Source organism: Triticum dicoccoides, chromosome 7A (assembly GCF_002162155.2).
Source record: "Triticum dicoccoides isolate Atlit2015 ecotype Zavitan chromosome 7A, WEW_v2.0, whole genome shotgun sequence".
In the NCBI taxonomy this organism is placed as follows: domain Eukaryota; kingdom Viridiplantae; phylum Streptophyta; class Magnoliopsida; order Poales; family Poaceae; genus Triticum; species Triticum dicoccoides.
Genome location: NC_041392.1, coordinates 733,151,429 through 733,223,517, shown reverse-complemented (window position 1 = coordinate 733,223,517; position 72,089 = coordinate 733,151,429). Strand labels below are relative to the sequence as shown.

General features: G+C 44.0%; 3 protein-coding genes across 4 annotated transcripts; all 3 read right to left on the bottom strand.

The window, feature by feature from the left end:
* Positions 1-18,523: 18,523 nt before the first annotated feature.
* LOC119331522 (U-box domain-containing protein 15-like) lies at positions 18,524-21,072 on the bottom strand. Of its 2 annotated transcripts, none has more exons than XM_037604685.1 (4): positions 20,722-21,072; positions 20,512-20,628; positions 19,978-20,403; positions 18,524-19,873 (listed from the first exon to the last, which is right to left on the bottom strand). In XM_037604685.1, the coding sequence occupies exons 1-4, from the start codon at positions 21,070-21,072 to the stop codon at positions 18,827-18,829; spliced, it is 1,941 nt and encodes a 646-aa protein (XP_037460582.1). In that variant the 3' UTR covers positions 18,524-18,826. The 2 variants fall into 2 exon arrangements, with proteins under 2 accessions (XP_037460582.1, XP_037460583.1); XM_037604686.1 differs by having other exon boundaries at positions 19,978-20,410; positions 20,722-20,923.
* A 15,505-nt stretch (positions 21,073-36,577) lies between these two features.
* LOC119332324 (U-box domain-containing protein 15-like) lies at positions 36,578-38,464 on the bottom strand. The gene is made up of 4 exons (XM_037605503.1): positions 38,114-38,464; positions 37,904-38,020; positions 37,370-37,795; positions 36,578-37,265 (listed from the first exon to the last, which is right to left on the bottom strand). Exons 1-4 carry the CDS (start codon positions 38,462-38,464, stop codon positions 36,657-36,659), a joined length of 1,503 nt encoding a protein of 500 aa, XP_037461400.1. The 3' UTR covers positions 36,578-36,656.
* Positions 38,465-47,839: 9,375 nt separating this feature from the next.
* On the bottom strand, positions 47,840-68,480 carry LOC119334094. Its single transcript, XM_037606751.1, has 3 exons — positions 67,986-68,480; positions 67,649-67,724; positions 47,840-48,179 (listed from the first exon to the last, which is right to left on the bottom strand). Exons 1-3 carry the CDS (start codon positions 68,478-68,480, stop codon positions 48,106-48,108), a joined length of 645 nt encoding a protein of 214 aa, XP_037462648.1. The 3' UTR covers positions 47,840-48,105.
* Between the last annotated feature and the right edge of the window lie 3,609 nt (positions 68,481-72,089).

Sequence of the window (72,089 nt, the reverse complement as noted above, 5' to 3'; positions counted from 1 at the left end):
ATACATACTAATGGCGCATCAGGTAGACAATGCGCAATTACTAGTTCTAACTAGTAATGGCGCACCTGGCAGAGAGTGCGCCATTACTGTAATTTTTTTCTTATTCTTTTTTTTGCAAAACTACTAATGGCGCACCATTTCATAGTGCGCCATTACTAGTTTAAACTAGTAACGGCGCACTATTAGACGGTGCGCCATTAGTATATATATTTTTATTTTTTACTTTTTTGCAAAACAGTAATATTTTTTGAACTCATGCATGAATATTTTTAAATTTCATGGGCACGTTTTGAATTCATGAATATTTTTTCAAATTTGATGATATTTTTTCATATTCATAAATGTTTTACCAATTCACAAATGAATGCAACTAAAAATCCAAAAAAAAACAAATTTGATGATATTTTCAAATAGCAAATTTGATGATATTTTTTCATATTCATAAATATTTTCAAATAACAAATTTGATGATATTTTTTAAAAATTATTACTATTTTTATAAAAAATTATTACTGTTTCATATTCATATTCATTTTTTAAAAACTTATTCGATGCAAAAACTAATAATAATTACTAATGGCACACCGCTGGATGGTGCGCCATTGATATACAAAAAAAATAGTTACTTATGGCGCACCCCTAGGTGGTGCGCCATTGCTATCCAAAAAAAAGTTACTTATGGCGCACCTCTAGGTGGTGCGCCATTGCTATCCCTCCCCTGACTAAAATCCCCAATCCCCATCACGGTAGCCCCTCCACCATCCTCTGCCGCCCCAACAACCACTCCACTACTCCCGGCCACCACCGTCGTCGCCCCCCTCCAGAGCAGCACCGTCGAGCACCCGTTTGACAGGGAGCACCACCGTCGTCATGGAGCCACTCCACTGGCAGCCACCATCCTCGCGCGCTTTCTCCTCGAGCAGGCTCCTCGTGATTTAGGGTTTGCTGGCGCCGCCGGCCACCGACGCGGCCCCTCCTCAACCACCGCCAAGGGAGCTCCCACCCACGCCCGCCTCCTCTTCCATCTTCTCTGGCCGCCGCCCAGCTGCTCTCCACTGGTGCTGCCCCTCGTCGACCACCGCCAACGGCCAACGCAGGAGCCTCACCGCCCCAGGGTCTGCCTCGAGCAGCAGGAGCTCCACCTCTGCCCGCATCCGCCATCCCCATCCACCTCGAGCAGCAGGAGCACGCCTTGAGTCTCTGCTCTTCCCCTCCTCCCTATAACCAGAGGTAAAGAAGCAAACTTACTTGCATATGCTGCTTCTATGTTTCTAATTCTTATGGATAAATCCCAGCATGAAAACATATGTGTAGATTCGTATGTTGTGTGTGTCCTCAACATGCATTATTTCCTGGTTATGTTGATACATAGCAGCTTGTGTGTGAAACATGTACTACTATTACTTCCTGGTTATGTTGATGTGAAGTGTGTGGCAGTTTACCTTTTATACATGCTTGATTGAAATTTGTGATGTGAAATGGATGAAAAAGAAAAAGGCAAATTGGGATATGCACACCACATAGACATTTTATGCCAGTATATGCAAAGAAGAGGTTGAAAATCATAACAGGCCAGGGGGATGTTTGAACCGTAGAGGTTATGATAAAAATCTTGGAGAGAAGTTCTTGGCTAGGTTCTTTGGTTACTAGCAACTAGCATTGTTAGATGAGTTCTTATGCTATCTTGTGATAATTGTAGTAGATTATAGCTTGCTTCAGTTTGTCCTCATAAGTTGGTTAATTAGATTTTAGATTTATAAGAAACAGGGTCACTAGGTGCACCCTATAGCTAGCAGCTCTTTATTGAGGAGATTATGTAGCCACCAACATCTGTGATTGAAGTTAGTCCATAGTTCACCTGGTCCTTAGTTGCCCATGAAAATTAAATTTTTTGCTTGCTGTAACAAGGTGATTGGTGAATGTGGATGATTTTTTATCCTATGAACTCATTGTACTGCTACAAGAATTTGGTATCATCATGGTGTAATTGACTGCTTGAGAAAACTGGGTAATTTGGTAGTAGAAACAACTATTTTTTACAGTCAAACAGTTCTTGATGCTTTGGTGCTCTTAGCTAGCTTAGTGGTGGGTCCCTTGGTGTCAGGCTGTGCTATCTATACATTCATGCCCTTTTTGTCACTGATGACTGTTAGATTGGGTTCCTACTGCTGTCATGGGGTGGATGATCCTGCTACTTTGTATATGGATATACTGCAATTTCATTTATGTTGTTATAAGTTTGTTGTTGTCAGCATGAGTTAACTTGCTGTCATTTATCGAAATTCAGAATGTGTTGGACTATATGTTCATTGGTACTACTTGTGATGTTGCTGCTGTACTACTTGGGAATTTTGTCAACTTGTGATGCTGCTGTTGTACCCCGAGAGGCCCTTGAGTTTGCCGGAATGTCGATTAACTTCCGTTCCGGCAAATTCGGGTACTTCATATGTCCTATTTTCAGCAAAGGTCATGCTGAAATTTTCCGTGAATTTTAGCATGACTTTGCTAAAAATCGGACATAGAGCCAAGTGATTAGTGCCAAGTGATTAGTGCAAAGTGATTAGTGCCAAGTGATTAGGCCCAACCTAGGGTGCCTCGGCATCGATAAACCCTAAATGATGAAAACTTAACTTGGCTGCCCCGGATGCCTCGGTGTCGATGAGAACCTAAATGATGTACGCTTAGGCTTTTAGGGTGCCTCGGCGTCGACAAACCCTAAATGATGAAAGCTTAGGCTTTTAGGGTGCCTCGGTGTCGACAAACCCTAAATGATGAGACCATGATCTTGTTCCTTGACAATAACCAACTTTTGGACCAAACTTTTTTCCTATTTAGAGCGAAACATGGCCCACAATGATGAGGCCGGTGGTTCGGGCGACAAGAAATTCTGGGAGCTGTCCCAGGAGATGGAGGAACAACCTCACCGCTATGAGGACGCCGCGGAAGACACCGATCTTGATTACACAACCCCTAGTGGCGTCGGGGATGACACCACTGATGGTGCCGCCGAGGATGCCACCACTGATGATGGCGGCGCACACACAGATGGCAGCCAACCGAAGAAGCAAAGGAAGGACCGGCGCCCGAATGCGCTCCGCACCCTCAAGGAGGAATTCACTCAAGTGGACTCCGACAGGAATCCAACGGAGCCCAAACATATAGTCAAAGGGTACCTGCTTCAGCTCGGGTGCATTCTCCGGAGCACCGTCTCGATCAACACCGAGAACCTTAGGCATAAGGACCGAGGGAATTTGCGCAACCTCCTCTTCGCGAAGCTGCACGAACAATACAAGTTCCCGGCCGAATTTGAAAACACATGCCTCTCAGGGAATAAAGTGAACAGTGCTGCCCTCAAGAAGATGAGCACGGCCCTTTCTACTTGGAAAAGCGCGGTGAAGAGAATGATTGATAAAGGTGATAGTTATGAGAAGATCAAGGCGAAATATCCTTTGATGAGCGAAGATGAGTACAAGGAGTTCAAGATCAAGTGCGAGAGCAGTGCAACCTCCGAATCAAGTCAGTGGGGGAAAGAAATGCGGGAGTTGAACTTAGGGGAACACAAACTCGGTCCCGGCGGTTACAGAGTGGCGGAGCCTATATGGGACAAGGAGGATGTGGAGCGTGCCGAGCAAGGCCTACCTCCCCGCTTCGAGAAATACAGCGGTGACAAGCAGACCAGGAACTATGTCAGGGCCCGGTACAAGGAGGACCCGATATCAAAGGAGCTTACCATGGATCCGAAGACCAGGGCGCTTGAGCTTCTTCTGGTAAGGAATACACCCCCGCATAATTAGCTCCATATGGTTGCACTCTAATTAATCCCCAATATTTCTAAATGGTTTACCTTCCTTTGGCAGGACACTGAAAGCAGTAGCGCGGGGTCGTCTAAGAGCTCCCCTTTCGACACCCCTCTAAATAGGGCGTTGAACGTAATGAAAAACAAGGATAAGCTCACTAAGCCGACATCAACTGGTCGTGTGGCCGGCAAAGGCTTGTCTACAAAATGGGGGTCATACTATACCACTGGTGTGCGGAAGGAGAAAAAGACCAGCTCGGAAAGCCAGACGCGTGAGGTTGAAGAACTCAAGGCACAAGTGGCGCGGATTCCGGAGCTTGTCCAAGAGCAAGTGCAACAACAACTTGGAACGACGCTCAACGCCATGGTGCCTACGTTGATTCATGGGCTGATGACGTGGATTGCGCGTGGCCAACAGGGGCCTCCCCCGATTCCCAGCTTCACGGCCAGCAACTCGCACAGCGCGCAGGCGGCGCCATTGGTGTCTCCGGCGGCGCCATTGGTGTCTCTGACGGCGGCGCCATTGGTGTCTCCAGCGGAGGTGGTATTCGTGTCTCCGGCGCCGGCACGGGCATTGGAGATTAATGCACCCGGGTGTACGCCGGCCGGCACCTCGCCAGCAGGCGCCCCCTCCGTCAGTTGCACGCCCACCGTTGGCGGTGCCTCGACATTAGCCGAGCTCGACGGCATCACGGTAACCAAGCCTCTCGGCCGATGACTTCATCTCCTTGCCTTTGACTGGGCATCCCTGACGCCGTGTACATGTTTTCGCAAGGCGCCGAGTTGGTCGATGTCGCTAAGGGCAGAATCGTTCAACCGGGCAACCCCATGTTCCACGGTAATCCGATGCCACCCACAATGTATAGGGTTGAAGTGGTTCGGGTGCTGCCAGGCTGCGACGCGCTGTTACCTCCGATTTGACCCGCTGGGGCCGACGAAGAAGATGAGATGACCCGCAGCACCTGCGTAAACTGGCCCCTGCTTTGGACGAAGAGCCAGATTCGTTTGGGGTCGAGGGACACCACCCCACAGACAAGACCGCCAGTCGTGCCGGTGCCAAGCCATGGCAAGAACGCCGCAACGCTACCGGACCTGCCGGACATCCCTATGGCACAGGATCCGGACAGCCCTATGGCACAGGATCCGGACGGCGACGACAACGACGACGGTACATTTACCAAAGTTGATAAGTACTTTGCCGAACATGGGTACGCTGACGAGTTCTGCGGGCCTCTTTCTCAAGAACCCAACCAAGACGACCGCGATCTAGCTGGTACGGCGGAGAAATCCAATTGCAACAGGCGCGTCTGGCGTTCAGTTCTCAGGACACGCCTCCAGCTCCCGCCTTCACCGAGCCTCAGATAGCTGAGGTGCGAAATATTATCAGCCCCAACACGCTCAAGAAGGCGGTCTCTGAGCAGAACTCGGTCCCATTACAGGAGATCAAGAAGAAGGGACGGAAACGAAAGACTAACAAGGGCGTCGGTGCGAGCTAGCCGGCACCGAGTTCGATCCGTTCTTAGGACGGGCCACCTTCACCTAAGGATATCTCGAGGAGGGTGCATGTGGCGGGTAGGGCGATGTTACCGCGAAATATGCTGAATGCTGCAACCGGTGCTATGTGGAGTCTGCACGACGGTGTTCTTTCTTTGGAGAAGCGGGGTCTCAGAGAGAAGGATGTGGCATACCCGGTTTTCGTGGCCAAGGTGCCAGAGGGCAAGGGCTTTGTGGATGGCGACATCGGGGGTACAATCGTCCTGCGGTTTGATGACATCTTTTCTATGTTTAACCTTCATCCGCTGCATTACACCTTCGTTCGGCTGTTTTCACTGAGTATGGAGATGCGGATCATTAGAGACAAGACCCCGGACATCGTGATAGTCGACCCCTTCTACATGCGTGCCAAGCACTTGAGCAGCGCTGGGGACCGCCAAGTTGCGAGTTCACACCTCGAAGGCGTCATTCTGGCAAACCCAGATAAGGATAACTTCCTTGTGGCTTAGTTTCCCAAGTAAGTCATCCCTTAACCGCCCCGTAACATATGATTTCTTAGATTTCGATCATTCTTTTTTTTCTAACATTTCGTGTTCTGTGCGATGACACACATTGCACACTCATCCTCTTAAGCCCGAAATATTCCATGGCCACGTATTTAGACCCGAACCGTAACTCCAACATAGACTACACAAATGTCAAGCAAGTTCTTGATGATGTTCTCCCCGCCTACGCCAAATCTGGAGGCACCTTCACCAGGGCAGTTCGTAAGTACGGCAAGCACATGTTCTCACACAATACGAAGTTCTGCTGCGTCAAGCAGCCGCCTGGCGGTCAGAAGGATGCCTACTACGCCCTCCATCACATGCGGGCGATCGTAAGGGACCATCATCAACTTCTGCTACCAGATAATCTCAAAGATTGGGCCGCGAGCTTGTCGGCAGTCCAGGACGCGGACCTCAGACAAGAATTCTTTTGCATCCAGTCGGAGTTTGCGGACATCATCCATCAAGATGTCCTTCATACCTCGGGGCAGTTCTTCCTCAGATATCAACTGTCCAACAGTGAGATAGATGAAATGCTACAAATGCAGGGTGACAACGACCGCGATTTCATGACCATCACGACAGACGGCGGCTTCATCCACGTTCCTGTCCGATGAGTCGAGTCAAAAGTAGTGATGTGTAGTTCTGAAACATTGATTGGCTCATGTTGTAATTATACTTTAATGAATTCATATGTCTCTTTGGTTTGGACAGTCGTTCAACTTAGATGTAATCGATGCTATTTATTAGTAGGACCATGAATCGTGCTATTAATGTCTTGCTTTTCTCTTCCGATCCTTTTGTTGCATACTTACATATTGCTTATGTATTTTCTGTTGTTTGGCTTGTGCATAGAGATGCCGTCGTATGTCGTGTACAAGGGTAAGGTTCCCAGAGTCTACGACGACTGGGAGGAGTGTCAGAGACAGGTTCACCATTTCAGCGGTAATAGTTACAAAGGGTACACCACTAGGGCGGAGGCCGAATCTAGATACGCCTGCCATCTAGCGGGAGAGAGGAGGGAGCGTTGGAGGAACCGGATGAAGACCAGTTTGATCGCGATGATGCTCATCGTGATCACCACAGCTCTCTTCTATGTGATGGTAGTTTAGATGATCGATATCGACTTGTAATGTGAAGACAAACTCGATACTCGCGTTCTTGAGACTTGTAATGTTTTATTCGGAGACTAATATGATGAATTGTATTCGGAGACTAATCTTCTATTGTATTTGATGAATCTGATGTTGCTGTCTATATTCTGTCTAATAATATATTTTATATTCTGTCTAATAATATATTTTATAACCTGCGCAAAAATCAGAAAAGGAAAAAAAACCAAATATTCATACTAATGGCGCATCACCACCAGGTGCACCATTAGTATGCCAAAGGATACTAATGGCGCATCAACAGGGAATGCACCATTAGTATGACAAGGCCATGCTTACGTATGGCCCACTCGGGAGGCACACAAATGGCGCATGCTGTTACATACTAATGGCGCACTAGTTGGTGCGCCATTAGTATACCAGATACTAATGGCGCACCCGTGGTGCGCCATTAGTAAGATATACTAGTGGCGTGCTACTAATGGCGCACTGGTAATGCGCCATTAGTAGGCAAAACCAGTGCGCCATTAGTAGGCCTTTTCCTAGTAGTGGGTAAAGGATTAAGATTATATGTTTCTTCAACATGTGGTAAATTAGGACCATGTATTTCTTCAAGAGGAGGTAAATTCTTTATATCTTCAGCTTTAATACCCTTTTCTTTCATAGATTTATTTGCCTCTTGCATATCTTCGGGACTGAGAAATAGAATACCCCTCTTTTTCTTAGTTGGTTTAGGAATCGGCTCCGGAGGTGTCCAATTATTTTCATTTGTCAACATATTATTCAATAGAATTTCAGCTTCATCCGGTGTTCTTTCCCTGAAAACAGAACCAACACAACTATCCAGGTAATCTCTGGAGGCATCGGTTAGTCCATTATAAAAGATATCAAGTATTTCATTTTTCTTAAGAGGATGGTCAGGAAAAGCATTAAGTAATTGGAGAAGCCTCCCCCAAGCTTGTGGGAGACTCTCTTCTTCAATTTGCACAAAATTATATATATATCCCTTAAAGCAGCTTGTTTCTTATGAGCAGGGAAATATTTAGCAGAGAAGTAATAAATCATATCCTAGGGAGTACGCACACAACCAGGATCAATAGAATTAAACCATATCTTAGCATCACCTTTTAATGAGAACGGAAATATTTTAAGGATATAAAAGTAGCGAGTTCTCTCATCTTTAGTGAACAGGGTAGCTATATCATTCAGTTTAGTAAGATGTGCCACAACAGTTTCAGATTCATAACCATGAAAAGGATCAGATTCAACCAAAGTAATTATATCAGGATCAACAGAGAATTCATAATCCTTATCAGTAACAAAGATAGGTGAAGTAGCAAAAGCAGGGTCAGGTTTCATTCTATCATTCCATTTAGCTAATATTTTTTGAAGTTCAGTTGTATTTATGCAAGCTAAAATAGCTAAAGAAGCATCTTGATCAAAAACATAACCCTTAGGGATGGCAAGTGGTTCTTCATCATCACTTTCATCAGTATCATCAGATTCAATATTTTCAATTTCTCTAGCCCTTCATCGAGAAAATCACTAAGTCGCATAGTAGTATCAGGCATAGAGGTATTTTCATCATAAGTATCATGCATAGCAGAAGTGGCATCATCAATAACATGCGACATATCAGAACGAATAGCAGAAGCAGGTGTAGGTGTCGCAAGGTTACTCAAAACAGAAGGTGAATCAAGTGCAGAGCTAGATGGCAGTTCCTTACCTCCCCTCGTAGTTAAGGGATAGATCTTGGTTTTTGGATCTCTCAAGTTCTTCATAATGATAAGCAGATATATATCCCAAAGTGACTTAAAGAATAGAGCTATGCTCCCCGGCAACAGCGCCAGAAAATAGTCTTGCTAACCCACAAGTATAGGGGATTGCAATAGTTTTCGAGGGTAGAGTATTCAACCCAAATTTATTGATTCGACACAAGGGGAGCCAAAGAATATTCTCAAGTATTAGCGGCTGAGTTGTCAATTCAACCACACCTGGAAACTTAATATCTACAGCAAAGTGTTTAGTAGCAAAGTAATATGATAGTAGTGATAACGGTAGAAAAAGGTAACAGTAGTAAAAGCAATGTTTTTGATATTTTATAGTGATGATAGCAATAGCAACGGGAAAGTAAATAAGTGAAGAGCAATATATGGAAAGCTCGTAGGCAATGGATCGGTGATGGAGAATTATGCCGAATGCGGTTCATCATGTAACAGTCATAACCTAGGGTGACACAGAACTAGCTCCCGTTCGTTGATATAATGTAGGCATGTATTCTGAGTATAGTCATACGTGCTTATGGAAAATAACTTGCATGAAATCTTTTGTCCTACCCTCCCGTGGCAGCGGGGTCCTTATGGAAACTAAGGGATATTAAGGCCTCCTTTTAATAGAGAACCGGAACAAAGCATTAGCACATAGTGAATACATGAACTCCTCAAACTACGGTCATCACCGGTAAGTATCCCGATTATTGTCACCTCGGGGTTAACGGATCATAACACATAATAGGTGACTATATACTTGCAAGATAGGATCAAGAACACTCATATATTGATGAAAACATAATAGGTTCAGATCTAAAATCATGGCACTCGGGCCCTAGTGACAGGCATTAAGCATAGCAAAGTCATAGCAACATCAATCTCAGAACATAGTGGACACTAGGGATCAAACCCTAACAAAACTGACTTGATTACATGATAGATCCTATCCAACCCATCACCGTCCAGCAAGCCTACGATGGAATTACTCATACACGGCGATGATCATCATGAAATTGGTGATGGAGGATGGTTGATGATGACGATGGCAATGGATTCCCCTCTCCGGAGCCCCGAACGAACTCCAGATCAGCCCTCCCGAGAGGTTTTAGGGCTTGGCGGCGGCTCCGTATCGTATAACGCGATGATTTCTTCTCCCTGATTTTTTTCTCCCCGAAACTCAATATATGGAGGTGGAGTTGGAGTTGGAGAGGCAACAGGGGGCCCACGAGGTAGGGGGGCAGGCGTGCCCCCCACCCTCGTGGCAAGGTGGTGGCCCCCCTGGCCTTCATCTTTCGCAGGTATTTTTTTTATTTTCTGAAAAGTGTCTCCGTGAAGTTTCAGGTCATTCCGAGAACGTTTGCTCCTGCACATAAATAACACCATGGTAATTCTGCTGAAAACAGCGTCAGTCTGGGTTAGTTCCATTTAAATCATGCAAGTTAGAGTCCAAAACAAGGGCAAAAGTGTTTCGAAAAGTAGATACGTTGGAGACGTATCACAGAGTTAATAGTATTTACCTCATATCGCTCTTTCATTAGGTTCACTAAATCGGCTTCATAGTCGCGGCTTGTGTACAGGTGGTTTAAAAACCTAGAGTGGATATCTTGGGCGATGAGGTGGGCATAGCTTTACAAATCTGTTTTCCACTTGCCTTTATCCATAGCAGCAAATTCTTCCTTGGCACTATGTTTGGATAAAGCAGTGGGGTTGCCAGGAGTTGTGTAGCCTAAACCAGTAACGGTGACATCATCCGATTGGTCATTAGCCGCTTTGACTGGGCTTGGCGGTTTATCTGCAGCTTTGGCCGGACTTGGCAGGTCAGTAACATGGCCGGTCGGATCATCTTCCATCTGTTCAACAAAAGTTTCATGATGTTCCGATGGCGGATCATCAAGAATAGCATCAGTATTCGGCTCAAACTGTTCTGGGGTCTGTTCCGGTTCAGTGGCCGGGTTATCATCAGCCGGTGTATTCAATTTGGCCTTTTTATTGGGCCTAGCTTTGGCTCTGAAATGAATGGAAATAAAGGTTAGTATATTCAACAGGTGCAAGGGATAAAAAGTTAAGTGTAGTATGATTACCCAGGAACAGTCTTAAGAGGTGGAAACTGCGTCCCTGTTGATTTGCCAGAGGATGAATGGGAAGTTCCCTGGTAGTTTGAGTCAGACGGATTAAGAGGTTGCCGAAAATAACCAGCCTTGGGATAACATATGTCAGGAATGGATGAAACCTCTGGTCGGCGTGTGCATGCAGATTTCACTGGATCTTGTTAATCATTAAAGTTGATGAAGGAACAGTTGAAGTACTAGACTCACTACTTAAGAAAGCAAGTGACTACACCATCATGAAGGGGATAGTCAACATGTAATTTCAATCATTATTAACTATATCTCGGCCTATTTAATTAGTTCGTCATTTCCTGATAACAACTATTTAATAACCCATTTATTCATTTTCTTTGTCGGCGGGCAGGGCTTGGGCAAAGTTCATCAAGGCCACTCCAGGCCCATGGAAACAAAATCTGAAATGGTATCGACCCAAGGTAAGTAATTAAGTAGTACTAGCTAGCTGCCATCTCTTTAATTATCATGCTTGATTAATTATTATCTGATCAAATTCCATTCTCATAAAGGCCCTGAAGCAGGCGTCGGGGAATGATCTATGTGCATACTACGTTTGCGAGAACATTTGCATGATGGCGTCCGAAAGGAGCAAATCTCAAAGACAGGAGTGGGTACGATATCGATTGTCAGAATACTATTCACAATTTTTACACCATTATAGATATCTAGTCACACAACTAATACACATGCATATTGATCTCCTTCTTAACAGTTTAAAGAGGTGCGGGACAAGCTCCTAGCACAGGACCGCATAGAAGCAATTCAAGAGGAAATAACGGGATTTTTGCTCGACCAGGTCATAGATCCCAAAGGAGAATACTATTACCCGCTACCGCCCCCATGAACCACTTCCAATTGTTATCGTGCTCCGAAGGCACCAATTAGCTAGGCTAATGCCACTGGCTCCGAAGGCACCAATTAGGAGAAATTGTATATATATATATATATATAGGGTGGGTCTATTCTAACAACACCCTTAAGAGTCTTATTCTAATAACACCTGCTTATTCTGATAACACCCACCGACCCGAACACCCCGCACCGCCGGAACCCCGCCGAACTGCAAAAAGGAAAAAAACCACCCCAGCCGGCCGCCCACACGCACCCCACCCCCACCGAACCCATATTCTTCCCCGATCAATCCCCACCCACCTATCCTCGATGCCCACGCCCCATCGCCACCACCCCCAATCCCTAGTCCCCACCCCCACGAGCATGGCGCTCCGGCGTGGCGCAGGATCCGGATCCGGATCGGCCCCCTAGCGCCCCACTCCTCCTTCGTCTGCCCCCGCACCCCAACCTTCCTTCAACTCCGCCGGCAACCACGGTAGCCGCCGATGCGTCGCCGACCTGCCATGACCCACCACAGAGTGCGCCCTGTCCCATATCCGCCGCCTCCCCGCTCAACTGGCTTCCTCCCTCTGGTCAACCGCCATGGCTGCCTCCATGGAAACCAGCTCCGCCACCTTCAACCACCGCTACCAGCTGCCTTCGGATCCGGTGCATCGGCGCCCTGGCCCGCCAACCACTGCGCCATGTACACGGATCCGCCGGATCCCAGGCTCCGCTCCTTCCCCCAACCTTCTCCTTCAACGGCGGTCAACCCGCGGCAACTAAACGGGCCCCTTCCCCAACAGTGGCGGCGCGAAGCTTCTGCAGTTTGTGGCATGCGCGGCTGCAGTGCAGCAGGTGCGTGCTTGCAGTCCACCAGCGGGACAGCCCGATGGATGCACTCCGACCTCTGCCATCGACCTTCACGAGCGAGATGCGCGCGTCGGCGGGTAAACATAGCCCGCCCAACCTCTCACCCCACCCACGTCAGCGAGCAGGGAGGGGAGGGCCAGCAGCACACACACACCTCTTCCCATCCCCATCCAAGCTCCGCCAACGACTTCCGGCGCCGCTGCATCGTCAGGATCCGGCGTTAAAGCTCCTGCGCGCGACCAGACTGTGTTGGCCTAGAGCAGTCGCTGCCTGCACCTGTAGTACATCCAACGGCACCGTGCAGTGCGGCCAACGACGATTTGCCGGACCACCAACGATGGCTTGCACACCCGTGTTGCCTTCGGGCTCCTCTTGCTCTTGCTACCTCTCGTCTTCAAGCTCCTCCGGCCCTGCCGGAAGTGCGTTGACATGTTCTTCCGGTGATACCATATGTGTTCAGTTGGCAGGCCCGTGCAGCTCGGTTGCCACGGCCGGCCTCCAAAGCCTCCCCCCAAACCCGACACTGGACGGCGCCGCCCCGCCATCCCTTCGCCGCGATGCACTTGAGATACACCACCCCAAGGGCCGTCTCTCCTTCCACCGGCGATGGTCGCGACAGTGCACTCGTCCCTCTCTTTCACTGGAGTTTGCTTTGCGTTGATCTTCCGGTTGAATTTGCATGGTTTTTTAGTTAATTTTTTAAAAGGAAATCAATTCCTTTACATGAGGTGTGCAGCTTACTTGTGCATATTTCCATATAATTTTGCACTTACTCCTGCAGTGCACTCGATGCGGTCCGCTCTGACCGTGCCCGGAGTTTAGATGGGAGCTTGATGAGGTTCACATTCAAATGTACTACTCGACAGTGGTTCAGCAACTCATCCCGTGCAGCTCGGTTTGCACAGGCGTGCGGTTTGGTATATCACCCCGTGCAGCTTGGCTGTGGTGGCGTACAGTTTGTGCACGTTTTTTACTGCAAGTTGTGCATCATGCGGTTTGATCTGTAAAGGCGTTGACCATACATTACTCAGATAATGTATCTCTCATGCAGTTCGGCAAACGTGTGAGTGCAGCTTGGCATGTAATTTCGGTGGGGGTTGCATTTTTTTGAATTTGTTGTGCCATGCGATGTGTGGTTGCTGGATGTACTTCTTTTCGAAGTACTATTGGTTGTGTCTAGAGGTTCATTTCATCTTTCTCAAGCGGTTCATTTTGATGAAAGAAAAAAAAGATAGGAAAAGAAACTAATGTAGTGCACTAGCCTCTACTCTGGAGTCCCGACGCGTTAACACAAAGAAGAAAAAATGGACAAAACAGAAGAATGCAGTGCACTTGGTTCGTCACTACAATCCCAAAACATGTTAATGAAAAACACTATCAGCAATAACTCATGCGATTCAAAGAATAAAAAAAGATAGAAAAATGAAAACAAAAGTAATGTGGTTCAATTCTTATGGTATATTGAGGTTCACTTATGCCCGATGTGAAGCGCACTTCACTTCTTCGTCTGAGAAAAATTTACCCCCGACAAAACAAATCATGAAGTTCGCTTGACTGTTCGATGCAGTGCGTTCTTCTGTCTGATGACGTACACACGGAGATTTGGGTGTGTCGCGAAAAACAGAGTGTCTACGTTTCGGTATTTTGTTCACGAAAAACAATGTGGTTCACTTTGATATATGTCGCGGCTCACTTGCCCTTGTCTTTGCGGTCCACTCTAGTTCATAAAAAAAGTTGAAAAAAAGACAACAAAACCAAAACTCGTTTGGGAAAATTTACGTCCCACAAAAAAAATCATGCAGTGCACTTGTCGATATGATGAAGTGCGGTTTTTAGTCTGAAAGCAGTGCGGTTTTCTTTCTGATGCAGTACACACGACGATTTTGGGTCGCAAAAAAATAGTGTCCGCATTTCGTTGAAAATCAAAATTGCTGTTAAATCGTAAGGAATCAGAGATAGTGTTCTACACGAAAAAGTTGCGTCCCGTCAATATCTATCCAACGGAGTATAATTTGAACCATTTCGTCAAGCGGTTTGAAAAAATTTCATGAAAAACGGCCGCTGCCTCTCGTCATCAGCCGCACGATTTTCGAAATTAACTAAAAATCGTAAGGATTCTCAAAAACATTTCAACATATGAAAGTTGCGCCTTGTCCGTAGCTTTCCAACGGTGTATCATACGCTTCATTTGGACAAACGATTCAAAAACTGGAGAGAAAACAGTACCGAAAATTTCAAAAAATTTAAAAAACAGAATTCCGCGATTTAGTAAATTTGAAACTGCTCTTAAATCGTAACGAATTAGAGAAAATAATAGATACGTAAAATATGCGCCTCGACGATATCTATCCAACAGTGTATCGTTTGCTTCATTCCGACGAGCGGTTTAGAAAAAAACGCGAAAACGCTCGCTGCCACTCGTCATGGGCCGCATCATTTTCAAAACTGATCTTAAACTATGGGGAATCTTAAAAAGTGTTCAGCATGGCGAAGTTGCGTATAATCCATAGCTTTCCAACGGTATATCATACGCCTCGTTCCGATAAACGGTTAAAAAACTAGAGCAAAAACAATACCAAAAAAACATTGCGTACAGTTTTTTATGACACGAAGTTCACTAGTGTGTATTGCAGTGCTTTTGTTATAGAAAGTGCAGTGCGCCTGCGTTGAGCGTGCAGTGCGGAAGTGTTATCAGAATAGTTATTTTGATAATATTATCAGAATAGACCGGCTGTATATGTGTGTGTCTATATATATATATATATATATATATATATATATATATATATATATATATATATATATATATATATATATATATTATGATCGGTTCTACTAGAAATTCTATTTATATATATGCATAACGTGTACAATTTGTAGTATTGTAAAATACCAGCAAACGAAAAATAATTAAATAGAAAACACAAAATTAAATGAAAAAGAAATCATAAACCCAACCCCCCCCAACATTTTAATACCGGTTGGTGACACCAACCGGTACTAAAGGTCTCCCTGCCCCCGAAGCTGGCTCGTGCCACGTGGTTGCCCTTTAGCACCGGTTCGTGCTGAACCGGTACTAAAGGGGGGGGGGGCTTTAGTGCCTACATTTTAGCGCCGGTTACCAAACCGGCACTAAAGGGCCTGACGAATCAGTGCTATTGCCCGGTTCTGCACTAGTGTTTGGACACTTAGAAAATGAAAATTGACTTTTTTATTAAAAAAAGTAGAAAACTCTATTTGGCAACATTGTTTCTAATGTCAATATGCACCTATCTGTCCAATTTGGGGACATTATAGTAAACTATGCAATGAATATGACCATCACCTTGGTCCTTCGGCTTGAAAGCCATGAATGTTCATACACTATAGCCCGTTTTGCGAAGGATTTTTTTCAAATTTATAATATTGAAAGTTTGGTATTTTTCCTTGCAACTAGTACACATAAAAGGACTCCATGCGAAAGGATTGCATTTTTAAACTTGTATTCTTTTTCTTTCATTTTTTCCAACACGGGTCACGATGGTCAAGATGGCTATTCATCACAAAGGGTTGAATCTCACAAAACTCTAAGTGGTTCTCCCATATAATACTACTTGTGTATCTAGAAATATATTTTTGCTAATTTTTATGACCGAGCTATCACACACTTGCAGTTCAAATTTGAATTACTTTTAGGAAATTGACATAAAGTCATTTAAATGTGCGAAAGCAGCTAGAAAGCTAGAAAATCCATGAAACTTGGAAATTGTGCATAAAATATGGTCTACTTAATGTGATAATTATGGTGGTGCCATTTTGCACCTTGATTTTTGTAGTTGATTCACAAAAAACAACCAGTTTTGACACTTAGAAAATGAAAATTGATTTTTTTGTACAAAAAAGTAGGAAACTCTATATAGAAACATTGTTTGTAATGTTAAGATGCACCTATGTGTCTAATTTGGGAACATTATAATAAATTATGTAATGAATATGGCCATCACCATGGTCATTTGAGACTATATTGATATTTAGCATGCCAAAAAGTGTAAATAATATGGATTAAATGAAAAAGTTTTCAACATGAAAATTGCCCGTCTCGTCAAAATGAACAAATTTGATTTTTGGACCATCTTCATCCAATGTCGTATGCAACCTGTACAGCCAAAATCATGCAGTTTAGCGAAGACCCCCTTTTGTCGAGTGTGACACTCGGTAAAGCCTTGTTTGCCGTGTTTTGTTGTTTTACCGAGTGTTTTATCCACAACACTCGGCAAAGTGCATGTTTGCCGTGTTTCACGTTTTTGCCGAGTTAGGTACTCGGCAAAGATACTATTGCCGAGTGTCCGATATAATGCACTCGGCAAAGAGCCTAACACTCGGCAAAGAGAAAAATTCCAGTAGTGCCATGGCAGTAATCTAATGTAATGTATTTTTGATCGGACGGTATACTAGATAAAGGTGGAGCATGCAAACAGGCAAGGTAAATGGAGAGTTGCATGAACAAACAATTAAAGTAGGTGCCCATGAAGGGTAGTGTAAATACCATATATAGTAATGTATTAGCATACATCCCCTTGGAAAGCCCTCCGGATACACTACCTAGCTCAGTCGTATTAGGAATATCCAGCTGATTAATTTGCTTTGTAAAGCAACAATTCACCTAGTTTTGACGAACAACACATCTCATATGTACTGGTCGAAATTACCCTGTAATTTTTTACTTTATTAATATAAGGCAAGATTGTAGGAGGGTTATTATCCCAAGGGGAGTTGCGTACCTATATAAACCCTTGTCTTCGAGATGAACCATTCAATTCTCGCCTCCTATTCCCTTGTTCATATACACTTATCTATATGATCGCAAGTTAGGTGGTTACAATTCTTGACATGTCCATCCATGAGCACGAGGAGCATGTTTCAAGTCATTATCCTTGATGATGAACACCAATAGGTTGTCTGTTATTTCTCACTATGACATACTCCAACCATGGCATGAGCTGGAGAGTGAACAAGTGTAGTTTTCATTGATGAAATACTTGACATTATGAAAGAGTGGAGAAGGCCTTCAGGTAGGTGGCGATCTGCATGTTAAGGGATAACCATCCGAGTAGTTGTACCCAGATTAGTTTTTAGAGTACACATGTAAAGTGCTTCAAAGTAGCACTTAGTGCTCATAGTAGAAGAAAATTCACAAGTGGTTCAAAGTAGCACGGCTTCATTGAATTTCATTGTTGAGAGTTCATGAGTTTCATGTATACTGGTGAGGAAATTGACATTATAGAACTTGTCATGTATATTTCAATAATGAGATCTAGGTCTTCATGAAGAGGCAAGCTGATGTACCCGCATTAGTCCGTAGGAGAGCTTTCATTGCCATATTGATCTGTGTGCATCCTAGTTGCATGGCAATCCCCACTCCTTGCACAATATCGATCATGAGGTCTTCCTGTTGTCCTAATGGTCAGCTGAGTTGTTGCAAGATTTTTTTTGTTTTTCACTTCTTTCAACCCGCAACATTATCTCCTCTATATGCGAGAAACTCATGCTTACGCTCAGATTTTGAATTTGTAAAGATCGTGAAATAGAGCAAACAAACAAACAACGTTGCAGATGTGCTTATGCTCAAGAAGATGTGTGCTAGTACAGTTGTTGGGCGTTTGGGATGTAGAGCCCAGAAACATCAAGGAAGCTTCCTTCTAAAATTTGTGGGATTTAATTTCCAAGTAACACAAAGTAAAAGAGGGCCATCACAGGTAAGCATCCGGGAAAAAAAACTCGTTTGGTCAAGCCCTAGACTAAATAGTGGTGCAGTCTAGTGGGCCATGCCTAGTAAACCAACCTGAAATGCCAGTTCGACCCTAAAGCAACAAATGCCTGTTTGGCACAAGGAAAAATAGGTTTGGCTGAGTCGACTGTCCGGACAAAAATTCAGTAGTTTCAGAATTACTTTCCGGCCCTGAGAAATATCAACACACCTTTCAAATATTTACCATATATAATATCACTTACAACAAAATTTCAGTGCCAACAAATGAATGAAGTAGAATATATCTCCTTCATTTCTCTCGTTCTTCTGGTTGCTCAATCAATGAACAATATGAACTGTCACAAATATTTCACTTATGTATGTACACCATCTTTTCATTCTTCTTAGAAACTTACCTGACAGCCATCTATGTAGATTCTCATTCCATCAGTCCACATTGCTCTTATGCATCTCTTTCCAAGACCAAGGAAATTCAAGCAAAACCATTGCTTTAGTATGGAGTGAGCTTCAATTTCACAGTCCGTAATTCTTCTTCTACGATTCACACTTCTGGGCAAGCTGAATCAGAGAGTTTGCCTTCCTCTGTGCTCTACTCGTGCCGTTCTTGGCAATCTCCGTGAGATGCTCGTGGAGGCCGAACCCGAGGGCGTGCACCATAAGGGCATTATTGTGTGATCCAAGCTCAAGGATAACAGAAAGTGCACACTCCTTGTTCTTGGGGGTCCCCTCCTTGATGATCCGCACAAGCGTCTCAACGAAGCTCTCTGTTCCGATCGTTCCACGGCATGCCGAGTTGGACCCAAGCAGGAGGAAGATGGAGAGGGCCTCATCAACCATGCCAAGTTTCGTGTTGTCGAGAGTTTTGAGCAGCACGGGAACGATGCCAGCCTCAATAGCCCTTAACTTGTTCTGGTGATTCAGCAATAGGTTGAAGATGGCCGTGCTAGCATCTTTCTTCCCTCTGATCGTCCCATTCTTCAGGAGGTCAACCAATGGAGCCATACCTCCCAAGGCCCCTATGGCCACCTTGTTCTCGTCAACCATGGACAGGCTAAACAGCGCCGCGGCGGAGTTCTCCTGGCCCTCGACATTGCCGTTCTTGAGGACTTCGATGATCAATGGGATGGCATTCCCTTTGGCAATCAAGACCTTGTTGACCTCGTCGATTGAGAGGTTGAGCAACGACGTGACCGCATTGTCCTGGATCTTTTTGTCTGGGTACTGCAGGAGGCCGACAAGGGCCGCGATGCCTCCACTGTCAGTGATGAGTGTGCGGTCCTCCGGGCTCTCCTTGGAAAGCGTGCGGATCTTCTTGGCGGCCTTGCGCTGCACGTCGAGGTTTGGGGATGAGAGGTCCTTCACCAATGACGGGATGAGTACTTCCTTATTCACTTCCTCCTCAACAGGAGGTTCGTCAGCTCTTGTCTGCATCTCTACCTTGTTCTTCTCACACCACTGCAGGATCAAGTTCTTGAGAGCAAAATTCGGCGCCAGCGACAGATGCGCCAACGGCTGCTGCGTCTTGGGACACGTTCGCTGCCCCGCGTCCAACCACTTCTGGATGCTTCTCCTCTCGTAAGTCTGCAAATAATAGTTAGAGAATTCAGATTAAGATCACTAAGATGAAGACGAATTTCCCACGCAATTGTGTGCGACTAAAATTTCCGGTAATGAGAAGCACAGACCCGGCCGCTGGCGATGATGACGGGGTCGGTCATGATCTCGAGGGAGATGGGGCAGAGGAAGTCGTTGGGGATCATGAGAGAGGGGCACTTCTCAAGGTACTTGGGGATATGGACCTCGCCGAGGATGTTTTTCTCGTCTATGCCAGCAACCTCCTTGAGCTTGTGGAGAAGGTCGATGATCTGCTTTGTGCTCTCAGGTTGCTGCCCGTTGCGCTCGTTGATTAGCTTCTTGATGGCCATGGTCTCGGCGCGGAGGTCGGCCAGGCTTTGTAGCTCGAGCTTCTTGGCCAGCCGCTCGAGGATGACCCTGTCCGCGCTCCGGTCCTCCTTGTCCTGGAGGACCACCATGAAGTCCATGGCGAGCTCCATGTCCTGGGTGTCCGTCCTCTTCTTGCTCCGCTTCAGCTGCGTGTTGATGAGCTCCACCTGCACGCTTTTGCCATTTTAGTTAGATCAGAGGCAGCATTAACAGATGCACAATTTGATTTCTTGGAGGCATTTGATCGAGCAGGCGGGGTGCGTAAAAAAACGTACTTGCTCCTTGACCTCGTCGGAGATGCCGATGTCCGAGTAGGGCATGCCGTCCAACGCGACGTTGATCTTCTCATACACGGCCCGGAACCTCCCCTGCACCGCCTCGCTCTCCAGCGACTGCGACCATCAAAACCAGCCACGAATCAGAAATCCCGTTAATTAATTCGTTGACGGCAAGAGACGCGATCGGCAGGCGAGGCGATTACGCACGAGGAAGATCTTGCTGCCGTCGTGGCAGCAGCGGAGGAGGCGGCGGGCGGCCTGGAAGGCGCGGCTGAGGAGCGCGAGGCGGCGGTGGGCGTCGTCGGTGAGCGGGCGGGGCGGGGACGCATCTTGGAGCTCCTCGATGAGCGGGAGCACGAGCTGGAGCCAGCGGAGGAGGTTGAAGCACTCCTTGCGGTGCGACCGCCGGAACTCCTGGAACGCCTGCGCGGCGCCCACGGTGGCGACCAGTTCGTCCAGCAGGTCCCCGTCCGAGAGCTGCCGCCCCGACGGCTCCGGCTCGGGCTCCGGCGGCTCCGGCTCCACGGCCGGCCGCGTCCCGAGCAGCGACGACAGCATCGGTAGGCAGATACGGAGAGCGGGAGGCTAGCTTGGCGAGGTAGGAAATGGCGATGGATCGGATCACGGGGGCGGAGGGAATAGGAGGAGGGAGAGAAGGGATGGTTTTGGCGGGCCAAGCTGAATTCCAGGAACGAGTAGGCTTCAAAAATAGCAAACGGGAGAGGCGAGGAGGCGTCACCCATATTGGGGCAAAGGTCTTTCTTTCTTTCTTAGGGAAAACTTTCTTGTCTATTCGTCATTATCCATCATGACAGTACAATGAACATAAAAAATAATAAAAATTATATTCAGATTCGTGAACCACCTAGCGACAATTATAACAACCGAAGCGAGCTGAAGAGGCGCCGTTGTCATCGCTTCTCCTTCACCAATGTTAGGCAAAACTTGCTATAATAGACAATCGGGAAGTCGTTGTGCCAAACCCTTATAGGATCAACGCACCAAACACAGCAACCGCCGCTGTTGAAAAGATGCATAGACGTGAATATCCAACCTCTCGACACACGAACAAAGACCGGATTCATGTGGATCCACCTAAGACAAATGCCGACCGACTCCCGCGAGATCCGCTGGAGACAAACTTTCACACGCCCTCCAGCTACGCCAGAAGCACCACCAAAACGCGGGAAGAATTTGATTCCATATTCGAGAGCCGCCCCGCCACCGCCTTGTCTTTAAGCGGGACACAAACTCTAAAAAAATTTAGAAAAACATAAGAAAAACAAATCCCTCCCATCGACAAGGGCCGGTATCTACCACACCCCCATATCCCTAAGGTTACAGAAGACGACGCAGACAGGGCCCGGCGCTAAAGTGGTTGGATGCCGTTCGTATGAGCGCTATTTCCCTAGAGGCGCAATGGGATACCATGTACACCTTTTGACTAGGTTGGCAAGGGGTTCGACTTTTCATCAACCCCGCCTTCATTGGGGCAAATGTCTCTGCTGTGGTTTTGGTAAATAATATCTTAGAAATGAAGTATCCAAATGATAAGTGTCACACGTCAAGTGCTTGGCACTCTGGGCCTGATGTTTTTTGATTGCAATTTCTGTCACGCAAGGATGTTAAATTCTAGTGACACACGGCAAGTTTCAATCCAAAATAAATTAAAGCACAAAAGCTGCCATGCTTGTGAATTAAAGTTGCCATCCTCATGTAACTAAACTTGCCATCGAAGATGTTCGAAGTTTTCATGTGCTCCTATCTGACGTGTGGCACTTATCAGGGTTTATAAAATAACTATGTCACGTCTAAGTCTTTCATCACATGATTAATTTGTAGTAAAATTTGTGGCAACTATGGCTATTTTCTTTTCAGGGGTATCACCACTTTATTTAATTAATCAGGATGGAACTTGAGATACAAGCAATATCTGGGGATTGTAAAATCCACAGGTGGCGCCCCACTACCAGGGATAAACTAGCTTTGACTAAACAATGAGGGGACCTCCTATACCGCGCGTGACGTGCTAGGAACGAGCCAGCACGCAAGTCCTCCCCTTCCGCCCGCGCCTATTCGGCCGGAACTTGAGGAGGCCGGGAAGCCCCTATTGATTTCCCATTATTTTTTTTTATGCTTTTACCTTTTGTTTTTTGTGTTTTTCATTAACATAATTCAGGAATTCAAAAAAGTTCTAAATTCCAAAAAACCAAACATTGGAAAATGCTCCAGAAATCATCAAATTTTCATGTATTAATTTTTTTTATGATTTCGAAAAAAAGTTAGTGAATATGAAAAAAACTCCAAATGCAAAAAATATTGAACATTTTTTAGATGTTCAGAAATTTTTTATTGTGAATTTCAAAAAATTCTTCACTGATTCAAAATATTGTCATCGACTAAAAAAAAGTTCGCCAATTGAAAAAAAGAATGCAAATCATAGAAATATTTATCGTTTCAAAAAATGTCTGTCTCTTCACAAAAATATTCACATTTTTTTAAAAATTTCCTCAAAAGATATATTTTTTGTGATTTTGAAAAGTGTTCGTCCATTTGAGAAATGTTCACGGTTTCACAAAAAAATTTGTGAATTCAAAAAATATTGACGATTTAGAAATTATATATTATTTCACAAAATGTGTTTGTGAATTCAAAAAAAATGTTCCTAATTTCAATAAATGTTCACGAATTTGAAAATATGTTTGCAACATGAAAAAGAAAAAGGAAAATAGAAAAAAGAAAAAAGAAAAAAAACTAGAAGAATAACAATGAAAATAGAAAAAAGGTCTAGAACCTTCCCAAAAACCGGATGGGGAAGAACCCGGAATGGACTAACCCGAAGAGGACGAAGCACCCAACGGGGTACGCACTAGGTCGCTACATAGCGACCTATGTGCGGAATAGGATTCCGCAACTATGAGCTAGTCGACATACGCGTTGCCCCCTTGTGTTTACATGTGTGAGTGGGCTGGCCCATGTAGGACTATTTCTATTGGTTTTATGAAGCTTCTAGAAACTTCAAATAGTTTTTTTTTGCCTTTTTTAGGGGTTTTCTTGTTTTCTGTTCACTCTATTTATGTTTTTATCCTCATCTTTATTTATTTATTTAAAATTCATTTAAAAAATAAAATTCAGGTTTTTATTATTGGTGGTGCTAGTTGCATGTCTAATATCAAACACGAAACTACAAGTGGTGTCGTTTTGCTAATGCATGTCTCCAACGCGATTGTATCTTGGGGAACAAAGCTGTGTTGTCATTAGGGCAATTAAATGTCTCCTAGTTGATATGCAACTGCAACGCCACTTCAATTATAAATCAATGTCTTCAACGCAACTATAACTTCACGGTAGGATGAAACTGTTTGTTGGGAGAATAGTTGCATATGTTCTACTAGATACACAATTGAACACTATCACATGAATGCTCGGCAGTGACGGGTGAGGCTCTGTGAGGCGCCCGCCACTGGTAACATGGCATCAGTGGTGGGCGCTCCACCTCCCACAGATAGGACTATAACAGTGACGGGCGTTACAAACAGCCCGCCACCGACATCGATCTCGTAGCAGCGGTGGGCATTACTATCAATGGCAGGCAAAAATATAGGCCCATTACTGGCAATCGTCTTGCGGTGGTGGGTATAAATTTATTCTGCACACCACTGGTTAAAAATAGTTTTCTTTCTAAAATTAGACCACGAAAAATATGCCACAATACATTGTGCAATATACAAGCGTCACAATACAAAGAAAATAGGCCACAATATGCAGCACAGTATGCAATCGTCATAATACAAAGAAAAAACACTAAAATCACATCAGCCACTACACAGACGCCTAGACTTTCAGTGGCGGCGGCGTTGATCTGGTGGACATGGACGACTGCCTCGGGAACTGCGTGACCGCCGGCGATAGAGGAGCCCAACCTCTTCGGCAATTAACTCGTTCCGCGCTCACCTTGGGTTGACGGCTATAGTCTAAATTTGCCGTAGCGGCTCTCCTTGTTGTTCCGGCCCTATCCATGTCCGATGGCTTTCTGAGCCTGTTGAAGTGGAGGGTCGGTCTCCGGTGAGGTAGAGTAGGACATGGGACACGACCCAGCTAATGTAACTCGAGTCAGCGCCATTTCCCATGGCCTACTTTTCCTCGTCGGAGCCCGTGCCCTGCATGTCGTCGGGGGATGTGAGGTCGATGATTGATCCATCGTGGTGGAGCCGACCACGTCGAACACGACATGATTGCGACACCAAGGGCTGTCGGGAACGATACGAGGCGCCGAAGAGTGGGAGTCGACCTTACTGGCGTCTGGCATGAGGGCTTCTGCGATCTCCCGCACCCGCCGCCTCGCACGATGGGCACGCCACCATATTTGCATTAGACGTTAAGCGATTGTGCACATCTGTCTCGGTGCGCCAACAAAGTGGTTGCGCATCTGCCACGGCATTCAGACGCCAGACTGACCGTACCACCTCGGGGTGGCAGTGGCGACTGCCCTGGGGCTGGATCCATGCGCCATTTTGGTAGACACAATGGATTCCCGCCGAATGGATTTCGAGCGCTGCCGGGCAGACTCGTCTGGTTGTGGTGAAGCGCAAGGCAACCGACCATCTCCTCCTTGAAGCCTTGTGGGACGATCTACGGGTCAACGGATCGAGAGGTGCTGGAATGGGAGCCATTGGCCGCCATGCCTGAGATGGTGGGGGGTCGCCGAACAGGGCTTGTTGGTGGAGGGGAGTAGCTTGGAGAGGAGTAGAGTGGAGTCGAATGCGGCTAGGGTTTCGCTCAGAGTGCAGATAGGATTCAATTTATGAGGGGTCAGGCGGGCCATAGTCGGCCAGATCCTACCTGGGGCGTGTGTCCAGGCGCCTATGGGCCTCCACATATTTGTTCGAGATATGGGCCGGATATGGGGAGTGTCGGTCAGCCAAGACATTTGGGCCGTATTTGGCAAGTCCAGTTGGGTGGCAATTTTGCGTCCTGGTAGTGACCGGGCAGCTCGCCCTGGCGTTTCAGGCGGATATGAGGCGTCCACTTGTAGATGCTCAGAAGCTCACAAACCTGGACATGTGACTACAACGTCTTGCATCTTGCATTTGCATGACTGCTATCTGAATCACATCCAAATATCCAATGCTCTTAGAAAGCATTTGTTTATTTTCTTCCATGCATCCCAAATTTGCATTGCAACATCGCAAAATCCAACTCACAAGTTTCAAGCAGATGCAAACCGCAAAACTACAGGAGGAACGACATGCAACACTTAGTCGAAGGAAACAATATTTTCATGTGCGAGGCTGTGAATAATGGAGCCACCACGAGAAGTTTAATGGGAACAACAATGAAAATAAAATATTAGCATCATATTTCTTACTGCTATTGCCAGCATGCATCCATTTATAAACGCATCTCGATATCTATTATTCTCTCTCCATGGCAATGTTTCATCCATATTATTAATAGTACTTTCGCAAAGTCCCCTTTATTCTCTATCCATGCCTGATCGACCCCTCACCTTGACATCAATCATAAGTTCACACCCATCCAGGTTCAAGCTCCCAAGGTTTGCGGCATGGTGGCACTGACGCACGGGGTGTTTGCCCTGCATGCATAGTTCAATTTCAAATGAAGGTTTTTTCCTTGTAAGCATAGTTCAATGTTAAATGAGATAAAACACTCTAGGTTTCACAACACTATACACTGAAAATTAATAAACCTGTTATTGATTTGAACAAACTTTTTGGAAAAAATGACTACTTTCTCCATCTGTATCCCCAGCTTCTACAGAGTGGCACCTAGTCCTAGTAAACACTAATACTTCCAAAGTATGAAAATTCATGTTGCATGAACCTTGGGAGACTACATAAGATAATTCTACAATGAACATGCAGAAACAAGCTGCAAAAGATAGTAATAATTGATAACATTTGTTATCTGGGAGTCAAGTATAACATAACTCTAAGATGAACATGTGCAATGCATGATGCGTATTTCATGTAGTTTGGGCTTCTGTAACTTGAATTTGGTCAGTGCATAGCTTACTAATTTGTATAACTTGATAGAAACATCAGCCTTTGACTGGATTTAGCCAACATCAGTATACTTTAGTGCTGAGATAAATACAGCTACACACCAACATAATCTATGGAATACCAAATTTAAATGGATAATGAATCACAAATGGAGATTCGGAACACTGTATGTCACCCCTATAAGAAAACAATACTTTGCGTGATCTGAAAGTGAAAACATCTCGGCTTCCCACAAAGAATATCAACAATTATTGTCCCATGATTTTCCATTTTTGCCATAAATTAAACCGCTTGAACACCAAGCAAAGGCAAATAATTCTTTTACATGCAAAGACCACAAACTCTTACATAATTTTCTCTTAAAAAATACTATTTGGTCATAGAAGGCAAAATAGCCCATTAATTAATTTAACGGTGTATATTATATTATGTTCTAATATACCCCGCTATCACTCATTGCACCATATGGACATTCACGGTGGAACATCCATGGTCTGGTCCCTAGCTCTAGTCGGTGTCTAAAACTTGTCCTCTGTGTAACGCCCAATATCGAACCATGGAGGATCAACATGGGAGGAAAAAGACAACTTGACTTGTGTATGCCAACAAGTAGCATTTGAGCCCTCCTTTTCATCGGCCATATATCCTTGACATACAAGATTGCTACTAAATTAATTAAATATTTCCATTGGAATTTAGTCTTTAGAAGAAAAAAAATGTTTCCATCACGGTGCATTATATGCCCCTAAAAGATGCAAGTAAACTGAGTGTTGAAATATACTAGCCAACATTGTTTACCCACTTGAGTAAATTCATTATGTACTCGCCATTCAATATGGTATCAAGAAAGGAGGACTTGAGTTAAACCGGGTCAATGTACTAATAGCCTGCATTGATCCCATGACTAAGCTTACCTAGGCTTTAGACAATTCTAGACATGATAGGTGTCTGGAAATATGTTGCCCAAGCTTCTTTCTCAACTTAAACTTCTCGGAACTGGTAAACATCAGGAATTTAGTAGGGGGCATAACCATTGGAAGATTGTACACGTACCTCTTAAGCCACGAGTTTTGGCTTAGGTTGATGTACATAATAAGATTTCCCATAATTTCACATTATTGACATGGGTGTCTCCAAGACTCCTATTCCGAATTGATTTCTTTATTTTGAATTATATATGTGGAAATAAATAATACACAAATCCAACATGTTTGCTTGAATCCATCAAAAAATCAGGTTGCCAAAGCCAGAGTGATTTTGCTTCCCGTTAGGGAGGCTGACCTGTGAGTTACTATCTTCACTATAAATGGAACACAAAAGCTTGGTGAAATGCATTTAATTTACCAAGTCACCATACGGTGGCATATGTTGTCATGTAATACATATGACTTGGTGATATCCTAGTGGTGCAATTGCAATGACACATCTACACCGACTACACATGAAGTCGAACATTGTTTTCAGGGAGCTGGTCAGAAGGAAAATAGGTTCCTAGCTAAAGTTGTCTCGCCCCACTTCAAAACTACAAGGCGTGCGCTCCAGCTTTGACCCAATGGCCTCCGTTTACTGCAATCGGAAGAGCTGAGAACAACGTTTCACGACAATAACTCCCTCCGAAACACGTGTTATAACTTTCATCGTACTGTGCTCTCCAAGAAGCGACTATTCTTACTATGTGAAAACAAAAGGTAGTAAGTTGTAATCCCATTCTAAGGATTCTCGTGGTTTTGGGGAATCCAGTTATAGGAGAACCAGGAAGGGGTCTTGATGGAGGCGATTAGCTTCCTAGGGTCAATTAGTACGGAATATCATGTCTCCATGGCAAAAAAGTGACCTCTCTCCTCCGCATTAGTATGTGTGATTATCAAGTCACCATATTGGGCACATTTGATTATATTAAGGACTCGAAGATAGCCATGAGGTGGATTGTAGTGGCACATCTTTACGGATGTGGGTTCAACTCAAGGGAGGAATTTAATTTCACAATGGCGATAATTTGGGCTTATCACCATCAAAAGTCATGACATGGTGAACATTCGATTATGAAATACCGATGACTTAGTGTGGTAAAATTACAATGGCACACATTCACTGTCTTGGGTTAGACTTTTGACGTAGGCGGTTAATTTTTCATTTATTAAGCATGACACATCCCCTTGACACAAAAGAGTGACTCATTCCTCCGAGCGAGCACAGGCCATTATGCAATACTCATTGGGTTTAGAATAGGCAATACACCATATGTGACCATGGATGATGTGTTGGATAGATCCAGCTTGACCTCTTATTTGACAAATGTGTGTAATATTCAAGGTTAGTTATTACCTCACCGCCAACTATATTTATATAAATACAGGAGTATCTAAGTTAACTTTATAGTCTCTTGGCGAACAAGTGGACAAAACAATAGTAGTTAACATAAGTAATGAACTCATGACCACCAACGTCTAGACACAAATCGTGAGAAGAAGGTTACACATTAGAGCATAGTACCTATATCAAATAATAAATAATGAATTAAACGAACCATGCCCGGAAACAAATTTGTTAACAAATAACTTCAATGATCAACCATCGACAACTATTTGCTCCTTGTCCTCCGGCCTTTGCGACACAGACCACGTGGACCACAGGGCTTGTCCATAAAGTAGTAGTCCAACTAAAGCCCAATCCCGATGTAGTATGCTGATTTCATTCACATGTAGGATAGCTGATGTATGTTGAATCCTTGATTCAAATCTCAACAAATTATCAGGTTGTGTCTACTTTTTTATTCCTATCCAGAATGTGGCTATAATAGACAAGTCACCTCCATTATTGCCTCTTGAAGAAGTCTACCTAGATAATGACACAACTATCTCTCAATCACAGTTCCAACTCGGATGAGAAGTATATGCAATTAATAGTGTCGATCAAGCTACTATGGGGTTGGTGAAGGAAACTACAACAAGAAAGGGAGGAGATGGTATGTTATGCACACTCATACTTGGTAGCATTTTCATAAAGGATTCGTTCCATTTTCAACTTTTATGAGAGATCTTGTCCATGTGTTATGATTGACCTTTCACTAGTCTCAGTCTCTTGGTACCAATAGGAAGTAAGTAGAGCAACATGTTGGGTGTTCTCGTGTTTCCCTATGAGCCTCTTGCGTTTCCATATTCTCACTATACAACTAGATGCAAGTACAACACAATGTTGGATGTTTTCATGTTTGCCTATTATCCTCTCCATTTACACCTTGCCTCACTAGACCATTATAGATCCTAATGGAAAAATACCCCCATATGGTTATGATTACCCTCCCACTAGAATATGCATCGAAGAGAAGTAAATAGTGTTTTTTGGGGTGTTTTGTGTTTGGTAAGACGACAAGTTATAACATACATATACAATAATTTAGGCACAATCTAGTTTGCACGTGAAGTCAAACTTGATATGTAAGGACGAGGGTCTGCTGATATCTTGTATGGTTGCATAGCCATAGTTAACATCCACCCAACAAGTAACTTCCATATTTGTGCCTCCTATTAGCCATGTTGTTCTCCCTTTTTTCGGTCATGCAGGTCCAACTAGATAGCTAGTTTCAAATTCAAACATGCATGCCAACCTCCTCTCATACTACCCATGGTGTCAACACACATGATGAACAACTTAGAAAATATATTATCTCATGAGCTAACACACTTCTTAACCTACTGTCTTTTCACATGACCCGAGACCTAGCTCCATTGCTAATGTTTCACAAAGCTTTACCGAATGAATATATTATTGTTGAAACAATCTAGATATCAAAACCATCATAGGAAATGAATAGAAAAGCCATTTCAAGTGGACAAGGTGATCATGAAGCAATATACCAACCCCCTCCCGCAAGTTTATAAATAGTGTCAATCAATCGCAAAAAGTAGGAAGCGAGAAATTCAAAAGTTCCACACAAGGCTTCCCATTATCCTCGGGATAGGGATATTTTTGATAATTTCTGACAGGGCTCCGCTTTTGGGAAAGAATTAATTTTGCTCACAGATTCAGATTTGAGCAGCCTCCAACCATTGTGAATATTAAAGCTCAGGTTGTGCCACAGGCGGCTACTCCTACTCCTCGGGCGGCTGCTCCTGCTTGAGCTTCTCATGCTCGGTCAGCAGCTCATTCAAATCGATGTTGTGGTTGTTCATCATGGAGACCTGAACCCCTCCAGGTGCCATTTTCCCTGGTGCCAAGCTCCCCGCTCTTTCACTCTCAACCCGGCCTAAAGAGAACACTTGTTAGAGTCAATTGACATGTCTCCGTGAATAGGAAAACACTAACAAAATCTCAAAGAAACAAATGTGCGCTATGCTAGAGTTATCCTCTAGTTATTGATCAAAAGTGGTGGGTCACACAACCCGTCCGCAGTGCTACTTAGTAGTAATTGATGGTGGGATTGTCGTGAATCTGACTATAACTAAAAATCTATTTTTTGATGAAAAAAGGTAGTAGTGACGGGCCCAATATGTGGTCAATCAATGATACATTGTTAGCAGTGACCGAGGATGGTATTGAGGCTAAACATGGTACTTGTAGTCATATACAGCCCACCACTTACAAGCCCAAGTCACAACACGATAGTGACTAAATCATTACCCTGTCATTTAGATCGTAGCTTAAAAAATTAGTAGCCCCACCCAGTAAGCTCATTATTCCTTCCTCCTATCACTTATCCCTTCTCTAGCTACAAGCACACTTGTCTTCATGATTTGTGCTCCACAACAACACGCACTTCCCTTGTTAATCGCTCATGATGTCATACCCTTCCCCCTCTTCCCCGAAGATAAACCCTCTGAGGAAGAAACCATGCGCTGCCCCTCCTCCTCCTCGAAATGTTGTCATCTCTACAGAATCTGGCATGGGTGCTGCCTCCAAGAATTCATTGAGTTCGTCCGAGAGGAGGAACTCCCCGGGCCAACTCCCTCTTCCACCTAGGTGATGATGGTGTTCACTTCTGCCTCGGTCCTTACACCATACGGGTTAGTGCTCATTGGACGATGGGAAGCATGATCGAGGCCTTCTCCGTTCGGCTTCTCGGGTCCTATTCTTCAAGATACCCCCCATCGTTGTTTCCTTTATTCGGATCCCCTACTCTATGGCTTCTTCAAACATCACACGGTGCAACATATTGAGGAGAAGAAGGTTCGAGTAGTGGAGACTACACATTATTGGCAGGTGTCAGATTTGGACCTGCCATGGCCTGATTTTATTTTCTGATTTGACCACCATTGGTGGACACGCGCATCAAAGTGGTTTGTTACTTCTCCACTAAGTATAGACCACTGATGGGAGTTAACCCGTCAATACTAGGTGTTTCTGGACCTTTGCCAGTTAGGCATTATGGAGTAGTGTCGGCAGCTATGGAATACAATGGAGAGATAGATAGATAGATAGATAGATAGAGAGAGAGAGAGCATGAGAAGAGGGGCTATATGCAGGGAGAATAACCATCTAGTATGTCCCTGTTTGAGGTGGAACAACACACCGTGACATGCCTTGAAGGCCCATGAACTTCTAATTTTTACATACTGAAAACTAATATGATTCTTTCAAACCTACTTTACAAAATACATTGCATATGTATAAAGATTTACACGTATTACATTTGTAAAAAGATTCATGTTATTAATCAAAGAGCAAAGAAACATTTAAATATATAAGTGTTTTCCATAAAGAAGATCATGTCGTGTCTCTGTTTTTGTGAATTTGTTTCTTGGCAAATGATTCGCTTATGGAGGCTGATTCCTTTGTGTGCTCGGTCTCCTTGGAGCTGTTCATATGTGCTAAAATTTGTATCATCCGCAAAGTATGCACCTATATGTATAATACTCTTAGTGACATCTTTACATGCGAATAGACTTCTTTCGACGTTGCTTGTACACTAGCTAGTGTATTTTCCTTGAAAAGAAAAGGAAAAGCTAACATCCTGGCTTCCTATAGATAGAGGAGACTATATGAGCTGGATACGGCCGCCATTGCAGAAAACGAAGTAAAGCACAAAGCCTCCACCGCAGAAAAAGTACCAATGGAAGGACCGATAGAAATAACTGGTGGCACGCCCAACATGAAAGCAAATGCCAAGGGCGACTATAGGTGACTGATAGGTGAAAGTGTGTTATATCGACTAGAGGGGGGTGAATAGGCGATTTTTATGAAATTCTTCACTGAGGAATTTGCTGGTGAGGAAATTCCTTAGCGAAGAACTACTAGCAGCGGAATAAGTACTCAAAAGTAAACACAACAGAATACAAGCATAGTCATCATGATTAAATGAAGACATGCACAGAGTACAGGAAACGTAATCACAAGATAACACAGGACGAAGACAAACAGACTGAAGAAATTGAACGGAGGAAATTGAGAAAGTCTTCAGTCAAAGTCTTCAAACACAGATATGAACAAACACACATCACATTTATGAGGAAATGAAAGAGTTGAGGAAATAGAACCAGTAAGCTCGGTGAAGACAATGATTTGGTAGACCAGTTCCAACTGCTGTCTCAGTTGTACGTCTGGTTGGAGCGGCTGAGTATTTAAACTCGAGGACACACAGTCCCGGACACCCAGTCAAGGACACTTAGTCCAAGACACCCAGTCCTCACCGTATTCTCCTTGAACTAAGGTCACACAGACCTCGTCCAATCACTCGTGCTAAGTCTTCAGGCGACTTCCAAACCTTCACAAACTTGGTCACTCGGCGATCCACAATTCCTCTTGGATCCTCTAGACCATGACGCCTAACCGTCTGGAAGAAGCACAGTCTTCAAAGGTAACAAGCATCGGATCCACTCAGGATCAATCTCTTCAGTGATGCTCAATCACTTGGGGTTTGTAGGTGTTTGGGTTTTGGATTTTTGGTTTTTCCTCACTTGATGATTTTCGCTCAAAGTCCTCGAAGGATGGGTTGCTCTCAAATGACAAGTGTCAGTTTCTCTCGGAGCAGCCAACCAGCTAGTGGTTGTAGGGGGCGGCTATTTATAGCCTAGGGAGCAGCCCGACATGATAAGACATAAATGCCCTTCAATAATATGACCGTTAGGTGGATAGATATTTTGGGACAGCTGGCGCATAGCACAGCAACAGTCGGAATTTTGAGTAGCAAAATCCTCAGGGCTATCATGTTCCTCACTGTGTAGGCAATCCGCACTGGCGAATTCCTAACTCCTCAGTCAGGACAAATTCCTCAGAGACCAGAAGAACTTCATCTCTGTCACTGAAGAAATTGACTGAACTGTATGTGATTTCCAACGGCTTCACTTGAGGGGATTGGTAGGTGTAGGATTTTGAGTTGAGCATCACATGGAAAATTTTCCTTAGTATTTCCTCGACCCCCTTTAACATTACGGTGTTTCCTATGCCTCAAGAAAGAGAAAATGAAACTACGAAAACAAAAGTCTTCACGCTTCATGTTCCTCGAATGAATACCAAGTCTTCATGGTCACACCAATTTCTTCACTTTCAAAGTCTTTAGAAAGTCTTCAGAGATCCAAAGTCTTCAGTCGAAGAACTTCATTTTTAGGGGTCGACTTTCTTTGTAAATATCAAACTCCTCATAGACTTATAAACCTGTGTACACTCACAAACGCATTAGTCCCTTAACCTATAAGTCTTCAATACACCAAAATCACTAAGGCGCACTAGATGCACTTACAATCTCCCCCTTTTTGGTGATTGATGACAATATAGGTTAAGTTTTCAACAGGGATAAACATATGAAGTGTAACTACCGATATTGAGGAATTTGATTGCAAGATATAGAAGAACTCCCTCTGAAGATGTGCATAGTGAGGAATTTGCTTTTGAAGCAATGCACACTTGAAGAGTTGAATCATGGAGATCTCCCCCTATATCTTGTAATTCATACATGCATTTGACATATAACAGTGAAGAATTTAAAATGCATGATGAAATATGGTGACTGATGTAATTCAGCATGCGTGCAATAATACTTAACGAGGAATAAGCATGCAGAAAAACGTCTCAAGAGTATCAGAGCACAGTGCATCAAAAGTATCAGAGCACCATCGGGTTTAGGATTACAACTCGATCCAATAAAGTTTCAGAAGAACGAGAGTTGTAACTTAGCAAAAAAAGACGCCCATATAGTAGACCCGCTTGAAGACTAACTCATATTTCTCCCCCTTTGTCATCGAATGACCAAAAGGATCGAAAATGAGGACTAACGCCCTTGAAGATAATCGTGTTGATGAAGGAGCGCCAGCATTGTTGGGGTCGTTGGTTGATGTAGGGCCTGCCGCAGTGTCGTCCAAATCTTCATGTTCATCAGTGTCGCGTGATGAAGAAAATGAGCTGGCCACCAGAGAAGGAACTTGGACCTTCTTGAATTTCTTCGGTGGAGGTGCAGACCAGTCAAAATCTTCTTTGAGACCCATGTTCTTCAGATCTTCTTCACCATACAGATGTGACAGGATTGCCCAGGTGCGACCGAAGACTTGATGGAGGTAGTAGTGGTTTTTCTTCACTACATTGTGTGTGGCAGTCATGTTGTGAAGAAGTGAACCAAACTGACGCTTAACCCATTTGTGATTTCAATCCACCTTCTGGTGAAGACTAAGCAGAAGTTCACGGTCAGTCATCACGCGTGGAGCAGTGGCTTGAGGAGTGGACTTGGGTGCATTGGCAGAGTCATCATTGGTGGAATAAGATGCAGGTTTGCGAAACTGACCATCCAATGGACGAATGCCTTCATCAATTACAGCTGGTGCCTTGCCCTTTCCATCAACTTAGGAATATGTCTGCTTGAGGACTTCAATTGGGGGCAAGTAGCTGAGATGATTCTGGAAATCAGCTTTGTAGTTGAGTGAAGACCTTGTCCTGAGGAATCTCATGATCCAATGTGCAGTGAGGGGCCAGCTGAGGAACTTGGTGCAGCTGAGGAACTAGCTGAGACACCTAAGGCAATGGAGATGCCGGCAGTCCTTTGGCACGAAGCGAGGTGCACAGGTGCTGAGGATTTGGTCGGAACAGCTGAAGGCTTTGGCGGAGGAGCTGAGGACTTTGAAGGAATAGGAGCAGCATGAGGAATTGGCCGTGAGGGCTTTGATGATTCTAGCCATGAGGGCATTGCTGAGGAAGCACTTGGCTTGCGCGCAGGCTTCTTTGACATAGTCTTCTTCGGCTTGACAGCAAGGACCTCAGCAGAGGCAGCAGCAGTAGCAGAGTCTTCATTGAATTTCCTCACTACTTCTTTGGCTTGCTTAGCCAACTTGCCTTGGCGCTTGGCCCATTCATCGGGATATTCCTCACCTCGCTTGAGGCTGGTGGGATCAGCAATTTAGCCAGGTGCCAGTGGAGCTCTTGGGCATGGAAGATTGAGTGCGAATTTCTTCATGTACTTAGGAGTGACATATATGTACTCCCTCCATTCTCTTGCCCATCTCCTCTCTATCTTCTGAATGCGCACTTTGCGCTCATTCTTGGTTTCCTCAGTAGGTGTGCAGTACCCAACATATATGTCATCAGGGATTTCAAACGCTGTATTTACCTCAGGCCTCTTTCCTCCCTTCTGTGGCCTTTTACCATCAGCCATTTTCTTCAGTTGAGGAATTTGAACAATTGAATTCTCTAAATAAGTATGCAACTTTTTTTCGAGGAACGCTGCAAATGAGTTAAGTTGACGAGAACCTAGTGATTCAGCAGCTCACATGTGTACCTGTGAACAGAGTATAGTTGTGAGGAATTTGGAGAGGTCATATGCGTTCTCAGAAGGTTTTTCAAAATGAACAAGTTTGAGGAATTTGACCAGATGAGTCTTGAAGATTTTCACTAAGCATTCTTTGTCTTAGGTTCCAGGGGTTGTATAGATCGAAGATCCACACAATTGAGGAATCTTGAAGAAAATTGATGCTTAGAGAAACGAATCAAGAACAGATGACTTTGTGAGGTGTTCAGTGTGTGAAGATATGAAGAAAAACACTTTTGAAGATTTTGTAGATAATCATTCAAATCAACGAGGGCAGTAAAAGTAAATTTTATTTACCCTGGACGAAGAACACGATGAACTGGAGTGAGGAGATGTGAAATTCGTCTATGCAGATCTTCCACGCCCTAACTTGGCGGAGGAAGTAAATTTTATTTACCCTGGTCAACCAATGGAGCCATACCTCCCAAGGCCCCTATGGCCACCTTGTTCTCGTCAACCATGGACAGGCTAAACAGCGCCGCGGCGGAGTTCTCCTGGCCCTCGACATTGCCGTTCTTGAGGACTTCGATGATCAATGGGATGGCATTCCCTTTGGCAATCAAGACCTTGTTGACCTCGTCGATTGAGAGGTTGAGCAACGACGTGACCGCATTGTCCTGGATCTTTTTGTCTGGGTACTGCAGGAGGCCGACAAGGGCCGCGATGCCTCCACTGTCAGTGATGAGTGTGCGGTCCTCCGGGCTCTCCTTGGAAAGCGTGCGGATCTTCTTGGCGGCCTTGCGCTGCACGTCGAGGTTTGGGGATGAGAGGTCCTTCACCAATGACGGGATGAGTACTTCCTTATTCACTTCCTCCTCAACAGGAGGTTCGTCAGCTCTTGTCTGCATCTCTACCTTGTTCTTCTCACACCACTGCAGGATCAAGTTCTTGAGAGCAAAATTCGGCGCCAGCGACAGATGCGCCAACGGCTGCTGCGTCTTGGGACACGTTCGCTGCCCCGCGTCCAACCACTTCTGGATGCTTCTCCTCTCGTAAGTCTGCAAATAATAGTTAGAGAATTCAGATTAAGATCACTAAGATGAAGATGAATTTCCCACGCAATTGTGTGCGACTAAAATTTCCGGTAATGAGAAGCACAGACCCGGCCGCTGGCGATGATGACGGGGTCGGTCATGATCTCGAGGGAGATGGGGCAGAGGAAGTCGTTGGGGATCATGAGAGAGGGGCACTTCTCAAGGTACTTGGGGATATGGACCTCGCCGAGGATGTTTTTCTCGTCTATGCCAGCAACCTCCTTGAGCTTGTGGAGAAGGTCGATGATCTGCTTTGTGCTCTCAGGTTGCTGCCCGTTGCGCTCGTTGATTAGCTTCTTGATGGCCATGGTCTCGGCGCGGAGGTCGGCCAGGCTTTGTAGCTCGAGCTTCTTGGCCAGCCGCTCGAGGATGACCCTGTCCGCGCTCCGGTCCTCCTTGTCCTGGAGGACCACCATGAAGTCCATGGCGAGCTCCATGTCCTGGGTGTCCGTCCTCTTCTTGCTCCGCTTCAGCTGCGTGTTGATGAGCTCCACCTGCACGCTTTTGCCATTTTAGTTAGATCAGAGGCAGCATTAACAGATGCACAATTTGATTTCTTGGAGGCATTTGATCGAGCAGGCGGGGTGCGTAAAAAAACGTACTTGCTCCTTGACCTCGTCGGAGATGCCGATGTCCGAGTAGGGCATGCCGTCCAACGCGACGTTGATCTTCTCATACACGGCCCGGAACCTCCCCTGCACCGCCTCGCTCTCCAGCGACTGCGACCATCAAAACCAGCCACGAATCAGAAATCCCGTTAATTAATTCGTTGACGGCAAGAGACGCGATCGGCAGGCGAGGCGATTACGCACGAGGAAGATCTTGCTGCCGTCGTGGCAGCAGCGGAGGAGGCGGCGGGCGGCCTGGAAGGCGCGGCTGAGGAGCGCGAGGCGGCGGTGGGCGTCGTCGGTGAGCGGGCGGGGCGGGGACGCATCTTGGAGCTCCTCGATGAGCGGGAGCACGAGCTGGAGCCAGCGGAGGAGGTTGAAGCACTCCTTGCGGTGCGACCGCCGGAACTCCTGGAACGCCTGCGCGGCGCCCACGGTGGCGACCAGTTCGTCCAGCAGGTCCCCGTCCGAGAGCTGCCGCCCCGACGGCTCCGGCTCGGGCTCCGGCGGCTCCGGCTCCACGGCCGGCCGCGTCCCGAGCAGCGACGACAGCATCGGTAGGCAGATACGGAGAGCGGGAGGCTAGCTTGGCGAGGTAGGAAATGGCGATGGATCGGATCACGGGGGCGGAGGGAATAGGAGGAGGGAGAGAAGGGATGGTTTTGGCGGGCCAAGCTGAATTCCAGGAACGAGTAGGCTTCAAAAATAGCAAACGGGAGAGGCGAGGAGGCGTCACCCATATTGGGGCAAAGGTCTTTCTTTCTTTCTTAGGGAAAACTTTCTTGTCTATTCGTCATTATCCATCATGACAGTACAATGAACATAAAAAATAATAAAAATTATATTCAGATTCGTGAACCACCTAGCGACAATTATAACAACCGAAGCGAGCTGAAGAGGCGCCGTTGTCATCGCTTCTCCTTCACCAATGTTAGGCAAAACTTGCTATAATAGACAATCGGGAAGTCGTTGTGCCAAACCCTTATAGGATCAACGCACCAAACACAGCAACCGCCGCTGTTGAAAAGATGCATAGACGTGAATATCCAACCTCTCGACACACGAACAAAGACCGGATTCATGTGGATCCACCTAAGACAAATGCCGACCGACTCCCGCGAGATCCGCTGGAGACAAACTTTCACACGCCCTCCAGCTACGCCAGAAGCACCACCAAAACGCGGGAAGAATTTGATTCCATATTCGAGAGCCGCCCCGCCACCGCCTTGTCTTTAAGCGGGACACAAACTCTAAAAAAATTTAGAAAAACATAAGAAAAACAAATCCCTCCCATCGACAAGGGCCGGTATCTACCACACCCCCATATCCCTAAGGTTACAGAAGACGACGCAGACAGGGCCCGGCGCTAAAGTGGTTGGATGCCGTTCGTATGAGCGCTATTTCCCTAGAGGCGCAATGGGATACCATGTACACCTTTTGACTAGGTTGGCAAGGGGTTCGACTTTTCATCAACCCCGCCTTCATTGGGGCAAATGTCTCTGCTGTGGTTTTGGTAAATAATATCTTAGAAATGAAGTATCCAAATGATAAGTGTCACACGTCAAGTGCTTGGCACTCTGGGCCTGATGTTTTTTGATTGCAATTTCTGTCACGCAAGGATGTTAAATTCTAGTGACACACGGCAAGTTTCAATCCAAAATAAATTAAAGCACAAAAGCTGCCATGCTTGTGAATTAAAGTTGCCATCCTCATGTAACTAAACTTGCCATCGAAGATGTTCGAAGTTTTCATGTGCTCCTATCTGACGTGTGGCACTTATCAGGGTTTATAAAATAACTATGTCACGTCTAAGTCTTTCATCACATGATTAATTTGTAGTAAAATTTGTGGCAACTATGGCTATTTTCTTTTCAGGGGTATCACCACTTTATTTAATTAATCAGGATGGAACTTGAGATACAAGCAATATCTGGGGATTGTAAAATCCACAGGTGGCGCCCCACTACCAGGGATAAACTAGCTTTGACTAAACAATGAGGGGACCTCCTATACCGCGCGTGACGTGCTAGGAACGAGCCAGCACGCAAGTCCTCCCCTTCCGCCCGCGCCTATTCGGCCGGAACTTGAGGAGGCCGGGAAGCCCCTATTGATTTCCCATTATTTTTTTTTATGCTTTTACCTTTTGTTTTTTGTGTTTTTCATTAACATAATTCAGGAATTCAAAAAAGTTCTAAATTCCAAAAAACCAAACATTGGAAAATGCTCCAGAAATCATCAAATTTTCATGTATTAATTTTTTTTATGATTTCGAAAAAAAGTTAGTGAATATGAAAAAAACTCCAAATGCAAAAAATATTGAACATTTTTTAGATGTTCAGAAATTTTTTATTGTGAATTTCAAAAAATTCTTCACTGATTCAAAAAATTGTCATCGACTAAAAAAAAGTTCGCCAATTGAAAAAAAGAATGCAAATCATAGAAATATTTATCATTTCAAAAAATGTCTGTCTCTTCACAAAAATATTCACATTTTTTTAAAAATGTCCTCAAAAGATATATTTTTTGTGATTTTGAAAAGTGTTCGTCCATTTGAGAAATGTTCACGGTTTCACAAAAAAATTTGTGAATTCAAAAAATATTGACGATTTAGAAATTATATATTATTTCACAAAATGTGTTTGTGAATTCAAAAAAAATGTTCCTAATTTCAATAAATGTCCACGAATTTGAAAATATGTTTGCAACATGAAAAAGAAAAAGGAAAATAGAAAAAAGAAAAAAGAAAAAAAACTAGAAGAATAACAATGAAAATAGAAAAAAGGTCTAGAACCTTCCCAAAAACCGGATGGGGAAGAACCCGGAATGGACTGACCCGAAGAGGACGAAGCACCCAACGGGGTACGCACTAGGTCGCTACATAGCGACCTATGTGCGGAATAGGATTCCGCAACTATGAGCTAGTCGACATACGCGTTGCCCCCTTGTGTTTACATGTGTGAGTGGGCTGGCCCATGTAGGACTATTTCTATTGGTTTTATGAAGCTTCTAGAAACTTCAAATAGTTTTTTTTTGCCTTTTTTAGGGGTTTTCTTGTTTTCTGTTCACTCTATTTATGTTTTTATCCTCATCTTTATTTATTTATTTAAAATTCAATTAAAAAATAAAATTCAGGTTTTTATTATTGGTGGTGCTAGTTGCATGTCTAATGTCAAACACGAAACTACAAGTGGTGTCGTTTTGCTAATGCATGTCTCCAACGCGATTGTATCTTGGGGAACAAAGCTGTGTTGTCATTAGGGCAATTAAATGTCTCCTAGTTGATATGCAACTGCAACGCCACTTCAATTATAAATCAATGTCTTCAACGCAACTATAACTTCACGGTAGGATGAAACTGTTTGTTGGGAGAATAGTTGCATATGTTCTACTAGATACACAATTGAACACTATCACATGAATGCTCGGCAGTGACGGGTGAGGCTCTGTGAGGCGCCCGCCACTGGTAACATGGCATCAGTGGTGGGCGCTCCACCTCCCACAGATAGGACTATAACAGTGACGGGCGTTACAAACAGCCTGCCACCGACATCGATCTCGTAGCAGCGGTGGGCATTACTATAAATGGCGGGCAAAAATATAGGCCCATTACTGGCAATCGTCTTGCGGTGGTGGGTATAAATTTATTCTGCACACCACTGGTTAAAAATAGTTTTCTTTCTAAAATTAGACCACGAAAAATATGCCACAATACATTGTGCAATATACAAGCGTCACAATACAAAGAAAATATGCCACAATATGCAGCACAGTATGCAATCGTCATAATACAAAGAAAAAAACACTAAAATCACATCAGCCACTACACAGACGCCTAGACTTTCAGTGGCGGCGGCGTTGATCTGGTGGACATGGACGACTGCCTCGGGAACTGCGTGACCACCGGCGATAGAGGAGCCCAACCTCTTCGGCAATTAACTCGTTCCGCGCTCACCTTGGGTTGACGGCTATAGTCTAAATTTGCCGTAGCGGCTCTCCTTGTTGTTCCGGCCCTATCCATGTCCGATGGCTTTCTGAGCCTGTTGAAGTGGAGGGTCGGTCTCCGGTGAGGTAGAGTAGGACATGGGACACGACCCAGCTAATGTAACTCGAGTCAGCGCCATTTCCCATGGCCTACTTTTCCTCGTCGGAGCCCGTGCCCTGCATGTCGTCGGGGGATGTGAGGTCGATGATTGATCCATCCTGGTGGAGCCGACCACGTCGAACACGACATGATTGCGACACCAAGGGCTGTCGGGAACGATACGAGGCGCCGAAGAGTGGGAGTCGACCTTACTGGCGTCTGGCATGAGGGCTTCTGCGATCTCCCGCACCTGCCGCCTCGCACGATGGGCACGCCACCATATTTGCATTAGACGTTAAGCGATTGTGCACATCTGTCTCGGTGCGCCAACAAAGTGGTTGCGCATCTGCCACGGCATTCAGACGCCAGACTGACCGTACCACCTCGGGGTGGCAGTGGCGACTGCCCTGGGGCTGGATCCATGCGCCATTTTGGTAGACACAATGGATTCCCGCCGAATGGATTTCGAGCGCTGCCGGGCAGACTCGTCTGGTTGTGGTGAAGCGCAAGGCAACCGACCATCTCCTCCTTGAAGCCTTGTGGGACGATCTACGGGTCAACGGATCGAGAGGTGCTGGAATGCGAGCCATTGGCCGCCATGCCTGAGATGGTGGGGGATCGCCGAACAGGGCTTGTTGGTGGAGGGGAGTAGCTTGGAGAGGAGTAGAGTGGAGTCGAATGCGGCTAGGGTTTCGCTCAGAGTGCAGATAGGATTCAATTTATGAGGGGTCAGGCGGGCCATAGTCGGCCAGATCCTACCTGGGGCGTGTGTCCAGGCGCCTATGGGCCTCCACATATTTGTTCGAGATATGGGCCGGATATGGGGAGTGTCGGTCAGCCAAGACATTTGGGCCGTATTTGGCAAGTCCAGTTGGGTGGCAATTTTGCGTCCTGGTAGTGACCGGGCAGCTCGCCCTGGCGTTTCAGGCGGATATGAGGCCTCCACTTGTAGATGCTCAGAAGCTCACAAACCTGGACATGTGACTACAACGTCTTGCATCTTGCATTTGCATGACTGCTATCTGAATCACATCCAAATATCCAATGCTCTTAGAAAGCATTTGTTTATTTTCTTCCATGCATCCCAAATTTGCATTGCAACATCGCAAAATCCAACTCACAAGTTTCAAACAGATGCAAACCGCAAAACTACAGGAGGAACGACATGCAACACTTAGCCGAAGGAAACAATATTTTCATGTGCGAGGCTGTGAATAATGGAGCCACCACGAGAAGTTTAATGGGAACAACAATGAAAATAAAATATTAGCATCATATTTCTTACTGCTATTGCCAGCATGCATCCATTTATAAACGCCTCTCGATATCTATTATTCTCTCTCCATGGCAATGTTTCATCCATATTATTAATAGTACTTTCGCAAAGTCCCCTTTATTCTCTATCCATGCCTGATCGACCCCTCACCTTGACATCAATCATAAGTTCACACCCATCCAGGTTCAAGCTCCCAAGGATCGCGGCATGGTGGCACTGACGCACGGGGTGTTTGCCCTGCATGCATAGTTCAATTTCAAATGAAGGTTTTTTCCTTGTAAGCATAGTTCAATGTTAAATGAGATAAAACACTCTAGGTTTCACAACACTATACACTGAAAATTAATAAACCTGTTATTGATTTGAACAAACTTTTTGGAAAAAAATGACTACTTTCTCCATCTGTATCCCCAGCTTCTACAGAGTGGCACCTAGTCCTAGTAAACACTAATACTTCCAAAGTATGAAAATTCATGTTGCATGAACCTTGGGAGACTACATAAGATAATTCTACAATGAACATGCAGAAACAAGCTGCAAAAGATAGTAATAATTGATAACATTTGTTATCTGGGAGTCAAGTATAACATAACTCTAAGATGAACATGTGCAATGCATGATGTGTATTTCATGTAGTTTGGGCTTCTGTAACTTGAATTTGGTCAGTGCATAGCTTACTAATTTGTATAACTTGATAGAAACATCAGCCTTTGACTGGATTTAGCCAACATCAGTATACTTTAGTGCTGAGATAAATACAGCTACACACCAACATAATCTATGGAATACCAAATTTAAATGGATAATGAATCACAAATGGAGATTCGGAACACTGTATGTCACCCCTATAAGAAAACAATACTTTGCGTGATCTGAAAGTGAAAACATCTCGGCTTCCCACAAAGAATATCAACAATTATTGTCCCATGATTTTCCATTTTTGCCATAAACTAAACCGCTTGAACACCAAGCAAAGGCAAATAATTCTTTTACATGCAAAGACCACAAACTCTTACATAATTTTCTCTTAAAAGAATACTATTTGGTCATAGAAGGCAAAATAGCCCATTAATTAATTTAACGGTGTATATTATATTATGTTCTAATATACCCCGCTATCACTCATTGCACCATATGGACATTCACGGTGGAACATCCATGGTCTGGTCCCTAGCTCTAGTCGGTGTCTAAAACTTGTCCTCTGTGTAACGCCCAATATCGAACCATGGAGGATCAACATGGGAGGAAAAAGACAACTTGACTTGTGTATGCCAACAAGTAGCATTTGAGCCCTCCTTTTCATTGGCCATATATCCTTGACATACAAGATTGCTACTAAATTAATTAAATATTTCCATTGGAATTTAGTCTTTAGAAGAAAAAAATGTTTCCATCACGGTGCATTATATGCCCCTAAAAGATGCAAGTGAACTGAGTGTTGAAATATACTAGCCAACATTGTTTACCCACTTGAGTAAATTCATTATGTACTCGCCATTCAATATGGTATCAAGAAAGGAGGACTTGAGTTAAACCGGGTCAATGTACTAATAGCCTGCATTGATCCCATGACTAAGCTTACCTAGGCTTTAGACAATTCTAGACATGATAGGTGTCTGGAAATATGTTGCCCAAGCTTCTTTCTCAACTTAAACTTCTCGGAACTGGTAAACATCAGGAATTTAGTAGGGGGCATAACCATTGGAAGATTGTACACGTACCTCTTAAGCCACGAGTTTTGGCTTAGGTTGATGTACATAATAAGATTTCCCATAATTTCACATTATTGACATGGGTGTCTCCAAGACTCCTATTCCGAATTGATTTCTTTATTTTGAATTATATATGTGGAAATAAATAATACACAAATCCAACATGTTTGCTTGAATCCATCAAAAAATCAGGTTGCCAAAGCCAGAGTGATTTTGCTTCCCGTTAGGGAGGCTGACCTGTGAGTTACTATCTTCACTATAACTGGAACACAAAAGCTTGGTGAAATGCATTTAATTTACCAAGTCACCATACGGTGGCATATGTTGTCATGTAATACATAGGACTTGGTGATATCCTAGTGGTGCAATTGCAATGACACATCTACACCGACTACACATGAAGTCGAACATTGTTTTCAGGGAGCTGGTCAGAAGGAAAATAGGTTCCTAGCTAAAGTTGTCTCGCCCCACTTCAAAACTACAAGGCGTGCGCTCCAGCTTTGACCCAATGGCCTCCGTTTACTGCAATCGGAAGAGCTGAGAACAACGTTTCACGACAATAACTCCCTCCGAAACACGTGTTATAACTTTCATCGTACTGTGCTCTCCAAGAAGCGACTATTCTTACTATGTGAAAACAAAAGGTAGTAAGTTGTAATCCCATTCTAAGGATTCTCGTGGTTTTGGGGAATCCAGTTATAGGAGAACCAGGAAGGGGTCTTGATGGAGGCGATTAGCTTCCTAGGGTCAATTAGTACGGAATATCATGTCTCCATGGCAAAAAAGTGACCTCTCTCCTCCGCATTAGTATGTGTGATTATCAAGTCACCATATTGGGCACATTTGATTATATTAAGGACTCGAAGATAGCCATGAGGTGGATTGTAGTGGCACATCTTTACGGATGTGGGTTCAACTCAAGGGAGGAATTTAATTTCACAATGGCGATAATTTGGGCTTATCACCATCAAAAGTCACGACATGGTGAACATTCGATTATGAAATACCGATGACTTAGTGTGGTAAAATTACAATGGCACACATTCACTGTCTTGGGATAGACTTTTGACGTAGGCGGTTAATTTTTCATTTATTAAGCATGACACATCCCCTTGACACAAAAGAGTGACTCATTCCTCCGAGCGAGCACAGGCCATTATGCAATACTCATTGGGTTTAGAATAGGCAATACACCATATGTGACCATGGATGATGCGTTGGATAGATCCAGCTTGACCTCTTATTTGACAAATGTGTGTAATATTCAAGGTTAGTTATTACCTCACCGCCAACTATATTTATATAAATACAGGAGTATCTAAGTTAACTTTATAGTCTCTTGGCGAACAAGTGGACAAAACAATAGTAGTTAACATAAGTAATGAACTCATGACCACCGACGTCTAGACACAAATCGTGAGAAGAAGGTTACACATTAGAGCATAGTACCTATATCAAATAATAAATAATGAATTAAACGAACCATGCCCGGAAACAAATTTGTTAACAAATAACTTCAATGATCAACCATCGACAACTATTTGCTCCTTGTCCTCCGGCCTTTGCGACACAGACCACATGGACCACAGGGCTTGTCCATAAAGTAGTAGTCCAACTAAAGCCCAATGCCGATGTAGTATGCTGATTTCATTCACATGTAGGATAGCTGATGTATGTTGAATCCTTGATTCAAATCTCAACAAATTATCAGGTTGTGTCTACTTTTTTATTCCTATCCAGAATGTGGCTATAATAGACAAGTCACCTCCATTATTGCCTCTTGAAGAAGTCTACCTAGATAATGATACAACTATCTCTCAATCACAGTTCCAACTCGGATGAGAAGTATATGCAATTAATAGTGTCGATCAAGCTACTATGGGGTTGGTGAAGGAAACTACAACAAGAAAGGGAGGAGATGGTATGTTATGCACACTCATACTTGGTAGAATTTTCATAAAGGATTCGTTCCATTTTCAACTTTTATGAGAGATCTTGTCCATGTGTTGTGATTGACCTTTCACTAGTCTCAGTCTCTTGGTACCAATAGGAAGTAAGTAGAGCAACATGTTGGGTGTTCTCGTGTTTCCCTATGAGCCTCTTGCGTTTCCATATTCTCACTATACAACTAGATGCAAGTACAACACAATGTTGGATGTTTTCATGTTTGCCTATTATCCTCTCCATTTACACCTTGCCTCACTAGACCATTATAGATCCTAATGGAAAAATACCCCCATATGGTTATGATTACCCTCCCACTAGAATATGCATCGAAGAGAAGTAAATAGTGTTTTTTGGGGTGTTTTGTGTTTGGTAAGACGACAAGTTATAACATACATATACAATAATTTAGGCACAATCTAGTTTGCACGTGAAGTCAAACTTGATATGTAAGGACGAGGGTCTGCTGATATCTTGTATGGTTGCATAGCCATAGTTAACATCCACCCAACAAGTAACTTCCATATTTGTGCCTCCTATTAGCCATGTTGTTCTCCCTTTTTTCGGTCATGCAGGTCCAATTAGATAGCTAGTTTCAAATTCAAACATGCATGCCAACCTCCTCTCATACTACCCATGGTGTCAACACACATGATGAACAACTTAGAAAATATATTATCTCATGAGCTAACACACTTCTTAACCTACTGTCTTTTCACATGACCCGAGACCTAGCTCCATTGCTAATGTTTCACAAAGCTTTACCGAATGAATATATTATTGTTGAAACAATCTAGATATCAAAACAATCATAGGAAATGAATAGAAAAGCCATTTCAAGTGGACAAGGTGATCATGAAGCAATATACCAACCCCCTCCCGCAAGTTTATAAATAGTGTCAATCAATCGCAAAAAGTAGGAAGCGAGAAATTCAAAAGTTCCACACAAGGCTTCCCATTATCCTCGGGATAGGGATATTTTTGATAATTTCTGACAGGGCTCCGCTTTTGGGAAAGAATTAATTTTGCTCACAGATTCAGATTTGAGCAGCCTCCAACCATTGTGAATATTAAAGCTCAGGTTGTGCCACAGGCGGCTACTCCTACTCCTCGGGCGGCTGCTCCTGCTTGAGCTTCTCATGCTCGGTCAGCAGCTCATTCAAATCGATGTTGTGGTTGTTCATCATGGAGACTGAACCCCTCCAGGTGCCATTTTCCCTGGTGCCAAGCTCCCCGCTCTTTCACTCTCAACCCGGCCTAAAGAGAACACTTGTTAGAGTCAATTGACATGTCTCCGTGAATAGGAAAACACTAACAAAATCTCAAAGAAACAAATGTGCGCTATGCTAGAGTTATCCTCTAGTTATTGATCAAAAGTGGTGGGTCACACAACCCGTCCGCAGTGCTACTTAGTAGTAATTGATGGTGGGATTGTCGTGAATCTGACTATAACTAAAAATCTATTTTTTGATGAAAAAAGGTAGTAGTGACGGGCCCAATATGTGGTCAATCAATGATACATTGTTAGCAGTGACCGAGGATGGTATTGAGGCTAAACATGGTACTTGTAGTCATATACAGCCCACCACTTATAAGCCCAAGTCACAACACGATAGTGACTAAATCATTACCCTGTCATTTAGATCGTAGCTTAAAAAATTAGTAGCCCCACCCAGTAAGCTCACTATTCCTTCCTCCTATCACTTATCCCTTCTCTAGCTACAAGCACACTTGTCTTCATGATTTGTGCTCCACAACAACACGCACTTCCCTTGTTAATCGCTCATGATGTCATACCCTTCCCCCTCTTCCCCGAAGATAAACCCTCTGAGGAAGAAACCATGCGCTGCCCCTCCACCTCCTCGAAATGTTGTCATCTCTACAGAATCTGGCATGGGTGCTGCCTCCAAGAATTCATTGAGTTCGTCCGAGAGGAGGAACTCCCCGGGCCAACTCCCTCTTCCACCTAGGTGATGATGGTGTTCACTTCTGCCTCGGTCCTTACACCATACGGGTTAGTGCTCATTGGACGATGGGCAGCATGATCGAGGCCTTCTCCGTTCGGCTTCTCGGGTCCTATTCTTCAAGATACCCCCCATCGTTGTTTCCTTTATTCGGATCCCCTACTCTATGGCTTCTTCAAACATCACACGGTGCAACATATTGAGGAGAAGAAGGTTCGAGTAGTGGAGACTACACATTATTGGCAGGTGTCAGATTTGGACCTGCCATGGCCTGATTTTATTTTCTGATTTGACCACCATTGGTGGACACGCGCATCAAAGTGGTTTGTTACTTCTCCACTAAGTATAGACCACTGATGGGAGTTAACCCGTCAATACTAGGTGTTTCTGGACCTTTGCCAGTTAGGCATTATGGAGTAGTGTCGGCAGCTATGGAATACAATGGAGAGAGAGATAGATAGATAGATAGATAGAGAGAGAGAGCATGAGAAGAGGGGCTATATGCAGGGAGAATAACCATCTAGTATGTCCCTGTTTGAGGTGGAACAACACACCGTGACATGCCTTGAAGGCCCATGAACTTCTAATTTTTACATACTGAAAACTAATATGATTCTTTCAAACCTACTTTACAAAATACATTGCATATGTATAAAGATTTACACGTATTACATTTGTAAAAAGATTCATGTTATTAATCAAAGAGCAAAGCAACATTTAAATATATAAGTGTTTTCCATAAAGAAGATCATGTCGTGTCTCTGTTTTTGTGAATTTGTTTCTTGGCAAATGATTCGCTTATGGAGGCTGATTCCTTTGTGTGCTCGGTCTCCTTGGAGTTGTTCATATGTGCTAAAATTTGCATCATCCGCAAAGTATGCACCTATATGTATAACACTCTTAGTGACATCTTTACATGCGAATAGACTTCTTTCGACGTTGCTTGTACACTAGCTAGTGTATTTTCCTTGAAAAGAAAAGGAAAAGCTAACATCCTGGCTTCCTATAGATAGAGGAGACTATATGAGCTGGATACGGCCGCCATTGCAGAAAACGAAGTAAAGCACAAAGCCTCCACCGCAGAAAAAGTACCAATGGAAGGACCGATAGAAATAACTGGTGGCACGCCCAACATGAAAGCAAATGCCAAGGGCGACTATAGGTGACTGATAGGTGAAAGTGTGTTATATCGACTAGAGGGGGGGTGAATAGGCGATTTTTATGAAATTCTTCACTGAGGAATTTGGTGGTGAGGAAATTCCTTAGCGAAGAACTACTAGCAGCGGAATAAGTACTCAAAAGTAAACACAACAGAATACAAGCATAGTCATCATGATTAAATGAAGACATGCACAGAGTACAGGAAGCGTAATCACAAGATAACACAGGACGAAGACAAACAGACTGAAGAAATTGAACTATGATATGAACACAGAGTACAGGAAGTCTTCAGTCAAAGTCTTCAAACACAGATATGAACAAACACACATCACATTTATGAGGAAATGAAAGAGTTGAGGAAATAGAACCAGTAAGCTCGGTGAAGACAATGATTTGGTAGACCAGTTCCAACTGCTGTCTCAGTTGTACGTCTGGTTGGAGCGGCTGAGTATTTAAACTCGAGGACACACAGTCCCGGACACCCAGTCAAGGACACTTAGTCCAAGACACCCAGTCCTCACCGTATTCTCCTTGAACTAAGGTCACACAGACCTCGTCCAATCACTCGTGGTAAGTCTTCAGGCGACTTCCAAACCTTCACAAACTTGGTCACTCGGCGATCCACAATTCCTCTTGGATGCTTTAGACCATGACGCCTAACCGTCTGGAAGAAGCACAGTCTTCAAAGGTAACAAGCATCGGATCCACTCAGGATCAATCTCTTCAGTGATGCTCAATCACTTGGGGTTTGTAGGTGTTTGGGTTTTGGATTTTTGGTTTTTCCTCACTTGATGATTTTCGCTCAAAGTCCTCGGAGGATGGGTTGCTCTCAAATGACAAGTGTCAGTTTCTCTCGGAGCAGCCAACCAGCTAGTGGTTGTAGGGGGCGGCTATTTATAGCCTAGGGAGCAGCCCGACATGATAAGACATAAATGCCCTTCAATAATATGACCGTTAGGTGGATAGATATTTTGGGACAGCTGGCGCATAGCACAGCAACAGTCGGAATTTTGAGTAGCAAAATCCTCAGGGCTATCATGTTCCTCACTGTGTATGCAATCCGCACTGGCGAATTCCTAACTCCTCAGTCAGGACAAATTCCTCAGAGACCAGAAGAACTTCATCTCTGTCACTGAAGAAATTGACTGAACTGTATGTGATTTCCAACGGCTTCACTTGAGGGGATTGGTAGGTGTAGGATTTTGAGTTGAGCATCACATGGAAAATTTTCCTTAGTATTTCCTCGACCCCCTTTAACATTACGGTGTTTCCTATGCCTCAAGAAAGAGAAAATGAAACTACGAAAACAAAAGTCTTCACGCTTCATGTTCCTCGAATGAATACCAAGTCTTCATGGTCACACCAATTTCTTCACTTTCAAAGTCTTTAGAAAGTCTTCAGAGATCCAAAGTCTTCAGTCGAAGAACTTCATTTTTAGGGGTCGACTTTCTCTGTAAATATCAAACTCCTCATAGACTTATAAACCTATGTACACTCACAAACGCATTAGTCCCTTAACCTATAAGTCTTCAATACACCAAAATCACTAAGGCGCACTAGATGCACTTACAATCTCCCCCTTTTTGGTGATTGATGACAATATAGGTTAAGTTTTCAACAGGGATAAACATATGAAGTGTAACTACCGATATTGAGGAATTTGATTGCAAGATATAGAAGAACTCCCTCTGAAGATGTGCATAGTGAGGAATTTGCTTTTGAAGCAATGCACACTTGAAGAGTTGAATCATGGAGATCTCCCCCTATATCTTGTAATTCATACATGCATTTGACATATAACAGTGAAGAATTTAAAATGCATGATGAAATATGGTGACTGATGTAATTCAGCATGCGTGCAATAATACTTAACGAGGAATAAGCATGCAGAAAAACGTCTCAAGAGTATCAGAGCACAGTGCATCAAAAGTATCAGAGCACCATCGGGTTTAGGATTACAACTCGATCCAATAAAGTTTCAGAAGAACGAGAGTTGTAACTTAGCAAAAAAGACGCCCATATAGTAGACCCGCTTGAAGACTAACTCATATTTCTCCCCCTTTGTCATCGAATGACCAAAAGGATCGAAAATGAGGACTAACGCCCTTGAAGATAATCGTGTTGATGAAGGAGCGCCAGCATTGTTGGGGTCGTTGGTTGATGTAGGGCCTGCCGCAGTGTCGTCCAAATCTTCATGTTCATCAGTGTCGCGTGATGAAGAAAATGAGCTGGCCACCAGAGAAGGAACTTGGACCTTCTTGAATTTCTTCGGTGGAGGTGCAGACCAGTCAAAATCTTCTTTGAGACCCATGTTCTTCAGATCTTCTTCACCATACAGATGTGACAGGATTGCCCAGGTGCGACCGAAGACTTGATGGAGGTAGTAGTGGTTTTTCTTCACTACATTGTGTGTGGCAGTCATGTTGTGAAGAAGTGAACCAAACTGACGCTTAACCCATTTGTGATTTCAATCCACCTTCTGGTGAAGACTAAGCAGAAGTTCACGGTCAGTCATCACGCCTGGAGCAGTGGCTTGAGGAGTGGACTTGGGTGCATTGGCAGAGTCATCATTGGTGGAATAAGATGCAGGTTTGCGAAACTGACCATCCAATGGACGAATGCCTTCATCAATTACAGCTGGTGCCTTGCCCTTTCCATCAACTTAGGAATATGTCTGCTTGAGGACTTCAATTGGGGGCAAGTAGCTGAGATGATTCTGGAAATCATCTTTGTAGTTGAGTGAAGACCTTGTCCTGAGGAATCTCATGATCCAATGTGCAGTGAGGGGCCAGCTGAGGAACTTGGTGCAGCTGAGGAACTAGCTGAGACACCTGAGGCAATGGAGATGCCGGCAGTCCTTTGGCACGAAGCGAGATGCACAGGTGCTGAGGATTTGGTCGGAACAGCTGAAGGCTTTGGCGGAGGAGCTGAGGACTTTGGAGGAATAGGAGCAGCATGAGGAATTGGCCGTGAGGGCTTTGATGATTCTAGCCATGAGGGCATTGCTGAGGAAGCACTTGGCTTGCGCGCAGGCATCTTTGACATAGTATTCTTTGGCTTGACAGCAAGGACCTCAGCAGAGGCAGCAGCAGTAGCAGAGTCTTCATTGAATTTCCTCACTACTTCTTTGGCTTGCTTAGCCAACTTGCCTTGGCGCTTGGCCCATTCATCAGGATATTCCTCACCTCGCTTGAGGCTGGTGGGATCAGCAATTTAGCCAGGTGCTAGTGGAGCTCTTGGGCATGGAGGATTGAGTGTGAATTTCTTCATGTACTTAGGAGTGACATATATGTACTCCCTCCATTCTCTTGCCCATCTCCTCTCTATCTTCTGAATGCGCACTTTGCGCTCATTCTTGGTTTCCTCAGTAGGTGTGCAGTACCCAACATATATGTCATCAGGGATTTCAAACGTTGTATTTACCTCAGGCCTCTTTCCTCCCTTCTGTGGCCTTTTACCATCAGCCATTTTCTTCAGTTGAGGAATTTGAACAATTGAATTCTCTAAAGAAGTATGCAACTTTTCTTCAAGGAACGCTGCAAATGAGTTAAGTTGACGAGAACCTAGTGATTCAGCAGCTCACATGTGTACCTGTGAACAGAGTATAGTTGCGAGGAATTTGGAGAGGTCATATGCGTTCTCAGAGGTTTTTCAAAATGAACAAGTTTGAGGAATTTGACCAGATGAGTCTTGAAGATTTTCACTAAGCATTCTTTGTCTTAGGTTCCAGAGTTGTATAGATCGAAGATCCACACAATTGAGGAATCTTGAAGAAAATTGATGCTTAGAGAAACGAATCAAGAACAGATGACTTTGTGAGGTGTTCAGTGTGTGAAGATATGAAGAAAAACACTTTTGAAGATTTTGTAGATAATCATTCAAATCAACGAGGGCAGTAAAAGTAAATTTTATTTACCCTGGACGAAGAACACGATGAACTGGAGTGAGGAGATGTGAAATTCGTCTATGCAGATCTTCCACGCCCTAACTTGGCGGAGGAAGATGGCTACGGCGGCAGCGGAGTGAAGATGTCCGCGGTCGGCGCGAGTACGTCGGCGATGAGGTCGAGGCAGTGAAGCTCTTCCTCATTGGCGGCGATGAAGTAGCGGCAGCGCTAGGGTTTGAGAAGCTCGAGCTGGAGAGAGAGGTTGAGCGGAGTAAAAGAAGTGAGGAAGGGAAGGAGGGGTATTTATAGCCACGGTGAAAAACTGCTCGCCCGAAGAAATTGGATGAACGTGCCCCTGACCCTTCTCATTCGCATGACATGTGTCACCGACGTAGTGAGAGGTGGAGATCGTGTTAGATCGTGGGTGAGTGGATAAGTGTATCGAGGGATGCGGAACGGTTTGAGCGGCAAGACCAAAAATTTCGATAAGATAGGTTTTAAAGTTCCGTTCGCAATTTCTTCAGCTGACAAGGACACAATGAAGATTTTGAACGAGTTTCAAATAGAATGCAGATGAAGAATTTGTGAACAGATTGGGTTGAGTATAGCATAGAGGGGAAGGTTCCGATCACATTCACTTAGCAGAAAACCAACTTGAAGAAATAGCAATAAGTGAATGCTGTAGAGGACATAAACTCATATATATATATATATATATATATATAGCCAATGAACAAAAACGACGGAACCAGTGAAGACTATGCAAAGTTGAAGAATATGAATAATTTGAGGAATTTCAACTTTTGGTGGTGGCGTGACCCACCGTATAAGAATGATGATTTCAGACACCGCGTACAATTATCATAGGGTTCTGAGAATCAAATTCTTCGTTAATTTCTTCACACTAAGAGTGTTATTCTTCATTGATTGAAGTAAAACGTTTCTTCATGTGTTGCACATCTAAGTCATCAATTTTGCATAAGTGTTAGGATGAGTGTCCTTTTCACAGAACATTCGAAGATTTTAGGATATATAGGTCACACCGCAACTTGCTAAATCTCTTCTCATCCAAGGGCTTTATGAAGATATCGGCTAGCTGTTCTTCAGTCTTCACATGCTCAATAGAAATGTCGCCCTTCAACACATGATCACGAAGAAAATGATGACGAATCTGAATGTGCTTTGTCTTCGAGTGCTGAACTGGGTTGTGAGCAATCTTGATGGCACTCTCATTGTCACAGAAGATAGGTACATTCTTCATGTTGACGCCGTAGTGCTTGAGAGTTTGCTTCATCCATAGCAATTGGGCACAACAAGAACCAGCGGCAATGTACTCAGCTTCAGCAGTAGATAGTGATATGCAGTTCTGTTTCTTCGAGGACCAACAGACCAAAGATCGTCCGAGGAAATGACATGTACCAGATGTTGACTTGTGATCCACACGATCACCAGCATAGTCAGAGTCAGAATATCCAACAAGATCAAAAGCCGAGCCCTTGGGGTACCATAATCCAAGTGTTGGTGTGTGAGCTAGATATCGAAGAATATGCTTCACAGCCTTATGGTGTGATTCCTTCGGTGCAGCTTGAAATCGGGCACACATGCAAACACTAAGCATTATATCTGGCCTAGATGCACATAAGTATAATAAGGAACCTATCATGGAGCGGTATACCTTATGATCAAAGTCAATACCATTTTCATCGGTGCACAGATGGCCATTTGTGGGCATAGGAATTTTGACGCCTTTGCAATCTTGCATGCCGAATTTCCTTAGTACATCCTTGAGGTATTTCTCCTGAGATATGAATATGCCATTGTGTTGTTGATGAATTTGAAGACCTAAGAAGAATTTCAACTCTCCCATCCTAGACATTTGATATTCTTCACTCATCATATAGGCAAATTCATCACTATAACGTTGGTCAGTACAGCCAAAGATAATATCATCAACATATACTTGGCACACAAACAATTCACAATCATAAGATTTAGTGAAAAGAGTAGGGTCGAGTGAACCGAGTTTGAAGCCTTTCTTCATGAAGAGTTCCTTCAAAGTATCATACCAAGCCCGTGGGGCCTGCTTGAGGCCATAGAGGGCCTTGTTGAGTCTGAAGACTTTGTCAGGATTCTTTGGATCTTCAAAACCTGGGGGTTGAGCAACATATACTTCTTCCTCAAGCTTACCATTGAGGAATGCACTTTTCACATCCATTTGATATAGAGTGATATCATGATGGTTAGCATAAGCAAGTAATATGAGAATAGCCTCAAGTCTAGCAACAGGTGCAAAAGTTTCATCGAAATCAATTCCTTCAACCTGTGTGTAGCCTTGAGCTACAAGCCGTGCCTTATTCCTCACCACAAGGCCATTTTCATCTTGCTTGTTGCGGTAGATCCACTTTGTGCCGATGATATTGTGCTTGCGAGGATCTGGACGTTTGACCAGTTCCCAGACATTGTTGAGCTCGAACTGATGTGATTCTTCTTGCATGGCCTGAATCCACTCATGCTCCAGAAATGCTTCATCTACCTTAGTGGGCTCTGTAATAGAGATAAAAGCATACTGCCCACAAAAGTTAGACAAATGTGAAGCTTTTGAGCGTGTGAGAGGACCTGGCGCTTTGATGTCATTGATGATCTTTTCAACTTGCACTTCTTTTGCAATGCGAGGATGAGCTGGTTGTCGTTGAAGAATTTGATCAACGTTTTCTTCAGCACCATTTTCTTCAGCATTTTCTTCAGGTGCATTAGCTCGACGTTCTTCATGTTCTGGAATGAATTCTTCAGCAGATTCTTCAGTAGGAATGACATCCTCAGTAGCCTTGAACTTGATAGTTTCCTCAGGTGTTGGTTCATCTATCACAGTAGGTGGGTGCTCTCTTTGCGAGCCGTTAGTTTCATCGAACCACACATCTACGGTTTCAACAACTTTGTGAAGAACGTTGTTGAAGACTCTATAGGTGTGCGAGTCCTTTCCGTAACCAAGCATAAAACCTTCATGTGCTTTTGGTGCAAATTTTGAGTTGTGATGAGGATCTCTAATCCAACATTTAGCATCGAACACTTTGAAATAACTTACATTGGGTTTCTTATCAGTGAGGAGTTCATAGGCAGTCTTTTTGAAGAATTTGTGAAGATATACTCTGTTGATGATGTGGCACGCAGTATCAATTGCCTCAGTCCAGAAACGACGAGGCGTTTTGTATTCATCAAGCATAGTGCGAGCCATCTCAGCAAGAGTCCTGTTCTTGCGCTCCACGACGCTATTCTGCTGAGGAGTGTAAGGAGCAGATAACTCATGAGTAATACCAAGTTCATCAAGATAGTCATCGAGACCAGAATTCCTGAACTCAGTGCCATTATCACTTCTGATGTGCTTGATCTTCACACCAAAGTTGGTTGAAGCCCTCGAGGAAGATCGTTTGAAGACTTCCTGCACTTCATGTTTGTAAGTAACAAGGTGTACCCATGTGTAGCGAGAATAATCATCAACAATAACGAAGCCATATTGAGATGCTTCATTTGAGATAGCAGAATAATGATTAGGACCAAAGAGATCCATGTGAAGTAATTCAAATGGGCGAGTGGTGGTCATGATAGTCTTCGCTGGATGCTTGGCCTTGGTCATCTTCCCAGCTTCACAGGCTCCGCATAGGTGATCCTTAAGGAATTTGACATTCTCGATGCCAATGACATACTTCTTCTTCGCAAGCGTGTGCAAATTCCTCATGCCTGCATGACCAAGTCGTCGATGCCAGAGCCAGCCTTGTGAAGCTTTTGCAAGTAAGCACACGGCTGGTTGTGGTCCTGTAGAGAAATCAACAATATACAGGTCTCCTCTCCTAAAGCCTTCGAAGACTTTGGAATTGTCAGCTTCCATAACCACAACACAACGGTACTTGCCAAAGGCAACAACCATATCAAGATCACAAAGCATTAAGACAGACATAAGGTTGTATCCTAAGGACTCAACAAGCATGACTTTGTCCATGTGTCGATCCTTTGTAATCGCAACCTTACCTAGACCCAATACCTGAATTTTGCCTTTGTCAGCAAAGATGATATGCTTCAGATGCGACGGAGATAATGGAGCATCCATCAATAGATTCTTGTCACCAGTCATGTGGTTTGTACATCCACTATCGAGGACCCACTCAGTGGCTTTGGGTAGATCATCCTGCAGATGAATTAGTGCAGCTTACAAACTCATATACTTCATCAGTGAAGAATATGACATCAATTCATCAGATCAATTTCATCAAGTAAGAGAACTGATAAAGCAATATGAGGACGTGAGAAATGAAAGTTCATTTCTTCATGATTAGCCTGCGTCCTATCAGGCATGCTCAGGTCTCCAGAAAATTCTTCAGATGATTATGTGTGTCTGGAGACCTGACCCTACAGAAGAGATTAGTTCTTTTTCTTCACCACCCACATCTGAAGGGGTGGCAAAGAGTTCATCATTCTGCGAGCTCCATACGAGAAGGATGACATAGAAGCCAGTCCATTTTGTTTCACATAAGAGGGGTTAGAGTAAGCATAAGAGTATGCAGAGAAATTCTTCGAGGACTTATGGACATAATGATTTGAAGAATAATGCATATATCCATAATCCTTAGATCTTCCCTGCGAAACAGACGGATTAACACGATGATGTTCATATGAGGACTTTGATCCATATGAGGAATTTGGTCCGTATGAGGAATTTGATCTGGGGTTCCTATTCTTCATAGGTGGTGTCATGATGACATTCACATGAAGATTTTCAAGACATCTTTTGGGAACCCAGATTTTCTGCATAGGGGAGCCGTTCCTGCAGTTAGTGCCAACATATCTAGCAAATACTTCACCATTCTGATTTTTGAATAGATTATAGTTGGAGTCAATAGACTCATCATCAGAATGAGGAGATTCACATGCAAATCCAAATAAGTTAGATGGATCAACTGGAGGTCCCTTTGAAGCAACCCATGTAGTTTTGGGGTACTGCTTAGGCTTCCAATATGTACCATCAGCATTGAGTTTCCTCTCAAAGGCGATACCCTCTTTCCTAGGGTTCCTGTTGACGATCTTCTTTTTAAGCACATCACAAAGAGCTTGATGCCCTTGGAGGCTTTTGTACATGCCTGTCGTGTACAATTCCTTCAGCCCTGCATCGTCAGTGATACTAGCAATGTCCTCAGATGAGGAATTAGTGATAGCAGAGGCATGTGAAGAATTTGAAATATTAGCAGCATTTGAACATTCAGGTGAAGAATTAGCAGATTCACGTTCAATGCACTTCAAGCATGGAGGAACAAATTCTTCCTGAGATGCGCTGATTTGTTGAGAAAGTAATGAATCGTGCTCCTTCTGAAGATCTTCATAACTCACTCTTAGCTTCTCAAGGACTTGCTTTCTTTGAAGAAATTCATAAGAAAGCTTCTCATGATCCAATAAGAGAGTGTTATGATAACTTTGATGTTTGTCAAGCTTGGACTGAAGTCTCTGAAGATTTTCAGTCAAAGTTTCAGTTCGATCCATTTCTTCACCCAACATATCATCACTTTTATTTAGCATGTTTTGAACCTTTTCTAAAGCCCTTTGTTGTTTTGTAGCAATCTTAGCCAGTTTAGAATAGCTGGGTTTAAGGTTTTCATCAGATTCATTCTCACTTGATTCAGAGGAGGTATATTTGAGTACCTTGGCACCCTTTGCCATGAAGCAATAGGTGGGAGCGTAGTCATCATCGCCTTCATCAGCCTTGTTGGTGAGGTCATTTTCTTCAGTGTTGAAGATAGACTTGCTGACGAATGCAGTAGCGAGAGCAAGGCTCGCCACTCCGGATTCGGACTCCTCAAATGACTCCTCTTCCTCATTTTCTTCAGATTCAGCCTCAGAGTCCATTTCCTTGCCAATGAATGCCCTGGCCTTCTTGGAGATGCTCCTCTTGTGATATGAAGGCTTGGAGGATTTTGATGATAAGGATTTTGTGGATTTCTTCTTTTTCTTCGCATCATCAGAACTGTAATCCTTGTATTTCTTCTTCTTTGATTCCTTTTCCCACTGAGGACAATCTTGAATGAAATGTCCAGGTTTCTTGCATTTGTGACAGAGCCTCTTCTTGTAGTCACTGGATGAGGAATCATTGCTCCTTGAGGACCTTCCAAGGCGACCACGTCTTGAGAACTTTTGGAACTTCTTCACGAGCAGAGCCAGATCATGGCTCAGTTCTTCACGATCACGAAGGCTGCTACCAGAGTCTTCATCTTTGGACTCAGATACTGCCTTGGCCTTCAGTGCACGTGTTCTACCATAGCTTGAACCATAGAGATCTCTCTTTTCAGCAAGTTGGAACTCATGAGTATTTAGCCTCTCGAGAATATCAGCGGGATCAAGTGACTTGTAATCAGCACGTTCTTCTATCATCAATGCCAGAGTGTCAAATGAGAAATCAAGAAATCTCAGCAATTTCTTCACCACCTCATGGTCGGTGATGTCAGTGGCACCAAGTGCTTGAAGCTCATTTGAGATGTCAGTGAGGCGATCGAAGGTTTGTTGAACATTTTCATTGTCGAGTATTTTGAAGCGGTTGAAGAGATTGCGAAGAACATCAACTCGAGAGTTACGCTGAGTTGAGACTCCTTCATTCACTTTGGACAACCTGTCCCAGATAAGCTTCACTGTTTCCAAAGCACTCACTCTGCCATACTGTCCTTTGCTCAGATGGCCACATATGATATTCTTCGCTTGAGAGTCGAGTTGCTTGAATCTCTTCACATCGGCAGCATTCAGAGAAGGTGTGACTGAGGGAACACCATTTTCCACAACATACGAGAGATCGTTAATAATTGCTTCAAGATGCATTCGCATCTTATTCTTCCAGTAGGGGTAGTCCATCCCATCGAAGGTAAGACACCCAGCAGAGACCTTGATCATACCTGCGGTCGACATAACTAAAACTCCAGGCGGTTAAACCAAAATCACACAGAACAAGGGAGTACCTTGCTCTGATACCAATTGAAAGTGCGTTATATCGACTAGAGGGGGGGGGGGTGAATAGGCGATTTTTATGAAATTCTTCACTGAGGAATTTGCTGGTGAGGAAATTCCTTAGCGAAGAACTACTAGCAGCGGAATAAGTACTCAAAAGTAAACACAACAGAATACAAGCATAGTCATCATGATGAAATGAAGACAGACACAGAGTACAGGAAGCGTAATCACAGGATAACACAGGACGAAGACAAACAGACTGAAGAAATTGAACTCAGGGAATTAAGAAAGCCTTCAGTCAAAGTCTTCAAACACAGATATGAACAAACACACATCACAGTTATGAGGAAATGAAAGAGTTGAGGAAATAGAACCAGTAAGCTCGGTGAAGACAATGATTTGGTAGACCAGTTCCAACTGCTGTCTCAGTTGTACGTCTGGTTGGAGTGGCTGAGTATTTAAACTCGAGGACACACAGTCCCGGACACCCAGTCAAGGACACTTAGTCCAAGACACCCAGTCCTCACCGTATTCTCCTTGAACTAAGGTCACACAGACCTCGTCCAATCACTCGTGGTAAGTCTTCAAGCGACTTCCAAACCTTCACAAACTTGGTCACTCGGCGATCCACAATTCCTCTTGGATGCTCTAGACCATGACGCCTAACCGTCTGGAAGAAGCACATTCTTCAAAGGTAACAAGCGTCGGATCCACTCAGGATCAATCTCTTCAGTGATGCTCAATGACTTGGGGTTTGTAGGTGTTTGGGTTTTGGATTTTTGGTTTTTCCTCACTTGATGATTTTCGCTCAAAGTCCTCGGAGGATGGGTTGCTCTCAAATGACAAGTGTTAGTTTCTTTCGGAGCAGCCAACCAGCTAGTGGTTGTAGGGGGCAGCTATTTATAGCCTAGGGAGCAGTCCGACATGATAAGACATAAATGCCCTTCAATGATATGACCGTTAGGTGGATAGATATTTTGGGACAGCTGGCGCATAGCACAGCAACGGTTGGAATTTTGAGTAGCAAAATCCTCAGGGCTATCATGTTCCTCACTGTGTAGGCAATCCGCACTGGCGAGTTCCTAACTCCTCAGTCAGGAAAAATTCCTCAGAGACCAGAAGAACTTCGTCTCTGTCACTGAAGAAATTGACTGAACTGTATGAGATTTCCAACGGCTTCACTCGAAGGGATTGGTAGGTGTAGGATTTTGAGTTGAGCATCACATGGAAATTTTTCCTTAGTATTTCCTCGACCCCCTTTAACAGTACGGTGTTTCCTATGACTCAAGAAAGAGAAAATGAAACTACGAAAACAAAAGTCTTCATGCTTCATGTTCCTCCAATGAATACCAAGTCTTCATGGTCACACCAATTTCTTCACTTTCAAAGTCTTCAGAGATCCAAAGTCTTTAGTCGAAGAACTTCATTTTTAGGGGTCGACTTTATGTGTAAATATCAAACTCCTCATAGACTTATAAACCTGTGTACACTCACAAACGCATTAGTCCCTTAACCTATAAGTCTTCAATACACCAAAATCACTAAGGGGCACTAGATGCACTTACAATAGGTAGTGCTAGGGTTAGGGTTTTATTTATCCATGGGTCGGTGATGGCGTAAACCCTAGATTGATTGGTCTTGGTGCTTCATCTACATTGCGCGGCGATGAGAGAGCAGACGTTGCATAAATTGGCAACTCTAGTGAAGCAGGCAACCAATAGTCGATAAGCCGAGAACCATCAAAGTCTCTGACAAATGAAAATGCTTCCAGGAGGCAATGAATCTCTCAACCAAATAAGGAGCCTTCACCTTTATAGAAAAGGAACTAATAGGTCTCATGTTTGAGGATCAGGATTCTAGACCGACTGAGGCCTACTAAGTGGTCAACGATTGGAAAGGTATGCTCACTCCCGAAAATCAACATCAATGTGTTTGCCAGGGCTATGCAACAAGCATGGGGACTCTACTAGGAAGCCTAGATAAGTCACATTGGCAGTAATATCACCGTATTGTGGTTCGACAAAATGGAGTCTAGAAGCACGCGCTATATAATGGACTGTGGAAATTTGGTTTTAGTGTGATAGTTTTGAAGGATTATGATGGTAAAACTAGGCCGTCAAGATAATGTTTTGTATGAAGGAGCCATGGGTAAGAATTAAGGATCTCCCCCTATATAAACGATTGTCTATTATTGGGAACGCTCTCCAGAATTGGCTTGGTGACGTGGTAAAGGTTGATGTCAAGAATGATGGATTTATGGGGGGAACCATCTCATAGTTAGAGCTAGAATTTTCATATTAGTTTCACTGGTCCGAGGCTTAGTTGTTTTCTTCATGTTGGCCGATTTCTATGCTTAGTTGTTTTCTTTAGAAGGCTCTGCTGAAGCTGACCACATCTTAGCTCACATCCAACCATGCGTGACTAATGATATGGAGGAGAGGGTGAACGCGGATGTGATGGATGAATAAATTGAGAACACACTATTCTAAATTGGACTGACAAAAGCGCATGGGCCAAACAACCTCTAGGCTATATTTGCCAATTTCACCTCGTTGCTAAAAATGATGTACGCAAAGTAATAGGGGATTTTTTTTGAAAGGAGTTGTTGCATCGGCACACTTAAGTGATACAGTTCTAGTCCTGAGCCTGAAAATTAACTCACTGGAGATACTTCCTCAGATTGGATCAATCAGCTTATAGAACACACTTAGTCATATTGCTTCAAAGGCCAAGCATATAGTTTTAAGGTTCTCATGTCCATAATGATCTCAGAGGAGCAAAGTATATTTGTTCCAGGTAAGCTTATCACAGACAATGTGTTAGTCAAGTATGAGTGTGTGCATGCAATCAGGTCAACGAATAGAAAAAAAATCCAATGTTAGGTATTAAACTAGACATGATGCAGGTCTACAAGAGGGTTGTTTGAATTTCCCACAATTTAATGATGAGGGTACTTGGTTTCTCAAATAGGTGGATCTTGATTACTATGATGTCTATTACACCAACCAAGATTTGTGTCAAATGGAATGGAGATTGCTCTGTCATTTTTACTCTCAAGAGGGCTCTGACAAGGAGACCCTCAATCCCTGTACTTGTTTATTTTCTATGTTGCGGGTTTTTCGGTGTTGCTCATGAATTCTCAAAGATAAAGGGATCGATTGTGAATCTTTTGGGAGCACTAGCCACATGTAGCCCATCTTATGTTTGTAGATGATAGTGTAGTATTTCTTCAAGCGTCAAATAGCAACTTTGTGACCTTAAAATAGATCATATTTGACTACGAGTTGGCCTAAGGACAAATGGTTAATCTTCGAAAGCCTCAACTTTCTATGGAAAGGGAAGCAAATAGGAGGTAAAAGTTGTTTTAAATATTTTTGCACTGACCCCAAGGCATTGAGCGAGCATTATTTGGGGCTTCCAGCCATGGTGGGTAGGTGAAAGGAAGGAAATTTTAAATATGTTAGAGAAAACTCAAATGGAAAAGTGGTTGGATAGGAAGGACAAGGTATCTCGAAGGCTGGAAAGGAGGTGCTAGTAAAATCAGTTCTTCAAGCGACACCTACTTACACCATGAGTTGCTTTCAACTCCCAGAGAAAATTTGTCGGAACTTAACTATGCGACGGTATGTAAAACTGTTAGTACCCGTAATAAGGTGGTGAACGCGTCGGGATGTACAAGAAGGGAGTTCGCACAAGGGTTTTATCCAGATTCGGGTCCTCAGTGAGAGGTAATACCCTACATCCCGTATCTGATTTTATTCATGGTGGATCACCTTGTGCGAGGGATTTACAACGAAGATGATGTTTAAGGCTACCGAGAGTATAGTCTACGAGAGTATATGTGAATGACAACCCCTAGCCCTGCCTTATATAGGTGATGAGGCCTAGGGTTTACAAGGAATCCATCAAATCTCATATTGCCGTGATGTTAGCTTGCACGCCCAGATGTTCTCCCCATCCTTATCTGGGCACATGAGCTGCCCTAGTGTGCCGATCCTCCACTTGTCCTCTTGGGCCCTGAGATAGGCCTGCTACCAGGCTTCCCACTTAGAGGACACCCCTATTGTATTACACCTTCAGTAGCCCCGAGCGTGTCTAGGGTTGGAGTTATGCTTAGCTTCAGGAATGAGAACCCAGGCGACCTCCTTCTGTCTTGTTTGCTAGTCAGACAAGGCACTTGTGACCACACGATTAGCATAATTCAACACATGCAGTCCACCCTCCCTGCGATTTAATCTATTGTGATCACATTTTTAAAACTATCATTCTCAGCACTTTTCCAACTATAATCGGTTGTGGCAGGGCTCAAAAAATATGGCTCATGGGGTGGATGTGCAGTTGCTTGCTTATTCACCAATGTTGATGTTTGGGAAACAAATTACATCATGGTCAATGTTGCTAATGTTGATACGTTACAGATGCTTCAAGTTCACTCATGTGTATGTACATAAAAAATGGAGATGAGGTGTGCAATGTCAACCAATACTGTTGCAAGGCCGACCATCGCCCATCGCAGTGCTGCAAGCCTGGGCGTTCAATGTTGGAAGCCAGTCACTTGATGCTGCAAAGCTAGTGGTTAGAGAACTTTTCATTGCTACAAGGTGGTTGACAATGTTGCTAGTCCAGGGCATCATTGGGATTTTTTCTTTGCTACAATACGGTGCACCGGTGCTACAATTTGGGGTTGCGAGGTGTTGCAATGTCGTGTTTAGTGTTGTAAGACCGACCACTATTGTGCTTTTGACTAGCCTACCATGGCCACCATTGTGATCTCCAAGTTGGTTTATTGCTAAGAAACATGGGTGTATATTGCAAAGGGTGGGGAGAGGAGACGAGAGGAAGAACCAAGTTGGTGGTTGATTTGGCAATGATGTGTCACACAATTGAACGGCTCGCGGGTGGGCGTAACCTAGGAAGAGTTGGAAGATGCATGCCAATGATCCATCGGTTCAGGCGTATATACATTGTGTTTTTTCACTGATTTGTTGCAATTAATAGGCCCTCCGTTTCTTTATATAATGTGTATTCGATTTTTGATAGAATTCCACAACATAAAGTGCATTTCTTTTAATTCCATGTAATTTGGTCTTTAGCTTTCCAGAAAAATGAAAAAAAAATCTCTCCTTCGATTGCATGTATCTCTCATTATAGAGAAGAAACGGAAAGTATCTCTCCCCCGATTGCGTAAATCTCTTCCTTTCCAAGTCTAAATGATTTACTTGGCGATGATCATTGATTTAGCCCAGGTTAATTTCGTCCTAAGCTGTGTAAAATTATGTGCATTGGTCACCGTGCCAAAAATTATACATTTTATATTAAGGAATGGAGGGAGTATGTGTTGTATATCTACTATTATTTGTATAGACATGCTCGCGTGTTGCAACATTTACGAGGTTTCTCAAAAGAAAATGGAATTATATTCAATGGACTGGTTTCAGGAGGAAATGCTCTAGTGCCGGATGCCCCTCGGTTGTATTCCTCTCTCTTCACCATATCAATTTGCTTTATTTCCACCATGCACAGACCCACCCTTTCTTCCCCTTTCTATATGACAATGTGTTGGGCTAGCGCCACCACCCACCGATGGCTGCGACTCTCGGACCATCACTACTACAAACCAGCGCTATATGCTGAAAGAGAGCACTATGCTACATCGGCCAAGGCACTCGACGTCTCAAGGCCGTGAGGGTGTTCATCGGTGCTGCATCCGGATAGCCCATGTTGCAAGACAGTGCTCACTCATGATGTTGCAAACACATACTCTTGTCAGGTGCTGCAACCATCATCTCATCTGTGTAACAACCGCGGCCAATGTTGCAGGGCGATGGTGGCATCATCGCTACTGCTGCAGGGGCTGTCGCATCAATTCCTATGTTGCATAGATCGTAGTAGTGCAACTGCAGGTTCTCGCGGGGTGTGTTTTAGCCGATGACTAGTGCCACAAGCCACGGTCCATGCGGCAAGGGGTTGAGGGTTGTGGTCGCATCAACTATCTTGGTTGTAAGACAATGCTGTAAGGACGATGCCTGGCGATATCAGGGATGCTCCAGGGCACGGACAATAGGTGCTGCGAGGGGCTGATGTAATAGTCTGCTGGAACGATGGGGGAGGGGTAGGTGATACACAGGTTTTGTGGATGCTATGGAGGAAGACGGGTTCCACTCTCTGTAGTGCCGTGTGGTGTGATCCAATGCTCCACATGTCAAATCCGACGGCTGGCGAGCCGACTAATTTGGTTGACACCTAAAACGTGTCGAAGAAAATGTATGGAGATGTTTCTAGCCATTGCATGTTTCTTACTACAGTTCATATGTTTTCCACGCTGCAACACATAGTGCCGGAGCTCACGTTTGTATACACGGCTAGTGACAGAACCAACTGGGTGAAACTTGATTAAAATTAGGCATGCATGGCGGCCGATTGACGCGTAGCACCGCCAGACCAACGTTAACGGAAAGAAAACATGTCCAGCTTCAGTCCAATATATCATTATACTAATGATGAAAAAAAAACCAAGCCTGGACAGCGCTAACAAGCTTAAGTCCAATATCAGTATACTAATGATGCCAAAAATCCAGCATGGAAAGCGCTAACGAGCTTCAGTCCAGTATCAGTATACTAATGATGCAAAATCCAGCATGGAAAGAGCTAACCAGCTTCAGTCCAATATCATTAAAGTAAGGATGACAAAAAATCAGCCGTGATACTGACAGAAAAAACCAGTATGGAGTACTTACCAACCGAGCTTGAAGCCACGATGCTCCCCCGCATGGGCGGCACCCCCTGAACTGGCGCCATCTCGTTCCCATCCATCTGCCACAAGAGACCGCAACGATTAGAATGTCCAAGGACATATGCACACCACGTAATTCTTGCACATACACATCAGGTAATTCAGTAAGTCCCTAAAAAAAGGTAATTCAGTAAGCACTAGTACTAATTCACATGACTAGATTAAATATTGTACTAGTACTAATTAACATGACTAGATTAAAGATTGTCAGTAACTTCAAATCATTAGGCACCGGTTAGCTTCAAATCACTAGTAGGAGAGGGGAAAGCAGTGCGGCTCACCATCTTGCCATCGGAGACAGGGTTTGCATGCAGGGTGGGGGCGCGAGCGCGGCTCACCATCTTGTCGTTGGAGATAGCGTTTGCATGCAGGGTGGGGGCGCGAGCGCGTCTCATCATCTTGTCGCCGGAGACAGCATGAGTACGTGGGGCCCCTGGCGCCGGGAGCACAAGCACCTTCAAGGGGCCTTCCCGGGACTCCTGGGATTCTATCTCCTCTCTGGTGGCCGCTGGAGGCGGGCTTTTTTGCCGGTCTCTCCCGGACTTGCCCTTGCGAACCACCGGCGCAGGCGCCTGTTGCGCAAGCACCTTCCCTTTCCCTAGGGCGACCTCGGCCGCACGGGGCGGGGCGGGTGCCGCCAGGCTCTGCTCCTCGTGGTTAGCTGCGGGTATGGCATTGACGCCGGAGCTAGACATCGCGGTGGATCGGTCGAGCAGATGCGCGGAGTGGGTCGAGGAGAGCGGGATGAGAAGAATGTGAGCGAGGAGCAGAAGCATGTGTTGCCCTTTATGAACTGAAACGAAAGGCACGGGCCAAGGTGGGGACCGCGTGTTGAACTACAAATTTATTTATTTAATACCAGCCTTTAATAGTAGCATATCTTTGGTGTATTTCTATTAAATATTCTTATATTTTGGTATATCTTTGGTATACTATTAAATATATATATTTGGTATACTAGTATTTAATAGTAATATTATTATATTTAGGAACAATGATATACCACTATTAAATACTATTATCTGTGTTACTAAATATAAGAATACCTGTGATAGTATTTAATAGTAACATTCTTATATTTTGGAACAGAGGTACTATTAGTTAATTATTGTATATCTTTGGTATACTATTAGATATATCTTTGGGATTCTAGTATTTAATAGCAATATTCTTATATTTAATGAGGAATAAAGATATATCACTACTGAAGAATATTATCTCTATTACTAAATATTAGAACAGAGCTAATAGTACTTTATAGTAATATTCTTATATTTTGGAACGGAGGTAATAGTATTTAACTCTAGAATATCTTTGGTGTACTAGTATTTAATAGTAATATTATTATATTTAGAAACAAATATATACTTACTATTTGGTAGTGCATTTATTTGTTCCGGAGGGAGTACTATTGCTACCTCCGTCCGGGTTTATTGGTCCTTTTTGTATTTTGTGTCCAACTCTGACAGTAGATTTGACTAACAAATTATAAGTTGTATATCACAAAACAAATATTGTTGGATTCATATTTGAAAGAGAATTTCAATGATACTATTCTTAGAGTATACTTATTTTTAATAGTTAAATCGAATGTCAAAGTTTGACCCAAACTACAAGGAGCCCTAATAAATCAGGACAGAGTAGTAGTAGTCATGATTTAATTAGTTCCCTAGTCAATTAAAAGTAATACTAGCAACTTTTTGACGAAAAATATATCATCTTATTATGGCCATGCATTAAGATATAGATAAGAAATAAAATAAGTATGTTGCTAATCACCGTGCTTCTAATTTAAACTGAATTCTTTATACTCGATTTATTGATAAGGCAAAAGATACCTGTAAGGAATCATTTTTTGGATAGAATGGTTGCCATTGTATTCAGAGTTCTCGGCAATGCCAGAGTTCGAATGGCCCTAGTACAATTCGGAGGCATAGTAAGCCATGTTTTTCACAACTCATTCCGACAATGTTCATTAGCTAAGACGTAGGCAATACAATTCATCTTTCTATGAACCCAAGTGATCTTGGACTCAATAAAAGTTTGGAGCACGCCCTTCACATCTTCAACCGCCGGACCATGGGGTGAGCCGCCCTTCCCTTCAGAGTTGAGCTTGCTCACAACCATCTTACAGTCCATCTCCAAGACGATCGTCTAGACTCCAAATTTCTTCTGTAGTGCAAGGACATGGCCACATGCTAGTAACTTCGCCACTTTAGGTTTAGTTAGAGAGGGTAAAAATGGCATGAGCCTACAACAGACTCCCTTGGATGGCCTCTCAGGACTGTAAAACGTTATGTTTGTGGGAAACTGCACGACACCCAATAGGGATGTGGCTATCTCGTATATATAAGGGTATACGAAGTGTACAAATACAATATACAGAGTCTACACAGAAGCTACATATAAACATTATCAACAGCCTCCCTCAATCTTCACTAGTGGAAAAGGGCTAGCCACAACTTCCGTTGGTGGCGCGCCATTTACAACCAACGACACCACTATTTTTTTCAAATAGTGATGGCGTTGGCTTATTTGGTATGACATTAGTAGGGGCATAGTGGTGGCGTTGGAAAATAGAGTAGCGTCAGAAATATATGGGATCAACAATTTGTACCAGGCGTAATATATTGCTGTCGTGGAATAGCATGGAACGCCAACATTATTATATTTAGTTGTGGTGTGCTGTTGTAACCGACCCCAGTATTTTTATTTTGTCAATGCCAACATTCTTATATTACTATTTACGAAAATTCGTTTCTGAGCCCGGGCTCAAGTGCACCTGATATCTTGGCCATCCAGTCACATGTGGATTCCCGCTGTAAGTAGTATTCCACCCGTTATTCATAGCGTACGTGATATGGAAAAGAAATGGGCCATCGCCTTATTTATTACGTGTGTGACCTCACCGCTCGGCCGGAACAGGCCGCCCCGCACGACCCTCCATTTTTCCTGCGCTGTCCTGAGCCATCTGCGTGGCCTGACGGACACACACAGCGTACTTATCTTACCCATCTTGCTCAAGCCCAGAAACAAACCCTGTTGACTCGTCCCCTCGCCCCACCTCCTTTAGCCGCAGAGTGCTCGTACTCAAACCCACCATGGTTGCATGCTCGTCTTCCTCCGCCCCAGTGCCAAATGATGCACTTCTTCCCATGATCCAGTGCCCCTTCTGCGGCGATGACCTTTTCACTGCATCGTCACGGTCATGCCACTTGCTTCGCCAACAATGGCCGCCGGAGCCATGGACACGCACAACCGCTCTGCAACCAACAAGCCTGTTCAAACCGGAGCAGCTAGCTGTTTCAATTTTGAATTACATCACACTAGCCGAGACTGTAGGCTTACTAACTAGTAGATGCACCACATGTTCTCCCACTCCATGTAGCCAACCACACGCAGGCGAGCAAAATACACAAACCAGTTCACCAGCTGCAAAATCGCCAACAAAACTCACAGAGCACAGCGCCCAAGCAAAATTCACAACCAGTTCACCTGAAAACTTAGTCTCTGTTTTTATTCAGATCACTACTAACTAGATATATATGATATATCCCAATCTGGGATCATTACAAAATGTTCAAAACAATAAACACTTAATACATGGATGGATAAGCGTCCAGCACAGATCACACAACACACCAAAGAATACTCATATCACATTTTTTCCATCTAACGTACTAGTTTATGGCCCTAGACTCTCCTTCGGTTACTTCGAAATGTGCAACTTGCACCATTGGTGAACGCTGTCAAGGTACACTTAACTGATTGCCACCTCCACAGCTCTGTTCTGATCTACAAAGATTACCAACACACTCTGTCAGCATGACGGATTCAGACCAATGAAACAGTAAACACCACCGCTGCAGTGGCATGTAATGTGCACAATCTGTAGGTCCACCCATCATCGTCAAAAATTCCGCAAAAACCCACTCAAAACTTTCTGCTTGATCGTCCCTCACCAACACACCAGCCAATATAATGCTCAAGAAGTGGTTGTTAACCCCCAACAAAAAGACCAAACGGCATGTCATATAGATTCATCCTATACGTCGTATCAAAACTGATGCCATTCCTAAAGAACTTGTACTGCATCAGGCTGCTACCGTTTATCAACATCAAATTCTCACTCCTGCTCCCGCTATCCACAAGAACTACGTGAAATCAGGGTCTCCAGCCACAAAGTCGGCGAAAACCTCCAAAGTTTTCCACACGTCATCGTCTGCCAGCTCACGACCTGAAGAAACTTCCGATGATGCTATACACTTTCCCAAGGTTCACAATATTTTCCTACAACTGTTTTATAGGATCCTTTGCGTAAACATCTATGTGTGTTGTGTGACAGCCAGTGAACCTTCTCGACCATTGTCAATGACAAAGAGCGG

Bases quoted from the DNA above. Each gene is read 5' to 3' on its own strand.
- LOC119334094 (XM_037606751.1), bottom strand. From the start codon at position 68,480: ATGCTTCTGCTCCTCGCTCACATTCTTCTCATCCCGCTCTCCTCGACC. The intron at 67,725-67,985 runs GTGAGCCGCACT...CTCTTGTGGCAG, and splicing joins CTGTCTCCGATGGCAAGATG to ATGGATGGGAACGAGATGGC. The intron at 48,180-67,648 runs GTAAGTACTCCA...TGTTCTCTTTAG, and splicing joins CGTGGCTTCAAGCTCGGTTG to GCCGGGTTGAGAGTGAAAGA.
- LOC119332324 (XM_037605503.1), bottom strand. From the start codon at position 38,464: ATGCTGTCGTCGCTGCTCGGGACGCGGCCGGCCGTGGAGCCGGAGCCG. The intron at 37,796-37,903 runs GTACGTTTTTTT...AAAAGCGTGCAG, and splicing joins CCGACGAGGTCAAGGAGCAA to GTGGAGCTCATCAACACGCA. The intron at 37,266-37,369 runs GTCTGTGCTTCT...TATTATTTGCAG, and splicing joins TCATCATCGCCAGCGGCCGG to ACTTACGAGAGGAGAAGCAT.
- LOC119331522 (XM_037604685.1), bottom strand. From the start codon at position 21,072: ATGCTGTCGTCGCTGCTCGGGACGCGGCCGGCCGTGGAGCCGGAGCCG. The intron at 20,629-20,721 runs GTGCGTAATCGC...TGATGGTCGCAG, and splicing joins ACGGCAGCAAGATCTTCCTC to TCGCTGGAGAGCGAGGCGGT. The intron at 20,404-20,511 runs GTACGTTTTTTT...AAAAGCGTGCAG, and splicing joins CCGACGAGGTCAAGGAGCAA to GTGGAGCTCATCAACACGCA.